The sequence below is a fragment of the Choloepus didactylus genome, chromosome 12 (genome assembly GCF_015220235.1).
Source record: "Choloepus didactylus isolate mChoDid1 chromosome 12, mChoDid1.pri, whole genome shotgun sequence".
Taxonomy (NCBI): Eukaryota; Metazoa; Chordata; class Mammalia; order Pilosa; family Megalonychidae; genus Choloepus; species Choloepus didactylus.
Window position 1 is genome coordinate 8,912,401 of NC_051318.1, and position 71,584 is coordinate 8,983,984.

At 44.9% G+C, this 71,584-nt stretch overlaps 1 protein-coding gene across 1 annotated transcript; it reads left to right on the top strand.

Moving 5' to 3' along the window:
- Positions 1-5,810: 5,810 nt before the first annotated feature.
- HSPH1 (heat shock protein family H (Hsp110) member 1) lies at positions 5,811-30,864 on the top strand. The gene is made up of 18 exons (XM_037800068.1): positions 5,811-6,173; positions 8,749-8,806; positions 11,327-11,467; positions 12,185-12,307; positions 14,232-14,331; positions 15,424-15,557; positions 15,993-16,237; positions 16,858-17,086; positions 18,568-18,674; positions 18,924-19,057; positions 20,868-21,076; positions 22,735-22,866; positions 25,481-25,618; positions 26,376-26,501; positions 27,894-28,001; positions 28,099-28,218; positions 28,432-28,593; positions 29,614-30,864. Exons 1-18 carry the CDS (start codon positions 6,067-6,069, stop codon positions 29,818-29,820), a joined length of 2,580 nt encoding a protein of 859 aa, XP_037655996.1. The 5' UTR covers positions 5,811-6,066; the 3' UTR covers positions 29,821-30,864.
- Positions 30,865-71,584: the final 40,720 nt, after the last annotated feature.

Genomic DNA, 71,584 nt, shown 5'->3' on the forward strand with positions numbered 1-71,584 from the left:
CACCCGGATCCAAGTCCTTTTCTTTCCTCTCCGCCTCCAGTGGTGATGGCCTGGGTCAGACGCCCTCCTCCACAGGAGGTGTCCCACCGCTGGAAGGACAAGCAAGGGCAGTGTAGGGCCCAGAGGAGAAACGGTCTGCAGTGGTTTGTTCTAGAAGAGAAGCACTTTTTTCACTGCCTTGCAGCTGGTTATGTGAGATAGGCCCGGGGCTGTCTTTTGATGTTTAGCCCTCTTAGCCCTTGGAAGGCCAAACTGCAATCAGATAGGAACAGAACATGCGCTTAGGAACCTTGGCAGAGGTAGGTCAGGGAGCTGCATTCTTGAACATTTGGGAGACACAACCAACAGTAAATGACTGATAAATGATGAAGAGAGCGAGAGAGGAGGCAGGGAAAGGAAGGGGAAAGGGGATTTCTTTAATTCATTCAACAAATATTTATCAAATGTCTAAAAAGAACAAGAGAAAGTATAGCCTTCAGGAAGCTCACATTATCTGGGGCAGTCAGTGAACAGGCCCTGAAGTCTGAAGAGCTCAGACAATTTGAAGCAGATAAGCAGGGTGGGAAAGTGAAAGAGTATCCAATTATTTCTTCCAGCAGAGGAATAGTGGGGGTGGGGCAGGAAGGAAGCCATAAAGATTTTCAAGGTATCCAATCAGTCTTATGGTGGAACATAATAGGGCATCATTGAAAGCCTTGGATATCTCCCCTACGCACCTCATATAGGACCAAGAAGAGAAAGATTTAGGTGAAATATGTTCAATTAAAGAATCTCCATTTCTGGGGGTAGGCACTTAGATTCTTATGAAGCAGTTTTCTCATATTGGTTGGGACAATTGAGAGGACCTGTTTTATGAGATCAGCATTTGTGGGTGGAGTAAAGAGGTGGCAGTGCTGGTTTGGGGACATGGTATGACATAGTGGGCATGGGGATAGGTGGAGCACTGGCATTTAACAGCCGCAAACAGTGTGCGGCTCTCTCTTGCCCCAGGCTCAGTACACAAAGTTAAATGAGCCCCTGGGAAAGGCGCTTTGGGTCCTTGGAAGGCAGGTGTAAGTAAGGCATTGGAGAAAATGTATCCCTGCAATCTCCTAGAGAGAGAAAGATACAGTTACCGTTAGGGAGCTCATGTTGCTTTCCAATGACCCTGATACCTGCTTTTCAACTTTTGAAATTTAAGTCACAATTCTGCTTTTCCTGAGGGAGGTTGGAAATTATTTTTCATCAAAAAATAAAATGCACACTCCATAGATATTTTAGCCCTCTTTGCAAAGGTTCTCTTCTGAGCAGTTCACCATTTACCAATTCCTTTATATTTCAAAAATATAAACTCTCCCCCTTTGTCTCTAAAGGAAGAGCACAGGGTCAGTCTAAGACAAGAGTCAGGAAAAGTCTGTCTTTAGCACCTTATACCTGTCTCCTAAGGGACATGTGGCAATGTCTGGAGACACATTTCATTGTCACAACTGAGGGAGAAGGGGCAGGTGCTGCTGCTACTGGCATCTAGTCGGTAGAGGCCAGTGATGCTGCTAAAACACCCTGCAATGCACAGGACAACCCCCAAAAAGGAGTTTTCCAGCTGGAAATGTCAACAGTATCAAGCTTGGGAAACCCTGTAGCAGAGCAAAGCTGAAAAATGCCTATTTTGTCCAATAAGTTTATGATATCATATTTCCAATCATTCACTATATCTTGAGCATTTGTAGAGCACAATGAAGAAGAAAAACAAGGTCACTGCTCTCTGGAGCCATACAATTCAGAACAAAAAATAAGTGAAATAATAATAATAACAAAGATAATTGCTGATTGCAGTATATTTGGTGAAGGAAATAAATGGTTAACAGTAGAGAGTAGCTGGGAAGTGCTTTAGATAAAATGATAAAATAAATAGCCTTCTTGAGGAGGCTGCGATGCTTCTGGCAGCAAGTAACAGAAAGGCTAACTCAAGCAGGCTGAAAAGTTTGTGAACAGATGGTTCACCTAATTCTAGGCCAGAGGTAGGGTGGGCCTGGGGACTGCTATAAACCATGGCTCCAAATGTAATTTTCTCAGTTCTTTCTGCCTCCGGTGTCCTTCCAGGGCAGTGGCTGCTGGTTGCCAGGGCTCTGGGCACACAGGCTCACAGCCGCAGGAGGCAGGAGCCAGAGAGAAGCTGCACTCCTATCCCAGCATTCCCAGAGGAGGCGAGACTTACTCTGATTGGGCGGCCTAGGTCACATGCCCACCCCTGAACCAATGGCTGTGGCCGGAGGGAATGGGTCGTGCCCAGATGCCAGCTTCTCCTTGGTAACTGCACCAAACCTGGCTGCACCTTTGGAAAGGGGATGTGGGTACCGGATGGGCCTTAAGAAACATCCTCTTCGGGAGATGAGATTTAAACTGAGCCTTGAGGGATGAGAAGGAACCGGCCTGGCTAAGATCCTGAGGAAGTCTTTCCAGGCAGGGGACCAATTGCAAAAGCCTTGGGGTGGGAATGCCTGGGCGTGTGTTCCGGGGCAGAGAGGGTCCCTGTGAGCTTGCAGGGCAGACCTGAACATTCCCCGTCTTGAATTTTTGTTAGCTACAATTGTGATAAAATAGGGACAGTCCTCTTTAGATCAGAGAAAAAAATCTATGAGAAGTCTTTGTTCCCTGAGCTTTCTCCTGCATTCCTATTTTTAGATAATATTTTGATAATGCAACTTAAAGTAAGGATAAAATAGATTTTATACGTACCAACTAACTTATGCAGAACAAATTCCAACTTAATATATTAGAAGAAAACGAAAGTCCTTTAGTAAACAGATTTTGAAAAAAGGCTCAAATAGACAACGCTTTCAGAATTTTTGAGCATTCATGATGTCCTGGCATCATAGAGTAGCTACGCAAAACACATTTGATTTAGAACATGTTTTATACTGCTTCTGTAACCCCCTCGCCCCTGGCACAGTATTGAATACAGAGAAAGGCCATAAAAAATACTGATTCACTCCCAGAGTCTACAGCCGTACACACTTTCATGCTTATTATTCTATCTTCATAGTCACTCCTTCTGCCTATCTCTTCCTTCCCTTTAAGAAAGCCTGTCACACGCTTTTTATATCTACTGCACATTGTCTCTTTGAATAGCATTTTTGTCCAGGCTTTGCTTCTTTTATTTTTGCATTTCTGTTTTGGAAGCTGTCTTTGCTTCCAATCGCTAGGACTTTTCTTCCCTCCACCTGCAATGGTGTCTGCTGGATAGAATAAAGTCACCTTCATTCTATATTTACCTTTGGATCCATTATTGCGTAAGGATTTCTCAGGGTTCTTTTTATCTGGACTAAGTTTTCCTCTAAAATTTCTGACACTATGGCAAAAAGTGTGAGAAATTGTGTATGTTTGAAAGTAATAAAAATGGCAAGAATTTTAATTAGATGATAAATATGAGTGAGTTCATACTGCTTCTCATGTCTTACCTGTTCCTCTAAATAAGTCATTAAGGTGAACTGATTAAATAAAAGGTAGCTACAATATGACTCTGTACAGCTCAGCAGTATGAGTTGAGATAGAAGTCAGAAGTCCTGGAAATGGCTTTTCTTGAATAATATTACTGTTGTTACTCTTATTTATTGAAGGCCTACTATTACACTAGAAGTTTTATTTCTCTCAAATCCTTCCCAAATCCCAGCAAGCTATGAGTTATCCCCATTTTTCAGGTGAGAAATTGAGACCCAAAGAGGAATTTGCCTAAGATTACATAGATAATAGGTAATATCACCTAATAATGATGTTATCACATAATAATGACACATTTAGTGTTTTGCATACATTTTCCATTATTACAAAAATCTTTGAGGTGGAACACAGGAAGGTCTAGGAATTATCCCAAGGTTGCAAAGCTCATTAGTTAGTAAGTGTATATAACCAGGATTTAAACCCATGAAGTCTAACTCCAAGACTCTGGGGCTCCCATAAACTGTGCTATATGTAAAGCATCTTGGTGCCAGGATTTGAACCTCACCCAAATCTGTCTGGCTCTAAAGACCAAGAACTGTTCATTTCTCCTCTCTGTACTGCAGTGTCCTCATATAAAACGTGGCAAGCAGACCAGACAATCTCAAAAGCCCATTTCTGTTCAAAATGTTATGATTCCATGGATTTTAATGTAAGGGTTTGGTATGCAAAAAAAAAAAAACAAAAACAAAAACAAAAAAAAAACGACCAGGTTTTGTGAAGAAATGAACAAAAATGATTGTAGCAAACTATACTGTCAAATTTAAGATTACAACAATCCTGAGGTAGCCACTATTATTGTGCCCATTTTAAAGATGAATAAACTGAAGCATGTAAAGGTTAAGTATCTTGTCTAAGTGGCAGGTCAACCATCAAAAGCACATATGATTTATTTTATAATGAACATAAACCTGGGCCTCTAAACTTGCTTCTGATTTAACCTACTTGTCTTACTGGACAGGGAGGAATTGCCATACTCTTTATTAGGGCACAAGCCTTATTTAGAAACCCTATCCACGCAGGGAGACATCCTACAGCGTTCATCTAACTGCCTGTGTGTGTTCAGTCTTCGAGTGCTCCAGCCCTCAATACCATTCAGGAGAAAGGATTCAATAGATGTGTCAGATCTTTGTAACTTTAGCTCTTAACTCCTAATTTATCCAGTTACATATGTTTGAACTGTGCTTATACTTCTGTGTCCCGCAGTGTCCAAAAAGGAAGCCCGGAGCCTCAAGAAAACTTAAAAAGACAAAATCTAATATATTTAGGAGGGTTTAGAAGGACTGCTATCAGCAGGAGAGATCCACCTTCTTTTGTGGATTACCTCTTTACTGAAAATAAGATAATAAGGACATCTCTTCTCAAGGAAAGAAAAGCTGTTTCAGATCGAACAAAAAGCAAAGCTTATCAGTCATTTAATTCGTGGCTAGGAGTATGGCAGGGTAGACTAGGATCTGTCTTAAGTTGGGTGAGGTTAAATCAGATATATCAAAAACATGAAAGGGATACCAGACGCAGCTCCAAATTACCACACGTGAAAACCGCTTTCTTTAAAAATACTTGTGACATTTTATCCCACATTTTACGCCGGCTGATAAATACAAAAATACTTGACACAAACTCTGGGCCTATGATTAGCGGTTTAAACTAACATGGTTTCTTCTAAGTCATAACGTACCAACTACTAAACAAACAAGCGATCAATCCATCACTATCTCCAGGGAGCGCGCACAAAATCACCGAACACTCCGCCTCGCCTGCGGGTCCCCAAGACAAAGCCGGGCCCCAGCATGCCCCGCGGTCGGGACCACACGTCCCGGCATGCATGGCGCCCACCAGCTGAACTACAGTTCCCGAAATGCTCTGCCGGCAGCCGGCCCTTGTTGGCTGGCGTCCGGGGATCTCGGGCCTCGCAGCCATGGGGCTTTTCTCCGCCCGCTCATCCTCCCTCTTGGGCCCAAGGGTGGGTCACCACGGCCCGTCAGTTAACGGCGGATAGTGCGCGTTTTCCAGCATCTTCCGTCGCCTGTTTCATCAGGATAGCTAGGTGCCTCCGGCTGAGGCCGACAGGGGCGAAGGCGGGTCGGCTGGCCTGCTCGGGCCAATGGCGCCGGAGCGGCTCTCCTGTTGCCATGGCAACGGCGGTCGTCCCGGGGGACCGGCCACCCATTGGGTAGAATCTTTCGAGAAGGCTCCAGAAGAAGGAAGCGGAAGTGGCACGTGGAGGGGCCGGTGGAGGCGCCGGTGAGTAAATGCCGCAGATTCTGGAAAGTTCTCATCAGTAGGCTACATAAGGCTGAGGAGCAGGGACCTCCCCTTTTAGGCCGGTAGCTGGGCGCCGGCGCCGGTGAGCGAGTGGCTGAGGCCGGAGGACGTGGGCCTGAGCCCCGGAGCGGCCCGCGGACGCCGAGCGCGCCTGTTTCCCGCGGTGACCCCGCCGCCAGCCGCTGGGAAGCCGGAGGCGCCGACAGGCTGTCGGTTGGTGTGTCTGTCTGCGCGACAAGAACAGCGGCCGGAGGCGCGGCGGCAGGAAGAGCGCAGGGCGGCCCTCGGACGCGGCGCTGAGCGGCGGAGGCGCACCGCTAGCCGGCCATGTCGGTGGTGGGGCTGGACGTGGGCTCGCAGAGCTGCTACATCGCGGTGGCCCGGGCCGGGGGCATCGAGACTATCGCCAACGAGTTCAGCGACCGGTGCACCCCGTGAGTGCGAGCCTGCGGGGCGCCCAGCCGGCTTTTGGGCGAGGGGAGAGACTCGGGCGGGGGCTGGAGCGTGGGGACACCGGGCCTGCGGCTACGGGGACCGGGGCCGGTGGGGACCGCGCGCCCTTCGGTGGGCTCTGGGTGCCGGCGGCCCGGCCGGGCAGGACGAGTGCCCGAGAGCAGGGTTGGGGGGTGCCGGCGGGAATTGGCGGGGCGTGGGGGGGTGTCTTGGTACTCTCGGGGGCAGGTAGAGTCCGAGAGTCGAGTGTCCCGGTGTCGCCACCCTCCGTGGCTGCGGCAAAGCCCGCGACCTCGCTCCTTTTCTGGTGTTCGTGCCCGCCCCCGTTTCCCCACGCGGCTTCTCTGAGCCGGGCTGAGCCGCCCCCAGCTTGCCCTCCTTCTTCCGCGCATCTCTGCGCACCGTGGAGCCAGTGCTGAGCCTTTTCTTCCGCATTGTGAATCTTGGAATGAGCTAGAAGCTTCCAGAGCCTTGGATGGATGCTGCTGCTTGCCTTTCGGGGGGGGAGGGGTGAGACTGTTGTTAGCGACCACAGAATCACTCCTAGGAGAGATTAATCACCTGTTAACACTTCTTGGTTGCTAAACGCTGTTGGCCTTAGTGCTGGGGATCTTTTGTGAAAGATGTAAATGACCCTTTTTGCTCCTTGGATGAAAGCCATTCGTGAGGCAGCCTCCTTAAATGGTGTTTTTATTTCTTTACCTGTTTTGCACAGCTTAAATGAAGAAACAATGTAGACTGCATACTGTTGTGTTTAGACCTTGAGAAGATATTGTCCTTTAACTAGATGTTACATTGTAGAGCAGTATAGGTTGGGTAAAGTAAAACATTTTTAAAAGCTACTTTTTTGGGTTATTTTTCCGAAGAGAATATATAAAACATACCTGCATGTGCGTTCATGAAAGCAACTGCTAACTTCACAGGGACATTAAATGCTTTTTTTTTTTTCTTCTTCAATCTTGTAAAGCCAAGAGGAAAAATAGGATGCAACATGGAGCCCAAACACAAAATAAATGGCTGGGCTTATAGTATATCATTTGAGTGCAGGTGAACATTTAGGAAAATGAATGGAAAATCAGAAAATAAGCAAACATTTGACAACAACTAGTAGCATTGGGAAGACCTGTTATTCTCTGAGCAACCCCAACCGTCTGCCACTGTGGATCTACAGGCTGTTCTTGGCTGTGCCAAGGACTCTGTAATTGGAGTATAGTAAGGAAGACAGTATCTCAGGCTTTTGTGCCTAGGTGTGGTTTCCATCTTTGTTTTGCTTGATCCAGTGAAAGAAAGAAAAACTGTTCAAAGGAGAGTGGGGAAAAGATGTATGTATATGGATATAGTGGCCACAGTGAAACTAAAGAGGGATGGCTCTAAAAAATTGGTAAACTGGGGGCACTATTGGACTGCCCACTAATATTTAATAAAATAGATGTTTGACTCAATTGCATTGGCTACCACTAATCCTGTTTAGTGAAGTTAATTTGAATTTCCCCTTGAAAAAAATGAGTACATTCATTCTGTGAGTGTGCAGTTACTTTGAGCTTACGTAGACTGATACTCTGTTTTTTGGAAGGCATCTGAAGGTCTAGCCTCTGTGCAAACATTTCTCTGGCTTCTAGGATGTTATTTAGCACTGCTTAGATAATCTAGGTCTGGGCTGTCTCTGTTACAGTAGATCTAAACTTGAGTCCTCCTGGTATCTAATGCTCTTGTGTATTCCCATTTTGCTCATCTTGTTTACCATTACTCCTACCTGCCCTCTACTATAAAACCTAAGTCACTTACCCTCCTCCTCACAAGGCTCCTTGTGCTGGTCTCTGCCCTCTGCAACTACGCATTTCATCTCCATCACTGAGCAGGCTGTCTCACATTTATAAGTCACTTTTCATCTCTGCAAAGCAGGCTTAATGCAACTGATTATTCACTTTTCCTTCTGTATTGTTGGGCTCAGTTCTGCTGTGGTAACTTGGTCTGCTATCAGCTTTACTTGGCTTATTCAATTAGTATTTTCCACATAGGAACTTCTTTGGTGTTCTTTGAAACTCCTGGGGCATAATTTAAGTCTGCTAGTTTGCATTTACATAAAAACTTTTGATTCTAAAAAGGTAGGTGGTGGGACAGTAACAGGTATGATGTTGATATTTAGGTTTGTACACAATAGGTGATTGAGAGTTAGTAGTTACACCATATTGTTTGTTAATCAGGTGTCTGGGACTCTAACTGTTCAAAATATGTTCGGAATAAGTGTCCACTTTCTTACCATTGGGGACCTGGAGAATTATGCTGGTACTTGATGTATTGGTACTTGAGCCATGAGCAGACCTTTTTAAGGGTAGGATTACCACCTTGGTAGAATTTGGAAAGCACTAGTTCTTACCTTGGGGGGAAACAGTTAAAGTGTAACTGACAGAACTACATACAGACTCTAAAAATTGTACCATACTTGTTTCCCTACCTCTACCATGAATAGGCAGTTTATATTATGATTTTTCTCTCATCAGAAATGTACACATTTATGCTTTTTAACACTTGAAACGTGGTTTATGTTTCCTTTAGATCAGTCATATCATTTGGATCAAAAAACAGAACAATTGGAGTTGCAGCAAAAAATCAGGTATGTTCTTTCAAGAGAATTCTCATCACTTACTTGGAGAGTTTTTTAAAGTAAAATGTCGAACATTCGAGTATGAGTTTTGGAAATATAATACAAGTATTCTTTGAATCCTTAGATGACTCTCTTTCCTTACAGTTCCCTTTCTCTTTTGTTAAAATAAGATCTACTTTTGCTTTTCTGATTTGCCAACCTTAGTTTTTAGTAACTTTGCTGCCTTCTAATTTATCTTGTTTTATTTTTCTATAAAAGAAATCTTTTATAGAATGAACTTCTAAGAAGTTCTGAATTTAAAAGCATTTTCAGGTTATTTAATTATTAAGGTAGGACTGGGAGAACTTTTTTGTCTAGACTTGCACTCTCCAGTTCAGTATCCATTAGCAACATGTGACTGGTCAGTGCTTGAAATGTTGCTAGTCAGAATCGAGATGTGCAGTAAGTATAAAATATGCATGAGATTTCGGAGATGTAGAATGAAATAAAGTATCTCATCTTTTTTTTTTTAATTGCTTTCATGCTGAAATGATAGTATTTAGGATATATTGGGCAAAATAAAATTAACTTCACCCATTAACTTTTTTACTTTTTAAAATATGGTTACTAGAAAATTTAAATTTACATATGTGACTCACATTTATGGTTCCTCTTATAATCCTGTTGAACAGTGCTGTTCTAGCTGGGTATGGGAGAAGTAAATGATTTTTTTTTTAAAAACCTACAGTGCTTTCTGAGAGGCTTTGAAAAAGAGACTTAAATTTTTCTTTTCAATAAGGAAAATAGTACAGGCATACCTTGGGGATATTGAGGGTTTGATTCCCGACCACTGCAATGAAGTGAGTATTGCAATAAGGCAAGTCACACAAATTTTTTAGTTTCCCAGTGCATGTAAAAGTTATGTTTACCTATACTGTAGTCTATTAAGTGTGCAGTGACATTATGTCTAAAAAAACAACGTGTGTACCTTAATTAAAGTGTGACAAATGCAAAGTGAGCACATGCTGTTGGAAAACGAATTCGGTAGACTTGCTTGACACAGGGTTGCACAAACCTTAAATTTGTGCAAAATGCAACATCTGCAAAGTGCAGTAAAGTGAAGCATAATAAAATGAGGTATGCCTGTACTCTTAAAAAGGAAATTGAATTTGTAATATATTTTAATACTATATTTTGACTAGTTCACTTGTAAGAGTTAAGATGAAAAAAAAAAACAGGGAAGAAGAGAAATAGGTATGTACAAACAAAGTGACTTGCTCACAAGGAGAAAGACACTTAAGTGGAATAACAGGCCCCTCCGTGTGATTATTTGGGATATTTATATGCAGGAACTAAAATTCATTTGCATCTTTGTGGTTATGCTAGGAGAATCAGTTGAGTCTCAACTGATGCTTAGACTCTTAGACATACTTCAGTTCAGTTTTAAAATCACGAGGAATTTTAGGTTGTAAATCTATATATATTGAAAAGTAGTACTGCCAAACTGTAGTGTTTAAAAGAAGTAGTAAACCAGAGATAAAAGTAAATAGTAAACTGTTCTGGTATTTTCAAGCTAATAACTTGAGAAGTTTTAGTATTTAATCCTTGTATTTATTTTAATTTTTTTCTGTATTTTAAACAAGGTTCTCTCTCATATCTTTGAGTGAAATATTTTCTGAATAGGGCCCTTTTAATCAAAGCTTACTTAAGATATTTTAGCAAAATAGTGAATTAAAAAAGTCTCGTTAACATTTTGGTGTATTGCCTTCAAGTGTTCTTGAATTTCAGACCAAACCTTTCTGCTGAACCTAGTATATGAAACGTAAGAGATGAGACTCTGCTTTCAATAGGTTGTTAGAAGTAGCTGACCTTATTTAACAAACATGCGCATTAACTACATACAGTAGTATGAATTTAATTTCTTGTTTTTAAAAATTATGGCTCCCTAATCATTATGTGCAAGTGCTGCAACTGAAAGCTTTAGGTCGTTTAGAGACATTTTGACCCATCCATGCCTCTTGTGTTTTTTGGCATGGATAATTTAGCATTCCATGGTATTATTAGGAAAAACAGCAACGCATGTATTATGTGCCACAAAATGTATTCATTCTTGTCACTTAGGAATTTATTAGACTATAGAAATTAAATTTTAAAGTGTAATTTGACTGTTTAGCTTCTAGATCTCTTCATTCATTCATTCAGTGGGTAGATGTTAAACATTACGAGTTTAGTGGGGGAGAAAAAGGACTGCACTTTAGTTGATAGTTTTACTATCTTTGAATTTCCTTGCGGATTTTGAAATCTGCTTTAAAATGTGTAGTGACTCTCTTAACCTCTACTTTGCTCTCACTGCTTAAACCCTCTGGCATTTTCTGTAGGGAAGAGAGAAAGTATAAATAAAATCCATCTTTGACGGGGGAATTTGAGGGCTCTGGGGAAATTTGCTTGCATCCCTATTTGTTTAATTTGAGCGAGTGACTATGAAATTGCTGTGAATAGTGTAGGATTTGAAATTAGAGAAACATTTAAAATCTTAAACTTCTTTGGCAGCAAATCACTCATGCAAACAACACAGTATCTAACTTCAAGAGATTTCATGGCCGAGCATTCAGTGACCCCTTCATTCAAAAAGAGAAGGAAAACTTAAGCTACGATTTGGTTCCGATGAAAAATGGTGGAGTTGGAATAAAGGTAACATAATTGAGCAACTTCTGCTTCCTTAATAGGAGATTCTGTCATTTATTTATAGAAAAAAAAGTATTTCTTACTAAAATACTTAACTCAGATTCCATGATTAAACAAGGTGGTATTTCTGTTCTTACCCTTTTCTCCCATCCAGCTTCTTGAAAAGTGTTTGAAAACCATACAGATTACGTTATATGCAGCTGTAGCTTAATTTGTGTCTTTTGGCCTCTTGGCAATTGTAAAATGTAGGTCTATTTGATAGTGTTTAAAAGAATCTAAATTGTGTTGTTGTATCAAACAAAAGTTTGTCCAGGGCAGCCCAGTTGCAGTTGTTTGGAGAGCAATAGTGTACTACAACCAGCAATCTTTTTTTAAACTAGCAGAGGCATTCCTGTCTTGTGATCTACACAAAATAATATTTACCTCAGTGATTCATCTCTTCAATTAGAGTGGAATTTACTACCGTCTTTAACATTTGGACCAGTACTTTGGAGAGGGGAAAAGCTGCCTCTAGCTCTCCCCACCACCCCCTAACTTTCATCCATAGGAAAAAGTTCTCTTTCCCCTTCTTCCCTTTTTTTCCTTTCTTTTTTTCTTCTTTCCTAAACAACTGTTAACAATAAAGAGTCTCTGGAAGAGAGTATCTAGTAATATTTGGAAGTTAATATTAGCCTATGACTTTAAGTCCAACAGTGTTTAGACTTGTTTTACCCCTCAATGTAGGTAATGTACATGGATGAAGAACATCTGTTTAGTGTGGAACAGATAACAGCCATGTTGTTGACTAAGTTAAAGGAAACTGCTGAAAACAACCTCAAGAAGCCAGTGACAGATTGTGTTATTTCAGTAAGTAGAATTCAGCAGGGCAGTGTGTTTTATTTTAATATGTCTTTTATGTTACTCTGAAATATCAAATGTGTAAATATTGTTGTTCTATTACCAGTGATCATAATTGTACTGGACTCTGTTAACACAGGGTTTAGAGCATTTCTAAGTATGTTGGAGTGGTATTTTTTAGCAGCTTCAGGAGTGACTACCGGCTGGCAATGGTTGTTATCGTGGAGATGTGAGTCAGACTCTCCTGTGGGGTGTTTTGAAGATACAGCTGTGTGTGTGTGTGTGTTCTAATGCAGATAGTTGCTGCAATCTGTGTACTTTCAAAGGTCCATAAGCCAAAGAATCCTATCCTTAGTTGAAACCAATGCATTAGTATGCTTAAAATATGGTGGTAGCCTACCAGTAGTGACAAAAACTAAGATTTTTATCACTGGCAAGCCTGCTACCTTCAGTGGACAGTTGCTAGCTAGGTAATCCAGGAGTACTTTAAATGGACAAGTCATCTTTTACACAGATGAAAAGGAGTTAGTTGTAAGTTCTGTTATCCTAAATCTCGAGGATCACTCCTCTCATCCATCTGTGGCTGTGTGCTCCAGCAGGATCCTCTCTAATGGGCATGACTGTGGTGTGTCTGCAGCTGGCATGGACAGTGTAGCTGTTCACATCAGTCAGAAGCCTTGTATCAGTGGATCCTTGGTTGTTTAAGAATAGGGGTGAAAGGGCTAAAATTTCTCCTATTGCCATTGTCAGACAAAAGGGGTTCTACCAGAGGAATATCTGCCTTCTGTTTGGAGATACATTAATCTCCAGTAAAATGAAAAGTTAAATTACTCAGTGGTTTTGTTACTCCCCCCCCAAAGCACAAAATGGAAATAGAACTCGAGACTCACTTTCTAGCCAGTTTCTTAACTTTACGAAACAGAAACTACTTTTGAAAAGTGTCGCCCAAATTATAGTATCAATGTACTCTTTATTATAACCAAATCTCAATCCAAAATAAAAATTTTTTTTTTTTCTTTAAGTAACCTAATAGGGAAAACTGATCAAAGAGGTGTTCTGATTTGAAAGGTGAGCAGAGACCCACCTTTGCCTTTCCTCTTTCTTCCAATTCTGCAAATTCTTTGCAAAAGTTTGAAAGCCACTGTACTAAGTTTTCTCTTGGGTTCTTTATAGTTAAATGATTGTGAATGTGTTTTTGGAAGCCCTTTTTCTACAGAGTTTTCCTAGTTAAAATGCTGTCCTAGAAAGTGGTCAAAAGAATTAGTACACTTACCACTAGAAGTACCAATGAACATCATAAGAAACTTCATCCCTTGAGCTGCTTTTGCTCACATTTTCCTCAGGAAAATCAGCGGGCCTTTCCAAATGCATTTTTGCAATCCTATTGCAACTACTGAAGTAGGAAGTGCCCCCATCATCTGCTAATGTTTGAACTCAATGAAGAGCAAAACCAAAGGGCAGTGGCATATGCTAGAATTAGCTCTGTATTAAGTTCCTGCATCCTTTACCTATAGTTTAATTGTATTTAATGTAAAGTATTGGTTTGGCATTTTAATTTCCATTTATCTGTAGAAGTTCAACACAAGTTTGGAAGCAGAACTTCGTTCACTTAAGTTTAAAAGTTTTCCATTAGATAAAAGCTACTTCCACATATGTCTTATGAATGCTCTGATTTAATTTTTATTTTGGATTGAGATTTGGTTATAATAAAGAATGCATTGATACTATAATTTGGGGACACTTTTCAAAAGTAGTTTCTGCTTCGGAAAGTTAAGAAACTGGCTAGAAAGTGAGTCTCGAGTTCTATTTCTATTTTGTGCTTTGGGCTAGGCACCTACTTAGCTGAACTAATGAGAATTTATTAGAAGTGGTGTGAGGCATTTGTCGGTATCTGTGTGTTGTGGATGAGTTGTGTTCCCTTTATTATTTGTAGGTGCCCTCCTTCTTCACGGATGCGGAGAGGCGATCTGTGTTGGATGCTGCACAGATTGTTGGCCTAAACTGCTTGAGACTTATGAATGACATGACTGCTGGTGAGAAAAAAATTATTTTTTGTCTAGAAGTGATTATACTATTGAAACTAGTGTTGTCATTCCTGGTACTATTACCAGACAGGTTTTCATATTTATCTAACAACATAGCCTATTAAAAAAATGTGTTAGATTTGAAAGCAAAAATCCCAGCTCTTCAGTTGCTTATTGTTAGTGAGAAATTAGCACTTTGTCAAACTTAGAAATCTCTTTCCATTAGGAAAAGATAGGTATCTATGTATTTTAATCCTTTTAGCTAGATGAGTTGGATTTAGTTGTTTAGTTCATTAACATTGTTTTTATAGTTAAGAAACAAGTTTTCCTAAAATCTGTAATTCAGGAGTTTTACACTTCCTTGGTTACAAGTATTGATATAGTTCTTAATTTTTTTCCCCCATATTTTATGAGCAATAGTTAGGAGGTGATCATTCATCAAGTATCAGTTACAACCTGTACTGTTTGCCAGTCATTGTGGTGGGGACAGTGGATGTGGGGGAAAGCCGAGCAGTCACTTACATCAGTGTTAATGAGTACTGTTGAGCAAAAAGCTGGTTATGGTGGCCAAGCCAGAAAAAAATTTTTTCAGCATCTTTTTATACATTTCTAATCGATTCTGGAAAAACTCACAATGTTAAGAATTACGATTTGTTCTTAGTTATGCACATTCAGAGATATGGTGGTTCAGAGTTCAGAAAAATTTAACACAGGAACTGCAGTTGCTGTAGTTGTATATTAAATTCTTAATTTTTTTGGATAAGCACTCTCCTAGCAGGTTGTGGTTAACATGTAAGTATTATGTAATAAGTCCAACTATTGTTTATGGCATGTACTTACATTTCGTTGTATTCATACCATGTATGTATGTTTTGTCCATTACATTTTCCATACATTGAAAATTGAATTTAGAATTGTTCTAAAATCAGAAAGGGAAAAATACTTGACTCCAAACAAATCAGTGTGAAGTCAGGTAAAAAAGCAATGTGTTCACCTTTAATTGTTTCAAGTATAGTCAAGTTTCTTGCATGTTATATATGTAACAATGAAATTTCTAAGAAAATGTGAACCAAAGAATTGAAACATACTTATTTTTTGTAGTTGCTTTGAATTATGGAATTTATAAGCAGGATCTCCCCGGCCTGGATGAGAAACCTCGGATAGTGGTTTTTGTTGATATGGGACATTCAGCTTTTCAAGTGTCTGCCTGTGCCTTTAACAAGGGAAAATTGAAGGTACAGTCTTAAGTTGAAACTAAATGACCAAGACATACTAAGTGTGTTACATTTGACATGACGCTGAGCCCCTGATCCACTCAATTGTGCTTGCGCTTCTTGGTAATGAAGAATTTTGGGTAAAGATGTCAGCAAGAAATTGTTGCAAAGGATGATCTCCTTGAAGGGATACAGTTGTCAGCATACTTAAGTATTCTTGTTGAGGAAAGACAAGCTTTTTAACATTGTTTTATCATGAGAAGTCAATAAGAACTTAGATATCTAGCTTTCTATTTGGATTTTGTGGTTACATTTCTTCTAACTGACTTGGATTTCTTTTTGTTGTAATTCAAATCAAAATTTTAAGCCTATCAGTCCTTAAGTAGCAGTATTTAAAAATATGGTTTAAAATGTGATTGGAAACAACCAGATTATTTCTTGTTTTAATTCATTTAGGTATTGGGAACTGCTTTTGATCCTTTCTTGGGAGGAAAGAACTTTGATGAAAAGTTAGTGGAACATTTTTGTGCAGAATTTAAGACCAAGTACAAGTTGGATGCAAAATCCAAAATTCGAGCACTCCTTCGTCTGTATCAGGAGTGTGAAAAGTTGAAAAAGCTAATGAGCTCGAACAGCACAGACCTGCCATTGAATATCGAGTGCTTTATGAATGACAAAGATGTTTCGGGAAAGATGAACAGGTAGGTCTTGAATTCTACTGCTTAAAAAGAAGGAATTCCTTGCTAAAACTGTACCCAGGTGTCAGCCTTGGCCCACATTTCAGGGTTGTGTGTGGTGGTGTGCCCCATGGCTGGAGAGACCACTGTTGATCACCATTAGAATTTTTATGGGTGCTTCTGCAGAGAGGGTGTTATTTTTTAATATCTTTGCCAAGTGCTTTTGTATGGTGAAGTCTTTTTGCTGTGTTTCACATTTTAGTATTTCTGGGCCAATAATTGAATAATGGTTTCACAGAAGTAGTTTGAGAAATGAATGGAAACAGATCTTCAGAGTGATAAGAATTAGATCACATAAAAACATTTAGGAGATAAAATGGCCACCTTGAAAATATGAAAGTGTTTTCTTCCAATAATACTGGGAGCCATCGGAAAGACCTGATTTTCTCTCCTACCCCCTTTCTGCATCTGTTTCATATATTTATGAAAATTACGATGTAGTTGAACTTGATCGGTGTGAGATCCAGGTTGTCTGAGAAAATAAAATTTGTTTGGTTGATAACTCATTGCTTAAAAAAAAAAGGATAGGATATTGGCTTTAAGATAACTTTATAGATTTATTAATGTCCCTTTTATCTGCCAAGGTCACAATTTGAAGAACTCTGTGCTGACCTGCTGCAAAAAATAGAAATACCCCTTTATTCGCTGATGGAACAAACTCGACTAAAAGTAGAAGATGTGAGTGCTGTTGAGATCGTTGGAGGCACTACACGAATTCCAGCTGTGAAAGAAAGAATTGCCAAGTTCTTCGGAAAAGACATCAGCACAACCCTTAACGCAGATGAAGCCGTAGCCAGAGGATGTGCGCTGCAGGTGCTTCTTTCTGGGTCTTCTCATGGTGCCCAGTCCTTGAACAAGCTCCACTTTATTTCATTGTGGCTGTTGATGGAGTGAACATAGTTCTTTGCCTAATTAGATAGCAAAAGGAGGTAACTTCAGTAAACCCATAAGGCTGTGGGGAGACAAGGATTCTTCAAATCAGGTAGAGCCAGTAAACTTAAGATTAAAAGAAGTACCAAGCTGTTTCTCACTCTGTGGGGTAACAGCCATGAGTCTAAGGGGATCACAGAAAAACTTAGCTGTACTAATCAGCTGGGTGGTGGTTACAGGAGTTACAGAGCACATCAGAGGGAAGTAGAACAGTAATCTGTGTAATAAGGAATTGATTTGGGGTAAATGTTTGCAGGCTGAGTTGTTACTGAATGTTTTTGGAAAATAGCTCTCTCCCCAACCCCCACTGGTTTTAACTTAATCTCAAATATGAATGTAGCCCCAGAAGCATGAGGTCTATTTGTTAAAGTAGAAGCACTAATTCTAAAAGTTACTATAAAAAAGAAAATTAACATCAGTTTATATTTAGGATAATCCAATCAAATAAGGCCTGAAATAGTTTTATCTAAAGTTTGAAACTGGCATGTTTGAATTTTGGCATAAAGCAGGAGATTCTGTGGACAAGGATAATTTACTGACTCTTAAACTTAGTAAAGAAAGAATACGTAGGTACTAATTGTTAATCATAAACCATTGTATCTTCATGAGCCACCATGTTTTGTAGAGTTAAGAAGGCATAGTCCATAGTGAAGGAATAAACAGAAACTCCACAAAACATTTTTTGATTCCCCAAAAAGTTGAAAGTTTATTGTTGCTCATCTGTACTTCATTTCGTTCTCTCTTTTGAAGGGATCCCATATTGATCAGAGCTTGAATTGACTTTTCTCCTTCATTGGTCCATTCTGTTTTGTCCTCTATTTAGTCGTTTTAAGCCCAGTCTGAGCATGAACTTTCCACTTGTCTGTTAGGTATTGTCTACCCCAGATTTGAATTCATCATTCATTGTTTTCTTTCATCCAGGAAATTACTTGAAAATGTTGGTAGATAATTTCTAAGTTGTGCCTGAGGTGTTAAACGAACATTTTTCAGTTTGCCCTTCTGTTTTTTAGACATTTGAAAGGCGATTGAACAGGGATCTTTTGGATGTGTATACACATTCAAAAAGGATTGAGCTTGTAACTGTCATCAGCAGGACATTTCTGAAAAGACAGCATTCTTTTCTAAGCCATATGAAATTACCTCTTTATAAGATTCCTTGTATTATTTGTCTTTATTTTCTAGAGATTGGCATAGTATTTAGGAGATAAATGAATGCTTTTTACTTAGGATCACACAGACCATAAAGCAGCTTTTGAACTTGAGTTTAAACCTACCCATTCCATTAGAATTGAGTTTTATGTTAAAAGATGAGTAACATCATCCTTGGTGGTCCTAGTAATCCCTTTTTTCATCTTTTTTTCAAGTGTGCAGCTCTTTCCCCGGCTTTTAAAGTTAGGGAGTTTTCTGTCACAGATGCAATTCCTTTTCCGATATCGCTGATCTGGAATCACGATTCAGAAGATACTGAAGGGTATGTAGCAGAAAATTACTTTCAGATATATTGTTAGAAGGTTAACTAATGGCTTTTATGGGAGAATGGGTGATTAATCTGAGATTTTTTCACTAACCAAACCTGTCATATATTTCTCTCATTTTGGAATTATAAATGGGGAGATAGAATTGATCTAGATTTTAGAATGTCCTTTTTTTTCATTTGTAGGACATACTAAGTTTAAATACTTAGGAATAATGAGTCCGTTTCTTAATCCTTTCTCCATAGTGTTCATGAAGTGTTCAGCCGCAACCATGCTGCACCTTTCTCCAAAGTTCTCACCTTCTACAGAAGGGGGCCTTTTGAGCTAGAAGCTTTCTATTCTGATCCTCAAGGAGTTCCATATCCAGAAGCAAAAATAGGTAAGGAATTAATGGTGTATGTTTACTCTTTTAGTCAAAAACGACTTGCCTTATTCAGTATATAAACTGGAAGGTTTTCCTTAATTCTAGCATTGTTTTGTGAAAAATTCCACGTGGAGTCCTTTTTCTGTTTAGAATTGTGGTGACGGAGGAATCTGTTCCATTTTACAGATGGTGAAATGACTTGCCAGTTCTGCTGTTAATTCCAAGTATAAATATTTAGGAAAACTTTGGAATTTTTCCTATTCAGGCATATTCTGTTCTTACAGGGTTACCACCAATCTTTAATATTAACCTTTCCTGTAGGTGAAATGTTACTTGTAAGATGTTACTTCCAGTTTAAAACCTGGGTTAGAGATCATTGAAATTATTTTTTAGATATGCGTTTGTACTGTAGTATTTTCTAAAGATACATCTTTTTTGTTACATTTTTCTGTGGGAGAGTCAGCACCATCTACCTGCAAACCCATGGTAACTTGAGAAATCTGTGGCAGAGCGACAGGCACCGTGAGGGGCTGTGCTCTGTCCTAGGCTCTTGCCGGGTCTTTTCAGGACTTGCTCCTGCCCCACATCTTTTTATAAAGAGAGTGGATGGTCAGTTGTGTTTTCTTTCTTTCTTTACAAGCATTCTGATACATGTGGTTTTGTTTGTTTAACTGTTTTTATGAATTTATTGGTAGGAAATTTAGTTTGAGAAATCACCGACTGTAGACTGTTAAGATTTTTGATAAGTTGGAGTGTATGCATGATTTCCCCATTGTACAGAGGGTAAAGTCCAAGCTCTTTAGCATTGCATTTTAAATTTTCATCTTAGCACTACACCTGAAAAATCTTGCCCACACTTAAACATCCCATTCTCCTTTGAGTCTTCTTGGATAGCCCAGAGTAAGTGCTGTTTCTTTGAATGCATCTTATGGCAGTTATTGCCTGAACTAGTGATTTGACAGATAATCATGATCTGTTCTGACATCGCTCCCTGACCTGGTAATTAAATCTCTGACTTTCTGTGTTCATGTAAACAGTACCTTGCATACAAGGCTGTTAAATCCCACGGAGTGCTTTGCACATAATAGGTTCAACATGCTGTTTTTGGTCTAGTGCAATAACAGTAATACTTTGATAGAGTTGACAGTTTACACTTAGTACTTGGTTCCATAGTAAGTATTCACGCTGAGCTCAAGAGCTGTGTTAAGTAACTTGCAGCAGGTCCCACCTAGGTGTGCTGTAGCCAGATGCAAGCCCAGACAGTTTGGTTCTAGAACTGTAACCTTTCCCCCTGCTCTGTTAGATGCATAATTATTTCAGGCATTGATACAGGTTTTGGCTCAACTCCCCTCCTTAGAACACAGTAAGGAGCTTGGACGAATAGTATTTACTAAATGACCCTGTAGGATTTAAATCAAGCATGTGCTCATCAGCCTTTGTGCTTGCTAACAGATTTTCATGTCTAGTTTGTGCTCACTCACCTAGAGAAAAGGTGAGGGGAGGCCGGGACAGCCTTTCATCAGTCACGTAACCCTAATGTCTGCCTAGTAAGTATTTACATAAAAGTTACGAGTGCCCTTGCCTTGGAGTTTTTTGTGGTATACTTGGACTAATCCTGAGTATTGTGAGTATACTGTATACTTACCCAGGTATATTTTAAGAAGTGATGTTCATAGTGCACATTAACGTTGGTAGAAAATAGGGGAGAAGATTCTAGAAGACCAATACTTCCAACTTTATTTCTTAGCCTTTGTATCTTTATTTGTTGCCTAGTTTACAGAGTTTTAGAATCAATTCTAAAATCATCATTTCCTTTTCGTTTTAGGCCGCTTCATAGTTCAGAATGTTTCTGCCCAGAAAGATGGAGAAAAATCTAAGGTGAAAGTCAAAGTGCGGGTCAACACCCATGGCATTTTCACCATCTCTACAGCATCTATGGTGGAGAAGATCCCAACTGAGGAAAATGAAGGGTCATCTCTTGAAGCAGACATGGAGTGTGCTAATCAGAGACCACCAGAAAACCCCGACAGTGATGTAAGTTTGTGGACTAAACCTTCGCATTTGAGTAGACAGTTGACCTTATTATAAGTTATGGGAGAAGGGTAGGGAAGAGTAAAACCTGCTCTTCTTCATAAACACTTTTGGTCAGAATTTTGGGTAATGATGGTAATAGCAGTTGGCAGGATCACGATGAAATACCCCTGGAATTAACGTGAAGTGTGATTAAATTCTGTGTAATGTAATCTGAAGTAACTGGAATGTGACAATTTAATTAAGAATAAGTACATTTCAGTGTTTTCATTTGAAAGCATAGAGCACATACTGAGAAGTCAGATATTGACTGATGGTAAAAACAGAGAATGTCTACTACAAAAAACCACTTGATGACATATATACCAAATTTCCTTCAGTTGTATGGCCAACTTGGTGTTGGTATTTATTCCAGAATCTGTTTGTGTTTACATAGTTGCTATATTGTTGGGGAGGCTAGAGGAGTGCCGAGCACTTGAACCTGCAAATACTGAAAGGGGAAGTGTCTGAGAAAGGCATACAATGAGTTGTTGTTCATCATCTTCATTTAGACTGCCTTTAGCAGAAGCGCTGGTTTTGCATGGTCAAGAGAAGTATTTTAGGAAAGTTTAAGGTAGATCAGCCATTGCAGTTTATTTTCGGGCAATAAGTGAAATTGCTTAAATGAAGAGGCAGGCAGTATAGAGTATTTTAGTGAAGACATCTGTTTATCATTGCAGTGAGTTAACTGACCAGGGTCGTATACTTTCTCATCTGGCTGCAGACACCAGTACTCTAAAGCCTGTTGAGTCAATCTCTCAGTACGTTGAGTGTGTGTGAGTGTGTGTATCTCAGGAATGCCTTGCTTCTAACTACCCCAGTGTCTGCCTGGGAATCTTGAGGCTCTGAAAGGAGAATGAGAGACTTCAGAATGAACAGAAAGTAATTAACTTAGAACATTTCAGGCTTCTCCCAACAATGAAAAAGGCCATAACAGTACTGGTGTATTGGGGATTGAGAGCTACCGAAAAAGAAAATGAGAGAACTTTGAGATCGTTTTCCGTCTTTTTTTTTTTTTTTTTTAAATCAATTTGTAATCAGGATTGTTAACATGCAGCATTATGGCTATTTATCCTGAGATCTTTTTGAGATACGAATAGCTCAATCACAAAAAACGTGGGGACAGAGAGAGTCTTGAGCTTCTGTAAGCTGAAGTGATGAGCCCTGAATAACGGATAGTTGGCATTTCATGTAACCGTTCATGAGTGAGGTGAGCTGTGTTAGGGTGCATGGTGGCTGCTGGTGAAGTTAGGTTTCAGGAACTTGTTTCTGAGAAGGAGGCCTGGGGTGGTCCCTATTTCCTGTGCTTGTGAGAGTGAATACATGTACAAGGTTAGGTGACCATTTCTTAAAGAATACTCGGTTGTCGTCACATCAGTGAAATGCCTGCTTGTGTTACTTAACTATATTAACTGCTCTCATTCAAAGAATTTCTTACAGGTTTAAAAGTTCTAAGAAAGTTTCAAGTATTTGGTGTTCTTTTTTCTTTTATCCAGTACTTTTTCCCTCCACCTTTTAAAAATTTGAGAATTGAGCGTACTGTCTTTGGTGCCCTGTAACTTTTTCAGTTGATACAAGTACACCTGCTTTCTACATCCTTTGTGCCTGGGCTTTCATTTCAGAAAAATATCCAGCAAGACAACAGTGAAGCTGGAACACAGCCCCAGGTACAAACTGATGCTCAACAAACCTCACAGTCTCCCCCTTCATCTGAACTTACCTCAGAAGAAAACAAAATCCCAGATGCTGACAAAGTGAGTGACTCTTCTAGTTCATTCCACTAGACATTGTTGCAACGTGTAATCATCATTAATATTATTGTTAAATCTACCGTTCCAAGAGCAAGCACTGAGTAATTCCATGTAGGATTTTAAAATTAATTTCTGTGTTCCCTTGTGTTTCTCAGTCAAAACCAGTGATAGCTAATCAAGTTCATCTAAGTTGGTTGACTATCTTGCTTTAGAGCTGAGAATTGCTCTTGGTTAACTGACTCTCCAAGCAGGAAGAGACCGGGAGCATAGGATTTGCTGTCTTCTCTAGGGAAGAGGTGTCTGCTGAGGCCAGGGGCAAAAACAGACACGTCCCAGTGCTTTTTGCTCAGTTTTCACTTGAATCAGTCAGGTGCTAAATACATGGGCTAATGGAGTCGAGTAAACTTTCTTCCTTTCAAGATAAGTTAACTGTCAAATTTAACTAAATTAATTATGACCATCTGGTAATACTAAGATATCTGGTAATAATAAAAACCAGACTGTTTTTCAAAGTAATTTTTCTTTTGCCCTGCTTCCACACTATGCATTGGGAATGCAATTAAATAGTGGTATTGTTGCGTTCCTTAGAAAATGACAGCCTGTTATCAAATCTTTAAAATTTGTGGCCAGGTGGTTATTTGGGAAGTTTCCATCGTTATTCCACTTTGCCCTGTGCTTTGCAGAACTTCATTCTCTGTGGAAGTTGCATGTAAATCGTAAACCTGTCATTGGTGGTTTCTGCTCACATTCTGAGGATAAGAGTACTTTTTACCCTCAGGCACGTTACACAGTTGTTCATTGAAGTCAAAATACATTTTTCAGTAGATTCAGTAGTTGCCAGTTTCTAATCTCCCCATTCCCTGAATGATTCTGTGGTATCCTATTATGAGTTATCAGTCCTGGCTCTGCTTTATGAAAGCCTTGTTTTTCTCCTTGTATGAGTTGTATGATGATGTTGGAGCATTGCTTTCTTTGCAGAAAATAGCTGCTTAATTTCAGTGTCACTGTCCGTGGCTGAGTGCCGGTGGCATCAGCTGACTTGTGCTGATGGTGTCAGTGCCTGTCCACAAGGCGACAGTGGGGAGATGCTCCTATTCTTAGTGGTAGGTGGGACCATTGGCCGTAAGACCCCAGCAGCAGCACCACGTACCCCTGCAGGGGAAGCCTTGTCCTAGCCATGGCAGTGCCATTAGGTGATATACTGGTTTTGTCAGTCATCAGTTTAATGTTGTCTGGCTCGGTAGTCTTGCCCTGACTTAACTGCTATGCCAGCTCTGTCATCCATTCGTTCACAAGTATCTGTCGCATTCCTGTGTTTTGCTAGGTGTGGATGTTGTCTGGTTTATTTTTCTTTCTTGCAAACCATGCTCTCAAAGCATGCATGGTATATTGGAGGGAAAGGGGTAGGTTAAAGTTTTCTTGTGCATTAAAAGGAAAAAGACACAGGGACTGCAGGCTGATTAAGTAGATCACTGTTATTCATAGCTGTATATACCTCACAGACGTGGGATTGATAGGAAACCAGGAAACAGAACTCTGGAAAACCTGGCTTCTGGTTCCACCTCTGGCTTTGTACTGTTAGGCAAGTAATTTAGCCTCTTCCGAGTCCCAGTTTCCTCTACTAAGTGCCTAGAACTGTAACATCCTTAAAGTTCCCTGGAATTATCCACTGGCTGTGATTTTTGTGCATGCTGGACCACTCCCTTCCCATTTTACTATCACAGTCAGTTGGGATGCATGTTCTGCCCCTTGGTTATCATCTAGTGGATGGGTACAATCCCCTAAATTGTGCTTGTTGTCATTTGTGCTAGTAGTGACCTGTAGAAATTGGAACAGGCTTGGAAAATTACAAGCCACAGGAGATACTTACTTCTTTAGCCCTGTATTTACATATTTTTAAAAATCTACAAATAAACTATTAACCTTTGCTGCATCATTCCATTTGCTATGTTAAGACTCCATGTTACCTCTTTTTACCTGCAGAGTTGCTTATGAGAAATGTTATAACTCAAAGGCAGATTGTAGGAATCAGGAAAAATACATGTATATGTATGTGTATGTATGTAGATCATATACATGCTCTCCAGATTCAGTAGGAAATTTTAAAAGGCACTCAGAAGTGTAGTGCTAATTGGAATAAAAACAGGCATAATGCTGGGTACTAGGGACAAATACACATTATTATAGGAATTTAATTCATCCTAACATGTCTTAGCATTGGTCAGTCTATTTTACGTTACTGTCAGATTCTAGACTATACAATTTACCACATTAAAGAGGTGGTAAATTTGAAGAAGTTTTAGGGAGTTACAGATAGGCTTAAAGGAATTGGAAAGTAAAGATCCATGGAGAAAAGCTTTAGCAGGAGAGATGACATATAGGTTTAATATGAGAAGAGAAAAAAATCTGATCGATTTCTGAAGGAATTTGTATTAAATTCCACTCCTGATTTAAAATGGGTGGGTGGAAATTAGATGATGTCATAGGCTCTCCTAACTTTATGATCTTAGGGATTTTAGTTTTGCCCACGTCATCAATGAGTATGATAGGAAGATGTATTCTGTTTTTCAAGAATCACTTAAGAATTTCCCCCATTATTTTTTTACCCCCTCCCAAGGTCAATGAAAAGAAGGTTGACCAGCCTCCAGAAGCTAAAAAACCCAAAATAAAGGTGGTGAACGTTGAGCTGCCTATTGAAGCCAACTTGGTCTGGCAGTTAGGGAAAGACCTTCTAAACATGTATATTGAGACAGAGGTGAGTCCTTCAGTTCAATATTATTTTGGAAGATATTTGGGTGTTTGGCCCTGTTAACTCTTATTTCTAATAGGTAAATGGCCACAGTTATAGTTCTTTCCAATAGTTCCAAAAGTTTTATACAGTTTTGAGGATAGGACAAAGGAAAAACTTGTTAAACAAATCTTGCTGTTGATTTTGCATCTTTATTAAAGAACTCTAGGCCATACATAGCTGTGCTTGGTATAAAATTGATGATTGCTCGAGTTGTATGCTGGTGTGTTGTGGCTCAGAACATAACTCAGCTGGGAATTTCAGGCTACCCTAAATGTCTCTGTTAAAACACAGCCTACCTTTTTGATAGTAGTCTGAAATTCTAGAATGGTATGTGAAATCGCTGAGATTCAGTTTTCCTTTACTGAGATGAGGACATTGTTTTTAGAAATGCATTTAACAATTTTATCTTTATGATGAATTTGTCTTTGATCTGAGACGTGGTGGCAAAGTGATTATGACCGTAACACCCCAGTGCGAGAGGACTGTAGAGCTGCTTTCCAGGGAAACAGAATTATGCACATACAGTGGACTAACTTTTTTTTCCTTATAATACTATGTAATTTATTATATAATGTTTAGAAGAACCCAGCATATATATTTAGAAAATGGTAGGGTTTGTAGGAAGTGTTTTAAAAAGTGGAATTTAGAACTGTTAACAAATTTTTTTGTATGATCATTGATTTTTCTAACACTGGAATAAACTTTTTCTGTTCCCTGACAGGGTAAGATGATAATGCAGGATAAATTGGAAAAGGAAAGAAATGACGCTAAAAATGCGGTGGAAGAGTATGTGTATGAGTTCAGGGACAAGCTTTGTGGACCATATGAAAAATTCATAAGTGAACAGGTATATTTTAGAGCTCTGTTTTTGTTCATTTAGTATCATATAAGGTGTTTAATATCAAATTTTATGATTAAGCTTCTGTTATGTTATGTGACTTAAACCTTTTCCAAACAAAACAGTTGAAAATAGAAATTGTGTAAGGCAAAGCCATGGAAAGGGAGGCTTACTGGTGATGAGCAGCGTCCTATTCTGGTTAATTCCAACAGCGTTTTGATTTTACCTTCCAAAAGAGACAACTTATCATTTATCTCTGAATCACTGTAACGGTGATTTCAGTCTGTGAAATCACTGTTACAGGAGCTGAAAGGATAAATAAGAGAGAATCCTGCTTTCAAAGACCGCAATCCTTTTTCTGTGACTTTGGTCCTTGGTAGCTGTCATTATATTTATTCCATAGGACTCATTCCTCCAGCCATTCCAAAGTTTATCCAGCACCATCATTCCCGTTTGCCCAGTTTCACCCGTCCCTTCATCCACAGTGTACAATTAGTTGTTCACATTGCCATCATATAGTTGTGCATTCATCACCACAATTTTTGAATGTTTTCCTTACTCCAAAAAAATTAAAATAAGAATAAAAATAAAAGTAAAAAGGGACACCCAAAACATCCCATCCCATTTTTCTAGTCATCTGTCCATACACTGGATAAAGGGAGTATGAGTCACAGTCACACTGTATAAGCTACATAGTTACACAGTTGTCTTCAAGAATCAAGGCTACTGGGTTGCAGTTCAGCAGTTTCAGGTATTTCCTTCTAAGTATTCCAGTACACTAAAAACTAAAAAGGGATTTCTATATAATACATAAGAATAACCTCCAGAGTAACCTCTCAACTCCATTTGAAATCTCTCAGTCACTGAAACTATTTTGTTTCATTTTTCTTCCCCCTTTTGGTCAAGAAGGCTTTTTCAGTTCCACAATGTCGGGTCCAGGCTCATCCCCAGGAGTCACATCCCTCGTTGCCAGGGAGATTTACACCCCTGGGAGTCATGTCCCCATGTAGTGGGGAGCTGCCTAGTTTCTTAACTCCCAAAGTTAGTGGTTCTGAACAGATCCCAGAAGCAGAGCTCTTAAAGATGAGATTTGAAAAAAAAGTTGGTTAGGTAGAAATCTGGTGCCCTCACATTTCCCATGTTTCTTGTGGTTGGGATTCTGAAGTCGGCCTCCCCAGTTAAGAGTAGAAAGACACATCTTAAACAGCCACGTGTTTATTGCTCTTGGGTGGTCTCTTTTGGTGTAGAGAGTCTGGCTCATCAGAGTACCTTCCAGCTAGTAAGTCGTAGCTGGGCGAAATAAGACATAGTAACCTGGTGTTTTAACATTTCTGAGAGTTGTTTTGTAAAAACTGTTGAAGTAAGATTGCCACTAATACTGTCTTATCTCCTAATCCATAGGATCATCAGCATTTCCTGAGGCTCCTCACAGAGACTGAAGACTGGCTCTATGAAGAAGGAGAGGACCAAGCCAAACAGGCATATGTTGACAAGCTGGAAGAGTTAACGGTAGGCCCCTTATCAGAAAATCAGTACCTGGTGTTTTAGCCTGAAGACTTGGAAAATTCAGTTCTGGCAACTATTGATTTACTACATTTTGTTTTAGAAAATTGGCACTCCAATTAAAATCCGGTTTCAAGAGGCTGAGGACCGGCCAAAACTGTTTGAAGAGCTGGGGCAGAGGCTCCAGCACTACGCCAAGATAGCAGCTGACTTCAGAAACCAGGCAAGTCTTACCTAGTGCAAGGGTCAGCCTAGATTTTAAGGAACTGACTTTTAAGCCAAGGAACTTTTGTCATGAGTAAACGTTCTGAAGTGAAAAATGGGGGTTTGGTATTTAAAGACCAGAGGTGGCTTTGCACTTCATGGTAAGTTGCGTCAAGGTAGATGTCACTGGTAAATAGTTAACCTGTGGAATGACGATGCTTCCTCCATTCAGGATGAGAAGTATAACCATATCGATGAGTCTGAAATGAAGAAGGTTGAGAAGTCTGTCAATGAAGTGATGGAGTGGATGAACAACGTCATAAATGTGCAGGCTAAAAGGAGCCTGGAGCAGGACCCTGTTGTCCGAGCACAGGAAATTAAAGCAAAATTGAAGGTGAGTGCTACTGTCTAATGTTTACTGCTGTGTGTTCTTACAGACCCAAGTTGGAATTATACACTGAGCCTTATGCATAAGTATTTTCCTGTAAATCTCTTTTTTCCTTCTTCTTAAAATAAACTCTTTATTGAAATAACTTTCAAACTTACCGGACAGTTGCAGAAAATGATACAAAACCCATCCAGAGAACTCCAACTTACTACCTGCCCAGATCAGATGTCCTAATTTACTCCCTGCCCAGGTCAGATGCCCTAATCCATTGTTGCTATGACAAAATGTAGAAAACCTCCCAGGTTTCATATACATTTCCATTTATCCATTGAATTAGACGAGATTGTTGAGCCCCACCTCGTGCCAACCATTGTTCTAGGTGTTAGACATTGGCTTTCCAAGGCAGAGTCCCTGCCCCCCTGGAGGGGACTGGCAGTAAACACCTGGGTGCAGTATGTCAGATGGTGGTAAGGGCTTCGGGTAAAAATAAAAAGGGATTAGAGAAATGCTGGGCACTGAAAAGGAGCCAGGGTGAATATTCCATCAGGGAAGGCCTTGCTGAATGTATGAGGCTTGAAGGAAATTGGAAAGAAAAACAAAAAAACAAAAACGACAACAAAACTGCTCTGTCTTGCATAATTTTCAGACACAGTGAAAGTTAATGGAAGAAAAGATGGGCTTTTTAAGCTAGTGGGCCATAGGTTTGAATTCCATCTCCCTTCTCGCTAGTTTTGTGGTCTTACTGAGCCTCTCTGAACCGTATTCCTCTTTTATACAATGGGGATCATAATTCTACCTTTTGATGTTGTCGTGAGGGTTAAATGAGGTCATATTAAGTACCTGCCAAGTCCCTGACACATCACAGAAAAAGAGGCACTTCTGTTCTGCTCAGACTTCAAGCTATGATTTCAGACAGGCGAAGTGAGCACTTGGAATTCTGAGACGTGTGTAAGGCACAGGGATCACCTTACACTTCTCAGCTGAGCAGGCCCCGAGTTCACCTGATGGCTGGGTTTCTTTTCATAGGAATTGAACAACACTTGTGAACCAATTGTAACACAACCCAAGCCAAAAATCGAGTCACCCAAACTGGAGAGAACTCCAAATGGCCCAAATGTTGATAAGAAGGAAGAAGATTTAGAAGGCAAGAATGATTTTGGTGCTGAGCCTCCACATCAGAATGGTGACTGCTACCCAAATGAGAAGAACTCCGCCCACATGGACTTGGACTAGAGAAAGGGGATGAAATACCTTTGCCTCGTATGTGAGCCTACCTTAACATTCTGAAACTATTTATATTTTCTTTTTTAAGGATGTTTAGAAGTTTTGTGTATTATATGGAAAAAGAAAAAGCTTAAGTCTGTAGTCTTTATGATCCTAAAAGGGAAAATTGCCTTGGTAACTTTCAGATTCCTGTGGAATTGTGAATTTCATACTAAGCTTCTGTGCAGTATTACCTTTTGCATCACTGAGGATGAAATTGACTTTTGTCTTTTGGAGGAAAATAAAAAACTGTACTGCAGGCCCCAGAGTGTTGTGATTAAAATCTTTTAAGCATCCGTCCCTGCCAAGGTAGTTTTCTTGCATTTTGCTCTCCATTGCAGCATTTGTGTGGGTGTGAGTGTCGATAAACAAGGTTGTCTGCTTTCATAAGGGCTTTCCAAAATTAATCCTGTCCAATAGAATATGATTTTTTGCTTCAGTATTATTAAAAATTCAGTAAGTAAAGCAAAAGCTAGTGAAATGTGTTAGCAGCATGCAGAATAAAAACTTCAAAATAATATCTTGCTAAACATTGTCATGTGAAGGTGTGAAAATAGAAAAAATGTTGATCTTGTAACTGATATTGTGAAGCCTTTTATGAGCTTTAAAATAAAGTTCATCTTATGGTATCATTTCTACATTATTGCTCTTGTCATATGTTTGGAAATGAGACTTTATGGAAGGAGAATATAAGAAATAGCATAAATGAAGTATTTTCTGTGAAAATCCACTTTTCCTTTTTTGCAGCTCCTTATCTTTTCTAAATGAAATGAAAATCACTTTTTCCTGATAAACTCTAATGTATGTTCATTAAATTTTAAAAACAAATTCAATATAACTTAAAATTCCACCACCCAACATTGGTAACAACTTGTTGCATAGCCTTCAAACCTTTTACTCCTAATAGTTTGTATGTGTCTTACCCTGTTTTTGTAGCCTTTTGTTTTGTTTTTTTCTCTTATAAAAGACTGTATACCAGGAAAATCTATCAGTAAATCTAATTGGGTGTTAGAACTTCATGGCTGCTCTGAGTTCCATTATACAGGGGTACTTAATATTTTAACCAGTCCCATTATCGGTGAATGTAGATGTCTCTCAAGCATTTACGATTCTAAATAATGCTACAATGAATCCTTTGTCTATGTGGTTATTATTTCCTACAGACAGAATTGAAGTAGTATTTGGGGGCTGTGGTGGGAGGTGACAATACACCCTTTAGATACACTTGTAACTTTGCTGGCCACTAAATTGCAAGAGTTACTGGTCCTTCTGTTGGTGGGTGCCAGCTGCCCCCCACCCACTGCGGATTGATATTTTAACTGTTGCCATCTGTTATAGTTACTCTGTGTGTCAGGTACTTTACCTATATTAATCATTGAAACAGTCTATGAGGTTAAGTCATTTACCAGAACACACAGAAAGTATCCAAGTTGGGAAAGCAAACCACCACTGAAGCTAACTCAAGTTTTTTTTTTTTGTTTTTTTTTAATGCAATTTTATTGAGATGTATTGACATAACAGATAATCATCCAAAGTGTACAACCAGTGGTTCACAGTATCATCATATAGTTGTGCATTCACCACTACAATCAATTTTTGAACATTTTCATTACTCCAAAAAAAAAAAAAAATGAAAATAAAAACACCTGAAACATCCTATACCCTGTATCCCCCACCCCGTTATTTATTTATCTTTTTGTTTCTTTTCTTATTCTTTTGTCCATACACTGGATACAGGGAGTGTCAGTCACAAGGTTTTCACAATTACAGTCACACCATAAAAGCTATATAGTTACATAATCATCTTCAAGAATTAAGTCTACTGGATTACAGTTCAACAGTTTCAGGTATTTCCTTCCAGCTATTCTAATACACTAAAAACTAAAAAGGGATATCTATATTATGCATAACTATAACCTCCAGAATGACCTCCCAACTCCATTTTAAACTTCTCAGCCACTAAAACTGTTTTTCATTTCTCTTCCTGTTTTGTCCAAGAAGGCTTTTCCAATCCCACGATGCCAAGGCCAGGTTCATCCCTGGGAGTCATGTCCCACATTGCCAGGGAGATTTACACCCCTGGGACTCATGTCTCACATAGGGGAGAGGGCAATGGGTTTACATGCAGAGCTGACTTAGAGAGATACGCTGCATCTGAGCAACAAAAGAGGTTCTCTAGGGGTGACTCTTAGGCATAATTATAAGTAGGCTTTAGCTTCTCCTTTGCAAGAATACGTTTCATAAGGGCAAGCCACAAGATCGAGGGCTTGGCGTAAATTGGTAGTCCCCAATGTTTGTGAAAATATCAGGAGTTCTCTAGGTGAGGAAGTTTAATATTTCCACATTTTCCCCCAGTCCCTCAAGGGGGCTTTGCAAATACTTGATTCTCTGCCCAAATTACTCTGGGGTGTATCGGGGCACACAGATAGTGTGCTACAGAAAGTATAAATTTTGCACCAAGTAAACATCTCTTTCTTGGGTCTCACACAGAAGTTGAAGTTTTAAAACACAGTCAATATCGTCCCTTCCCCTTTAGTCTGCATTTGCTTTAGTCCTAACCAGATCAGCTTCATTCATCTCTCTTATTGAAGTCTGATCTCTTTTTCAGCTTTTTTTTTAACATTTGCTGTATGGGGTAATGCTGACTTTTCTAGCTGCAGAACTCTAGCTCTGAGTCTCAGAGACTCCTGAAGTTCCAATGAATGACCAGGTTATCACAAAGAGCTTAGCATCTCAGAGGTTAGAAAAAATTGTAACAACTCAGGAATAGATATAACTGCTGTAAGAGCTTGCAATCTAGGAACCTTTATAATAAGCCTTACCCTGATAATCTATGCTCTCAAATTTAGTTCTCAGAGTTTGCACATTATAGTTAGTCCATATAAATGAGGCATTATATTTGCCTTTTCATTTGCAGCTTTTTCCACTCAGCATACTGTCCTCAAGTTTCAGGCACCTCATTGCATGCCTCACAACTTCATTCCTTTTTACATCTGCTCAGTATTCCTTTGTATGTATACACCACAGTTCATCCTTCCTTCGTCAGTTGATATACCCTTAAACCACCTCAGTCCATTGCAAATCATGAATGCTGCTGCCATAAACACCAGTGTGCAAATGTCCATTCATGTCCTTGTTTTCAGTCTTCCAAGTATATACCAAATAACGGGGTGGCAGGATCTTATGGCAGACCTATACTTAGCCTCCTGTGGAACCACCACCCTGCTCTCCAGATGGGCTGCACCACTCTACTTCCCTACAAAGAGTGAATAGGTGCATCCCTCTCTCCGCAGTTTCTCCAGCACCTGTATCTTTCTGTTTATTTTTTAAACAGTTTTTACTCACACACCATACAATCCATCCTAAGTAAACCATTAGTGGTTCCTAGTATAATCAGATAGTTATGCATTCACCAACACAATCTATATGAGGACATTTCCATTTCTTCTGCAAAGAAAGCAGAATAGGAAAACAAAAAATGAATAATAATAAATAAAATAGAAAAAACAAGAATCCCCTACCTCTTCCTTAATCCCCTCTTATTGATCTTTAGCTTTTGTATATTGCCTGTTACATTTCATGGAAATACATTACAACATTACTGTTATCTATGGACTCTAATTTGCATTGATTGTATTTTTCCATACACTATCTCATTTTCAACACCATTCGTTGTCCTCCTCCATGTAATAACATTCATATATTTGTGCATTTAATCACCATCATTGTTCACTCTAGGTTTCACTAAGTTATACAGTTCCAGTCTTTATCTTCTATCTTTCCTTCCAGTGTTATACATATCCCTAGCCTTCCTCTTTCAACCATACTCACTCAGCTTTGTTTAGTGTATTTCCAATGTTGAGCTACCATCTGCTAGTATTGTGCCATCCATTTCTGGATCTTCACAATCAGTCTTGTTGAACATTCTGTACTCCTTCAGCATCAAATGCCCAATCTCTACCTTCTTTTATCTCCTGATAACTTGTGTTTTCAACTTTAACTTGCAAAGTTCTCTTTTTACCCTTACTGACAGTCTTCATTTCCACACTCTTCTCCAAACTTCTCTCTCCTATCTTTTCCTATCTGCCTGTAGTGCTCCCTCTAGTATTTCTTGTAGAGCAGGTCTCTTGTTCACAAACTCTATCAGTATCTGTTTGTCTGAAAATATTTTAAACTCTCCCTCAGTTTTGAAGGACAGTTTTGCTTGTTATAGAATTCTTGGTTGGCAGTTTTTCTCTTGCAGTATCTTAAAAATACCATACCACTGCCTTCTTGCCTCCATGGTTTCTGCTGTGAAGTTTGCATATAGTCTTCTTAAGGTTCCCTTGTATGTGATGGATCGATTTTCTCTTGCTGCATTTGAAATTCTCTTTGTCTTTGACATTTGACAATCTGATTAGTAAGTGTCTTGGAGTAGATCTATTTGGATCTATTCTGTTTGGTGTGTGCTGTGCTTCTTGAATCTGTAATTTTATATCTTTCATAAAAGATGGGAAATTTGCAGTGATTATTCCCTCCATTATTCTTTCTGCCCCTTTTCCCTTCTTCTGGGACAGCCACGACATGTGCATTCATGTGCTGCATGTTGTCAGTCAATTCTGAGATGCTGCTTGTATTTTTCCATTATTTTCCCTGTCTGTTCTTTTGTGCGTAGGATTTCAGATGTCCTTTCTCTAGTTCACTGATCCTTTCTTCTGCCTCTTCACATATGCTGTTGTAAGTCTCCATTTGGTTTTTCCATCTCTTTATTGTGCCTTTCATTCCCATAAGTTCTGCCATTTGTTTCTTCAAACTTTCAGGTTCTCCCTTATGTTCATCCTATGTCTTCTTTATATCCTTCATCTCTTTTGTCATATCTTCCCTCAACCTGTTGATTTGATTTTTTAATTGATTTAGCATGTTTGAACATCTTAATTAGTTGTTTCAACTCCTATCTTGTTTGAAATGTTAATTTGTTCCTTTGGGCCATATCTTCATTTTTCCTAGTGTGACTCATAATTTTTTGTTGGTGTCTAGGCATCTGGTTTCCTTCATTGGTTTATTCTAAAGGTCATTTTCACTGTTTTATCTAGAGTTTTCTTATTGGTTGACTTTGTTTTCTATTTGTTCTTTGGCATTCAGTTCAACTTATTCTAGACCTCTAGCATAACTTCTGTTTGACTGATCAGAATTTTTCAGCTCTTGTTATTCTGATTCTTGTCCTGCCTATAGGGAACATTTTTTGTTTGTTTGTTTGTTTTTGAGGGGTTCTCCCCATATGTGATTGACCCCAATCAAATTTTCCCAGACCAGATAGGCCAAGGTCTCAGGAGGAGGGTGTAATTAGTATCAAGTGTCCCTGACTGTGAGACTCAGCAGGTTGTCAGACTTCCCTGTGAGGCCTCTAGACTGTGCTTTTCCTCTCCTGCCCAGTAGGTGGCACTTGTCAGCCCACAGCTCCCCACTGGTATAAAGACGTGCATTGTCTTTAAATCTCAGCAGGCCCTGTCCCTGCAAGGGACCAAGAGTGAATCAGAAGCCAAGCTTAAGCTGTTTCTGCCCCCCCACCCCCAGGCCCTGGGGTCTGAATTCTCTGAAGGGCAGCCACTTGAGCTGTTTAACACCCCCCCCCCTTTTCTTGGGGAAGATATGCCCTTTAAGGAATTATCTCCTTCACTTGCCTTCTTACTTTGTCTGTCAGACCTTTGTTAACTCCACCCTTGCCTGGATCAGAGCTGACAATTGAAAATGCCTGAGGTTTCTCTAATGAACTACTCAGAATAGTTAAAAAAAAAAAAAAAAAAAAAAAAAAGAAATCCCCTTTTCAGAGTCAGTTTCCAGCCCCCAAGTTTCACCAGTCAAGATGTTCCAGTATTCTAAGCTTGGCTGACTTCCAAAACCTCTTACTTATTTACTTATTTACTTATTTATTCATTTATTTATTTTCCATCAACCCTGCCTCCTCTCTGTTGGGCGAGACCTCAGTGTTCCTTTCTTGCTTGTTCTGGTTTTATCTGTGCTCATGGCTTGTATTCAGTAGTCCAAATTTGTTAGTTAAAACTGCAATTTGAGATTTTTTTAACTACTTTCCCTTGCTCCTAGTAGAGACTGTTTCTTTTTCCCACAGGAGAGTGTTCCAACTCTGCCTACCATGCCAGTAGGGTAAGGGTGCCAGCCTCAGAGTTTGGTGACTTTACTTACAGTTCTGTGCTGTGGTCTCAGCTGTTCCATCCATTCCAGACAGGTGTATGATGTGTGTCTGGTCATAGATATCCCCCAAACAGTTGTTCCAGACAGTTCCTGGCTATTTACTAGCTGCTCTGGAGGACTAACTAAATTCCACACCTCCCTATGCTGCCATCTTCAGTTACTCAAGTTTTGAATCCCTACCTCTTTTAACAAACCATTCTAGACTAGGTAACCTGTCTTCGTTTGTGTATCTGATAACTAATGTACTTCAACACTTAAAAACTTACTTGCCTTTTTATATTTTGAGAATTGCATATTTTAATTAATGTTTGGATATTGTTTTTATATAAAACTTATTAAGCATCATTTGTCAAATACTCAACATTTTCCCGGTTTGTAATCTTAACCTGTTTTTATTTAGAAGTTTTAAATTTCTGTTTAATCTGTCTCTGTTACAGTTTTTCTTAGTTTTCATAATTTTTTTAAATTCACACTTATATGCAGGTATACATTTAGCCATAAATAATAGGTGTATTTAGTGCTTTGTACACAATTGGGAAACTCATAAAAAACAAAACCAGGAATTTTTTTGATATGAATGGGAAACCAATTTTTTTCTTCTACCCCCAAAATAGTAGCTGATTATAAAGTATGTGGGATATGGGGTGGGGTGCAGGCAGAGAGCACCAGTCTGGCCTAAACTGATCTATTGTTAAATGTTAGAAATTTCATATGTCATTATTTTCTCTTTTCTGTAAAGATGGTGTGTTGGTTTGCTATAGCAGACAGAATGCAATATACCAGAAATGGGTTGGCTTTTTCAAGGGAGATTTATTAGGTTACAAGTTAGAATTCTAAGGCCATGAAAAATGTCCCAATTAAGGCTTCAACAGGACAATACCTTCTCTGAAGAAAGGCTGATGGCATTCGGGGTTCCTCTATCACATGGGAAGGCACATGGCCAGCACCTGCTGTTCCTCTCCTGGGTTTAGCTTCTGGTTTCAGTGGCTGTCTCCAAATGTCTCTGGGCATTTCTCTCTAAGCTCTTGTGGATCCTTGCTTGTTTCTCCTGGGGCATTTCTGTTTAAGTGTCTGTGGGACCCTCTTAGCTTCTCCAGGGCATACTCTGGATTTTATCTCTTAGATTCTCTTCTCGTTCTGGTTTCAATGGCTGTCTCCAAACATGTTTCTCCAAAATGTCTCTCTGAGCTCTCTTGAGTCTCATCTGTCTTTTATCCTCTCATAAAGGACTCCAGCAAGGGGCTTAAGACCCACCTTGAATGGGCTGGGTCACATCTCCATGGAAACAACCTAATCAAAAGGTCCCACCCACAATATGTCTGACCCTCCACAAGAATGGATTAAAAGAATGTGGCTTTTCTGGGGTACATAACAGCTCCAAACCAGCACCGATGGAGCATTATTTTGGAACATGGCTCAACTTACAAGGAGATGACTGAGTGGAAGACAGATGGCCATGGGAAGGAAGCAGAGATAGAGCCACCACCAGAAAGCTCCAGATTCCAAGAGAAAGCATTTTCTGCAACACACTGATGTTGAACTTCTAGCCTCCAAAACTATGAGACAAATAAGTTCCTGTTGTTTCAGCTGACCAGTTTGTGGTATTTATCCTAGCAGCTCCAGCAAACCAAGACAGTATTATTTCCCCCATTTTACAAGTGGGGAAACAGGGTGAGAGGGGAAAGAAGTAGTCTGACCAAGCTGAAGGGTTAGATCAGAACTTAGATCTTTCTGATCCCAAAGCACATGGTCTCTCTATGGTAGTAGAGAGTGATAAAAGCTGGCACACAATTGCCCAGGGGTAAACACTAGCCAACACAGCCAATGAGTTTTTATTATCATTGAAAACTCTTCATGGGAAGACTCAATGTGTTCTCTGAAATTATCCATGAAATTTAACCACGTTAGTATTTACTGTTGTGGTTTTTGAAAAAACAAAATGCTAGCAAATTTATTCCAGAAATATATCCAAAGGATAATCATGATGAAGCTGGGAATATTCCAGGATGTCAAGGTTGGTTTAACATCTGAAAGCCTATCAAAGTAATTCACTACATTAACAGCATAAAGAAAAATAAATATTCAGACTAGGAGGGTGTAGTATAAGCATTTGCTAGACTCCGCTCTCTCCATGGTAACAACTTGAAGAAACTAGAATAACTTATCTAATATCTGGAAACTTCCTTATCCTGATAAAGATTATCTAAAAAAAAGAAAAGGACAACAAAAACCCCACATCTACCATAATACACAATCATGATATGTTCAACATATTTCCACTGAAATTGGGAATAAGACAAGAATGTCTACTATCTTCCATTTTATTTTTGCAGTCTTAATGGAGATCTTACCCAGTACAATAAGGCAAAAAAAAAAAAAATAAATAAATAAATAAAGGTATAAATATTAGAAGAATTTAATTGCTTATGTTCACAGGCAAATCCAAAGAATAAACTTAAGTGAATTTAGCAACATTGCTGGAAACGAGGTCAACATTACAAAAATCAAAAATTCATATATACTATCAATTGGAGAATAAAATTTTAAAATATGGTAACATGTCTAAAGTTATGCAAGATTTCTAATTCTATAAACATTGCTGAGAGAAATTAAAAGAAGGTATAAATGGAACGATACATACAACAGGTTTGTGAATTGGAAAATTATTAAACTATCAGTTCTCCCCAAACTGATGTGTAGATGCATTGTAGTCCCAATCAAAATGCTAGTGCTTTTGTAGAAATTGACAAGCTGATTATAAAACTTCATATGGAAATGTAAAGGATATGACACACTCCAGGCAATTTGAAGAACAAAGTTGGAGGAGTTGCACTGGAGTTGAGACTGCTACAAAACTACCATTAAGACAGCAGACTCAAAAAAAATGAAGGGAAAAAAAGTGGCGGGCTATTGACCTAATAATAGGCAAATAGGACAATGGAAATAGCCACAATTGTATGGTTGCTTGAAGTGCTGCTTCAGTTCAGCCAGAGGGGAGAACATGGCTGATTTCAGTAAATGAGTCTAGGGTGGTTGGATATCTAAGGAAAATTAATGAAACCTGACCCCTACCTCCCACCCCACATAAACATTTTGAGATGGATCTTCTTACATCTCATCATGAAAGGTAAACTAATAAAGCCTCTAGAGGATAAGATTGAAGAATATCTTCATGACCTTCAGATAGGCAAAGACAAAAAGCATTAGCAATAAATGCTATTTAAATGGAATTCTTCTGTTTATAAAAGATACTGTTAAAAGAGTGGAAGCAAATAGAATGGGGGAAGATATTTTTAGTAAAATTCTCTTAAAGGGCTAATACTTATCTGGAATACCTAAGAATCATAAAAGTAAGACCAAAAAAAGAGCCAATAAAAATGGACACAAGCCTTGAAAAGGCATTTTCATGAAAAGATATTTTAAAAATGCCATTAGCTGTTCATATGAAAATGCCCTCAATTTCATCAGTAATGTCGGGGAAGGCAGATTAAACCAGTGAGACACCAGCAAACACTCAGGAGAATGGATAAAATTAAGCATCAGCAAGGATGTGAAACCATGGAAATTCTTGTACACTGGGAGTGTTGGTTTTATGGCCGCTGTCAAGAATTGCTTGACAAGTATCTACTAAAGCTGAACATCCACATACCCTGTCCCCGTCTGTACCCCCGCAGGGTGTGTACCCATCCGCAGTGTTCAGGGAAGCACTATTCTCAATTGCCAAACATTGGATCTACCACTCTTGAAACATTCAGTACAATGTGCATTGCACATTGTACTGAAGAAGAAAGAAGAGTGCATGATGTATAATCACATTTCATGTGAAATTCAGAACAGTAGTGCCATCTCATTGGCAATGGTGTTAGAACGGTGGCTGGGTGCGTAGGGTGTCGCTAGAAGCAGCACGAGAAGGTGCTTTTTGCGAGCAGGTATCATGCTGCTGCTCCTGGGTGCTGGTGATGTTTCAATTGGTGAAAATTCGTCTCCTGTATTACTTACTGTTTTTCCACCAGGCTGTGCTAGTTTTCTAAACCCATGTTTATATGAAACACCATTACTTTTCTTTACCAAATACAGATTCTGAGTGCACAATTTTACACATCTGGTTGAATCCAGTTTCTTTCTTTAACAACAAAAAAAAGATATATGAAATAGAATAAAACAGAAAACAGTGTGGGATATGGAGTCAAGGTCAGTTTTATTTCCAGATGCTTTTATTTGTTAGATATAAATGGATGTTTAGGCTTACTGAAGATTGTGCCCCAAAATGTTTGAGATACGCTGGCTTAGACAACTGCATTTGTTCATTTGAAAAACAAAACAGAAACCCCACCTTTCCATTGAACTTTGAGTTGGAAACAGTGATTCCCAACCCCAGCCGCATATTAGAATTTCTCAGGGACTTTAAAAAAAACTACTGACACACCGAGAAGTTCTGATTTAGTTTGTCTGGGCTGGGACCTGGGCATCAGGATTTTAAAAGCTCCTCGGATGAGCTAATGTTCAGGCTCAAGAAAATAAGTAGGCTGGAGAAGTGCCTCTGACCCTCTGAGAACTCAGATTTTGTCCCTTTGGGACAGCTTGAGTATCCCAGCTCAGAGAATCCAGTTTCCTTTTCTGAGCATTGATGATCTAGTCTGCAGATGAGCTGACGATACCCACCTCCAATCACGTTTTTCTGTACTTAGCCTCTTCACATTGGCTGTAGTTCTCACTTAAATGTTTATCCAATTTCCTTTTACCTCTCCTTTTGCTTCTCACTAGAAGAATTTGGGGATCTGTGTTGTGCAAGGGCACCCTTCCGTAGGTCTGTGTACATTGCTTTTTAGCTTTTGTATCCATCATACTAAGAATGACCCCACAGCCAGCTGAACAGAAGCCATTAGAATGTGTCATTGCATTCACTGCTTTTAGTGGGTTGTCTTCCCTGCATCCCTGCACCCCAGTACCCCAGCCATCCTCTGCACAGACACATCTGCCCTCCCAGAGGTTTCCAAGAGTGTGCTTGCTTCAGTGTATGTGTGTGTGTATTTTTCATTCCCTTGCAGGACAGTCTGGGGTTCTGGAGACTTGGACTGGATTGAGTCACTCAGGTGCTCTGGGTCCCCAGGAAATGAAATCTCACCTTTGACTGAGATCTGAGGACCAGGCCCTCTCCCCCGAACTCCTTCTGCCCTTTCCTGTCTCCCTCTCCCACCAGTTCTACCTCCTGCTCCCCTGCCCCAGTTTCCCCCAGCCCTGCTGAATTAGCTTCCTGTCTGCCTGTTAATCAGCTTGACCTGACCCCATGGCCAAGAAGAGGAGGAGGGAGGAGGAAAGGAGGGAGGTAGAGGGAAGGCGGCTCCTTGAGTACCTGGTCAGTCCCAGCCTGGGACTTGAAACTAAGGGCAGGGGCAGGGAGGGCACAGGTGTATCCTCAGCTCAGAAGGGAAGGGACAGGGATGAGGGATGGAAGGTAGAGACCGTCCTCAGGGAGGAGTAGTCAGAATGAAGGGGGCACTAACGGCCTCTGGGGTCTAGGAGGATGATCCTGTCCTCCCTCCTGAGTCTCGAGGGACCTGGAGCAAGCTTCCAGGAGCTGCGGCCGGCCTGCCTTGGGGATCCAGAATGGGGAAAAGACCATGGGCCCTCCTTGGCGGGCCCTTCCCTTCCACCAGATCACCCCAAAATGGCAAGAAGATTGCCCTCTGAGAGTTGGCCTAGCAGAGCTACTTGGGTTCCGGGCTCCTGCTGTCCTCACAGGTGGAAGAAGGCAGCTCCATTCCCCTAATTCCACTCCTTGCTCATTCCCTAAGGAGAGGGAACCTGACGTGACCAGATTAGAGGTCAGCCTCCTGCTTAGCTGTCATCTGCTCACGGGCAGGGTCTTCAGCCCCGGCAACCTCCCGGTGGCATGGTTTGAACAGGAGGAGAAGACTGGCTCAGCTCTGAGCCCGTAGGAACCACTGGCTCAGCTGAGGGCAGGGCTGTCCCCAAGGGTCATCGGACAGCTCAGCAGACGATGAAAGGGAACCTCGTTGGCTGGCTCTCCCTCTGGGGTCTCACCAGGAGGAGGGGTTCTTAGCAGGGCAGAGTCAGACTTTCCTGGCTCCCCCGCCCCAACCTCCTGTATCACCACCCCAAGTCCCATCCATCCCATCCTTCCCCCCACATCCCATGCCCCTTCTGCCCACCTGCTGGCCAGTGAGGCCTCATGCTATCCCTAATCCCAAAGTGAAAGGACAGACCCAGAACCCCAGCCTTGGCTCTGCCGCCATCTTGCTCATGAGCTTGAAGAAGTTACCATCCCTGTGCCTCAGTTTCCTCGTCTGTTAATTGGGAGACATCGGATTTGCTCAGCCAGCTTCTGTGCGTCCCTGAGGTGAGGCCTGGGGCCAGGTGACCCTCTGAGCTCCTCATCTGTAAATTTTGAGGAATAATATTTGTCTCACAGGGTTGGTGGGAAGATGAACTGAAAGGAGAGCAATGGAAGCTCTTTAGAAACTTTGGAGCAAAAGAAGTCGATGTTTAGATAGAGAACAACACACAAGAGGCCGATTGGGGCAGGGCCTCAGTGCAGATGGGCTGCAATTCCAACAGCCTTTCTCAAAGTTACCCCTTAGAGCCTTCACCCCCAAGAGGTGCCTTGATAAAAGGGGCTCCCTGGTCAAGCAGGTTTGGGAAGCTGTCCGTTCCCTGGAGATTTACTGGGCACTTGAGAATATTAAGGGTTCAGAGAAGTCCTGAGGTAAACAAGCCCACTGAATTTTCTTCAATCCAGCATTTTCAAATTTATTTCTTCAAGGAAACTCCCACTCCCATCCAACAACACGGAACAGAAAGTGTGGTCAATTTGTCCCTGCTCCCATTTTCATGGACAGGGCAGGTGAGAAACCAGGACAGAGGAGACAGGTCAAAAAAAAAGCAATCAAACCATCATCACTTTGCCCCCATTTCCTTCCACTTGGGTGACTGATTGGAAGAGGCCCCTGGAGGTATTTGGGCGCTGCTTGACATGACTTACAGAAATGGGTTTTTCTTGAACACCACTGGCTTCAGGGGACCTGTGAGTGGAGGGACACTGACCGCAGCCAGCCCATGCTGATCTCGCCGCATAAACTACCACCGAGGAGGCGGCTTAGGATCCTGAGGACTCAGCTCAAAATGCCGCGGTTCAAAAATCAAGGATTAAACGTGAAGACTTCATTAAAACAGAGAGAAATCCACTGTTACGTTTTATGAAAAGCAGGATGGGTGTGGAAAGGGATCTGGGCAGGCTAGTTTGGGCAGGTTAGTTTGTTGGAAGAATCTTCCTTATGAGGCTTAAAGGTTTACAAACACAGAGGGGAAATCTATTTGGAGAGCAAACTGTCCCTCCACCCACACACACTGTTTAAAAAAAATTTTATTGCGTTAACATATATAACATAAAATTTGCCGTTGTGACCTTTTCAAGTGTACAATTCAGTGCTGTTAATTACACTCACAATGCTGTGCTACCATCACCCCACCCATCGCCAAAACTTTTTCTTCACCCCAAAGAGAAACTCGGCACCATTAGGAAATAGTTCTTCAGTTCCCCCTCCCCCCACCCTGATAACCCCTAATCTACTTTCTGTCTCTGTGAATTTGCTCATTCTAGATACTTTATGTAAGTGGAATCATACAATGTTTGTCCTTTGATGTCTGGCTTATTTCACCTTCAAGCGTCCAGTGTCTTTGAGCTTCACACATGTTGTAGCCTGGGCCAGCATTGTGCTGATTTTGCATACACTGTCCTGGTGAATGGATAGACCACAGTTCCCTTATCCTCCATCTGTTGATGGACACGTGGGTTCTGTTTGTCTTTGGGCTTTTGTGAATAACACTGCGCTGAACCTTGTGTGCAAGTATCTGTTGAGTCCCTGTTCCAATTCTTCTGGGTTCTTCCCTTTTTTGACAGCTGGGAATGTTGAGGCTCAGAGAGAAAAGCCCCATCAGCAGGTTGGTGGCAGAGCTGGGCTGAGTCCTCTGTGTCTCTGGCCCCTGGATTCCAGAGGTAGGAGAAAACTCCAGATTCAAACTTGGACCAGGCTGTGCCAAAGCCTATGATCTGAACCAGGAGCTGATCATCAGAGTCACCTCAAGAGATTTTAAAAACATCTGGATTCCTAGGCATTAGTCCCGAGTGTTTCCAGGGGACTGGGAGCTGTATTTCTTCAAAGCTTCGGGGGAATCAGTGCCGATTAGTGGTTGAAGCCCTGGGTTCCAGCCCTGGCCCCCCACCTGTGAGCCCCACAGCCTTGGGCTTAAGTAACAGGGCCGATCACCCTGCAGACTAACATGTACAGAGGGAACTGTCTCCACTTAGTAAGCACTCCAGAGAGAAGAGTTTACACTACCAGCTGTGCCCTCGAGAACAGTAGGGAAACAGTTCTTAATAATAACCGAAAAAATGCTCTCTTGCAGAATTACTGGGCACAGGAATCCATCCACAGGGTCAGGGGCAGACCATGCCAGGGCCCAGCTGGTCAAGGAGGCTCTCTGGGGACCGGTCTGGGTTGGGGAGCGGGGCACATGACCCAGAAAGGCTTCCGGGACAGGGAGGGCCTGGCTTTTTTTCACTGGTTGCTGAAGGAGCGGGTGCAGACCTCCTTGGATAGCCCTGCCTGCCCTTGCTGCCTTTCCAGGCTGCCGCCTAAGGCCCGGGGGAGCCAGTGAGCTGGCACCAGGGCTGGCAGCTGTGGGCACGAGGGCCAGACAGCAAGAAGCCCATGCAGCCCCTGCTCCAGACTCACTGCAAAATGCCAGAGACGAGACTCTCCTTGGCAGCCCTTCATTCCTCCTCCGTGCCTCCTCTCAGATGCCCAAAGTTGCTTAAAACCTACCATGGTTCCCACACCCCCAAGATGAAACCAAACTCCTTAGCATGATGCTCAAGTTCATTCACCTCCTGGGCCCTATCCTCCAGGGCCCCCATCCACCATTTGCCCTCCTATCCCAGGCGCACCCACCCAGGCAGAGTCCACAAGATGCCCCTTCTTCATGCCCCATTCACCCCCTCTCTGAAGTTACCCAGTTCTCTGTTGCATCAAGGCTCCCCCTACTCCTTCTCTGCCCTCTGTCCCGACCCCACCAGGGCAGGCCCCACATGGGCCAGAGGGTGTTGTCTTCATCATCAAGGCTGTGTGTCCCTCAGGGCAGGACCAGGGTGTCTTCCCGGTAACCCTCCCTGATCAGCACAGCGCATGGCACAAGGCAGGGGCACCAGCTGGTGCTGCCAAGGGAGGAGGACAGGCAGGGAGGAGAGGAGAGCAGGTGGGTGGAACTGAGAGTCTCATAGCAGCGGAAACGAGGTCTGTAGAGGCTTGTCCATCCATCCAGCACCGCCTCTCTCCAGCCACAGCCAGGCGCTCCCATCCAGGGCTGGCTGTCAGGGTGGTAGTTCTGCGCAGGGCCTCGGGCATCTCCTGTGCCACTGGCCTGGCTGTTAGCCACAGCATGTCCCATCACTTGCTGAGCCCAGCGTCCTCTTCGGTCACGTGGATGACAGTTGCTGCCTCCACAGGGTGTGTTAGGAGTAAAGGAGATAGAACACCTAAGCTCCTGAGACGTGGTTCTCTCCCGCTGTCCTTGCCCACCTGCAGGCAAGGGCTGTCGGTCATTTTCTGGGGTCCCGGGGGAGCTGCTTCGAGGGCCACGGCTGCAGCCCATCTCCACTGCACTGTGTTCCCTTAATGACATGGTGGTGTCCTGGGAAGACAGACCTTGAATCCAATTTGTTCGTTTAGCTACAAGCAGCAGCTGCTTTGGGAAGGAGGCCACGTGAGCTGAAATCATTCTTGTTTTGTTCTGGGCAAAGCTCAATCTCAGTCAGACCTTCTGGTTTCACAGGGCATGAGAATTGGCCAAGCAAAGAAAACAGCGACTGATGGCAAGAGAGCTGCTGGACCATCAGTGCCCTGCTGGGGGGCTTCACTTCCCTCTTCTTCCCGGTAAGAAAATGTAAATCAAACAAGTCCGAGCCAATAGCAGACAAGTCCGCCTTTGTCCGAGGGCGGGCACAGAGGCCACCTCGTGGCAGCGCAGGGCCTGGGAGACACTGGGCCAGCCTGGCTCTCGGGGTCCCCGGGAAGGCTTGTACTGTCCCGGCTGCAGCCTGGAGGAGAGGAGCAGGTAAGTGTGCAGGTGCCGCCCTGGGGCCTGCGGTTTATGTTGAAGCCCCAAATCCAACACGGCTGTACCTCCCTTTCCTCACAGCAAGTCTTCCATCGGCAAAAATATTTATGTTTACCCCTCCCACTTGAGCCTCCGTCACCAACTGTTCCTCCTGTTCATTTCTAAATGCATCTATGTGCCCACCTCAGACTCCCCTTCACTGGCCTGGCCTTGCCACTGCCACCGCCCCCAACTCTGTGCCGACCAGGTGGACCCCCTTGCGGTTGCCTGAGCGACCCTCTCATGCCTGCCCCACCTTCTTCTTTTAAGGCTCCCTCTCAGATGTCTAAGTCCTCCTCGTCTTTCAGACCTTAGCACGAGTTCCTGTCCTCCAGGAAGCCGCCTCCCGCCTCCCACGGCGAGCCCCACAATGCTCTGCACGGTCTCTCGACCTGGGAGAGCCAAGCCCCGGATGATGGGGCCTGTGGGGTCCCCATCTCCCCACCGGGCTGTCGGCAGCTTGAACACACGGGCTCCCCTCTCTTTGCAGTCACACCCTCAGCCCGGCGCCGGGCGCAGCGTGGTGCTTGAGAAACGGTGCAGCGGAATGTTGGACGAACTTCCTCTGAACTGGCAATTTCCAGCAAATACCTTGGCACCCAATCTGAACGAACATTCTTGACCTCTCAGGGGTGGGACATACTCGAACAGCCTTTCCTGGAGCTGGGTGGGCCTCGGGGTGCCGCCCCTGCCAGCAACCTGGTTTCTCTGGCCCAGGTGGCAGTACCTGCTCACCCAGCACCTCCTCCGCCCCGTCGAGCACCCTCTTCCCCCCAGGCGGGTCCCCTCGGGTCACCCGCTCGCCTTCCTGAACCGTCTCCCTAGCGGTGACTTCCCAGCCTGCCTCTGCCTCTCGCCCTCCCTGACTCAGCTTGAGCTTGGAGGAACCCGCCCTGGCAGCCTCTCCACCCTCTCTGCGCCCACTGAGCCTGGCTGACTCGCATCTCAGCAAGTCGCCACTCAGCCGCCATTAGGCCTGCCTTTTGGGGAGAGCCTTGATTCCCCAGGGATCTGCCCGTTGCCGGTCCTTTCACAGCACCTATTTAAGCTGTGCGTGGTTCTCTGCTCCCATGAAAGCCTTCCCCGAGGCGCGGTCTTTCCACTGTGGAGAGGTGGAAGGAGCAATGGGACCCCATTCCTGCCTGGCCGCTTGTCTTCCCTAAGCCTCAGTTTCCTCATCGGTAGACAGGAGGTCACAGCACACCGAAGGTGTTGGAAAACGAAATTAGGGAATTTAGCACCCCCTCCCTAAATCTCGGGGATCTCCAGGGTGAGCAATGTTGAAAAAGCTTTGTCCAGCTGGGAAGGTTGGCCCCTGCGGTGGCTTGTGAAAATCACCTGAGTTAACTTCCTCCGCCCTGCAGAGCTCCAGACACACTCGCTCTAGCTCTAGCTCGCCAGCTCGGGAGGGGACTGGGGCAGACCCTGATCTGCTCTCCAGGGAACTTCTGCGGTTTAAAGAACCACTCAGGGAGGAGCTCTCTCGCCGGACCCACGGGTTAACTGACTTTTATAAGACCCTGCCAGACCCTCACAACGGTCTGAGGCTTCCTGCCCAGCAGGCTGCCCCAGCCTCCCCCTGGCTGCTGCCCCCACGGCAGGGCGCGCCAGCGGTGGGCTTCGCGAGAATCGGCTGCATTTGCTCCCGAGTCTCTTTATGCCAGTTGTAGATTTTATTGTGGTTATAAATTCACTTGAACAAAAGTCACGACGTTATTGGAAAAATAAAGAGACTTGCTTTTGTGAAACCGAAGGCAACTGCTTTGATATTGAATTAGGGGTAGGTGAGAGCTGTTGAAGGCTCAGGGAGGTAATAAAATCTACAAGGGCACTGCACTCAGATTGCTTTGCAAGGGTCTTTAAGATCTTGCACCAGTTTAAAAAAACTGAAGCAGAAAATCATCTATATTAGGGAAGACTACGCTGAACTCATCTCTTACTCAAAGAGAAAGCCTGCACGCACAGACACACACACATATTTAATGAACCCAACAACCACTGGTCTTGACCATGTGGATGAGAGGGTTTCTGTTTAACCTCCTGGCTGGGAACCACCTGCGGCCTCTCTCTTTTTCAGGCCTCTCATCTCTCACCTTATGGTGATGTATGCTGTCTGTAAGCCTTTCCCACCTCCCACCCCACAGCGGGGAAGCCTCTGCAGAGAAGGAGGCAATGGAAACCAAAACGGGTCCTTTGGAGGTGTTTGAAGAACAGTGCCCATTCTGCTGCTGATGATGACAACCATGATGCCGTCACACCTCAGCAGTCTGGACAGAGCAGGGACCCAAGTCTGTGACTAGAGCCCATGGTTTTTGCCCTAACATGCCACACTACTCTAATACAAATGTTAGGTTCAAGGTCCTTGAAATGATTCAAGGTTCTTGAAATGATTCAAGGTTCTTGACCATTTTCTGGCCTGATGATATGCCTGATGATTTCACATGGGAGGTACCCTCCAGTTTTTGAAATATCTGTGGTGGCTTGGAGTTACATGCCCTGAAAAACATGTTCTTAATCTTAATCCACTCCTGAAGATGTGAACCCATTGTAGCTAGACCTTTCCATGAAGTTACTTGAGTTAAAGTGAGGCCCAACTGAATCAGGATGGGTCTTAATTCTATTATGAAGCTGTATAGAAAAGGCCACAGAGAGAGAAGCCAGAAGCCAGAAATCAACAGAACCCGAAGGAGAGGAAAGTTGCTACCCTGTGCATGGCCATGTGACAGAAAAGCCAAGGACCAAGGATCACCAGCAGCCAGCCCCAGAACACCACCGTCTTGAGGTGAAAGCACTGCCTTGCTGACCTTGATTTTGGACGTCTCCTGAACTCAATACTGTGAGCCAATAAGTTCCTGTTGTTTAAGCTGACCCACTGTTTGATATTTGTTTTAGCAGCTGGGGAAACTAAAACAATGTCCAGACCATTTTATCATTTGACCTACTGTGATAGAGATTGCTAGTTGTCCACCAAAAATCATTTCTCACCTCTTCCTTAGTTACAGAACCCTCAGCTTCTCTTGCACCAGATGTGGTCAGGGGGCTGAGCTCTGGCAGATGAAATGTAAGCAGAAGTGTGTGGGACCTCTTGGGAAACACCCGAAAGGGAGCGGGTTCCGCTGAGAGCTGCACCTGCCTGGCTCCCCTACCCACTGTCCCGTCCTCCTTGGTGCTGCCTGAACTGAGGGTGTGAGGGTGGATGCTCCAGCCGCTGCCTTGTACCATAGGAAGCCAGAGCTCAGACAGTGGGGCAGAAGTATGTAAAAGAGGCCTGGTCTCTCGACAATCGTGGAGCCGCTGCACCAAGGAACCGGGCGGTTGGCTCGGTGCCGTCACCCCACAGCCCAAGGCCTAGATCCAAGTCCTCTGTGGAGGGGTGCGGCAGGGGGACACGGAAGGAGCCGCCTCCTTAGGCTTCTTGGAGATTGGGACCCTGGAAGGACGCTTTGGGGCCGGATACTGAGGCACCTCCTGGAACTGGAGCGAGCAGCCCTCCTGGAGCCCAGCTCTGCCCAGTGCAGGGGGCTGTACAGGGCTCCAGCAGGAGGACCTGTGGGCAGCACCAAGTCCAATCTCTAGGCAAAAAACCCAAGAGGATGGCCTTGACCATGGGGGATGGCCAGATGAAACGGGGCATACTCAGAGCGCCCTGAATCGTGCGGGTCGGACATGAAACCGGTGTGGCTTCAGCTGTGACCTTGCTCATAAGTGGAGGCTGGGTGCTGAGTGAGGTTTGACTCACTCAGGTGAGCACAAGAGGCTGCCTGGGGTCAGGAGGGTTTGCCCTTTGACCCGATGTGTGTGTCAGGCTGGGAAACTACCGCAAAATGCCTACCGTTGGTTTATTTCTTCTTTCATCTCAACTTCAAGGCCGGGATCTCCTGGAGAGTGGAGGTTAGCGCTCTTTTCAGGCTGGAAGAAGGAACAGATATGGGAAGAGGAACCCATTATCCCACTGGGAAGGGGACAGGCAGAACCCCTCGGTTACCTGGACTTCCTGTGCTGGAACAATATTCCGGCTGGCCGACTGTCAGATGACAAGAGCATTTCCCCTGAGAACTGACTGGCTTCTCAAAGGGCCAGCTCGTATATGACATTTTCCAAGTGACTGATTTTCTGCGTTGAGTCAACTTATTATTTCATCTGCAGTTGTATTTGATGTCTGGCATTTTGGAAGAATCATTACTGACATCCGGAATCCAATAATGCCTCCAGTTTTACAAAACAGACTTCAAAGAAACTTAAGATGTTTAGGGCTGGGAACAAAAAGTAGAAATGACCTAATTCCACTCTCATTTTATAGAGCAGTGTAAGAGATTGTTGGAAGCCACACAGCTAATTAAGGACAAATTGAGAGCAGACCCCAACTACCTAAACTCTTAGACCAGGGCTGCTAACAGCTCACTCTATAATTTTATACTCTTGATTCCCATCGACTGTCCCAGATACACTATATAAAGCTCAGGCATTGTTTTTAGTCCAAAAAAAAATTTTTTTGGTGTATTTTTCTTATTTGGAAAGACTTTATAGACTGAGTCCTGAGGTCCCCAAGTCAAATTGGAATAACTAAGGCAAAGTCATCTGCTGGTTTCCTCACACAGGAAATGCACCTCCTTCACCCATGGAGAGCAAATGTCACACAAGTTATAATACAGTGATTTTGTTTGAGTATCCTCCCCACTTCCTCCTCCATCCCTCCCTCTTCCTTTCCATTCCTCCCCACTTTTCCCCATTTCCTCCTTCCCACCCTTCCCCCCCCTCCCCCACTTCCTTCCCCCCTCCCCTCCCATCTCACTTCCTTCCCCTCACCCTCACTTTCTTCCTCCCCCTCCCCCTACTTCCTTCCCTCACTGCCCCCCCTCCTGCCCTTACCTCCCCCCTCACTTTCTCCTTGCCCCTCTCCCACCCTCATGTCCCTCCCGCCGGCCCTCCCCCCTCCCTTTCTTCCCCCCCTCCCCTCCACCCCCCTTTGAATTTGCTCCTCCCCTTCCTCTCCCCAGGCAGGCAGCCCGCCTTTTGTGCATATCAGCACGTTTCCCCTGCTTGCTCCTTTCCTTCCTCTCTTCCCACCTCCCCCTGTGCTTTTGTTTTCCAAATGGTGGGTCTATCAAAATTAATGAGCTCATTTATTTTCTCAATATCAAGCGCACACTGAAATGACTGCATTTCTAAATCTGCTGATAGTGCTGTGGGACAAAGGCTGTGTCTGGAGAGCTGTCACAGCCCCTCTCCATAACCTTGGGGACGCTGGTGAGAGCCACAGCACGGGGCTGGGGGAGGCCTCCTGACAAGGCGGGGCAGGGGGCTTCCTGATCTATGCTTGCTCGGTGCCTTTATTTCCTAATTTGAACACGTTCAGGGCTGTGAGCGAAGCCAGCCGCTGGGTTGCAGCGCGTGACTGGCATTCTAGGGGGCTGCCGGGGAAGGGCCCGAGACACATCATTCTGCCGGCTAAGCAGGTGTCCTGCTTTCAGCTGTGACAGAACCAGTGAGCAATGGCTCATGAAATGACCTTCTCTCCCACTTACTAAAGGGCAAGCATTTCTTGGAAATCCATATATTTCACCGAGCTCTAAATCAAGACGGCATCTACCAGGGTTCTCTCCAAACCTCTTGCTCCCACTTTGACTTTCACAGACTTGGGCATTAAACCCACTGTTTCTCCGAGGCGCTTGTTGGGAAGCTGAGCTTCTAAATGCATTTCCTAAAGGTGTGAGTATGGGCTGTGGTTTGAATTTCAATTTCTGCCTGGCTCAGATGTGGCTGCTGGGTTAAGTGTGGAGCTGGGACCCCTGGGTTCCAAGGCCACAGGCTACAGCCCTTTTGTTGGTCAAGATAAGGACAGGGATGAGAAACACCCGGAGATCAACTCCAACCACCCCCAGAGCTAGGCCAGCGAGCTCTCCTTTCCCTAGGTCAATAGCATCATCTTGGGTTGGAAGGAACATAATTTTATTCCAAGATTTAATTTTTCTCTGGGCTAATTCTTAACTTTTTCAGGCTATGGTTGTGTTCCCTGCTCCTGCCTGGAAGCTCAAAGTAAGCCCAAGAGAAGTGGATGTGCTGGCCCCAACCTCGCCCAGATCCTCATTCCCTGTGTGCACAGCAGGGACGTCTCCTTCCGGCACTGGGTGGGCTGCTGTGCTCTGGGGATGTGTCAACATTTCGTGGGGCACTCTTGGGTGTCTCCAGGAGGCAGGAGTGAAAATATCCCAGGGACTACTCTGGCCAAAGGTCCCTAGGAAAATAGAGGTAAATTCATAAATAATAAGCATATGATGGAAGGCAGCCTAACTTCTAATTAGAGCAAAGCTTCTTGCCAAGACGGCTAGGTCCTTGAGCCTGGAGAGTCGAGCCTAGAACACCTCCTACAACATGGGCCACACAGACGTCAAGGCTGCTCAACAACATCCTTGGGACTTAAGGGAAAAATTCAAAGTAGTTCCTGCACCTGCCTCAAGATACCCAAACTGACCTCCGGAAACAGGTTATCCGGACAAGCCGGCCGGGTTACTCTCACTACTTCAGGCCACACAGGCCTCTCCCATTCTGAGCCCGAGTCCCCAGCTGTCCCAGTCCCCCAGGACCTGGCCCTGACGATAACCCACTTCCTCACCAAACTCAGCCTAACTGAGTTCTCAAGGTTTCAACATCTTAGGTTTTGCCCATTTTTGTGAACATGAGCTGAATTTCCTTCCGAGGGCCGGTGACTCAGTGGTCCACGTCTGAGCCCCCAAACTGGCCCAAGGTTGGTCCCATACCTACGTATGCACCGTCCGCACTCCATAGGCGCACAGAGCGGTGGGTGGAAGATGACAGCAGGAACCTTCCTCCTTCTGTCAGCTCCAAACTAATGAGACAGAAGGGGAGGGGGGATCTCCAAGGCTGGCTCAGCACACAAGGGACGTTGGATCAACATGGCAGTGGTCCTTAAAAGCTGGAGTTGAGAAGCCAGGGGTGTCCGGCATTATTCTTGGTACCTCCCCCCACCACCTCCTCCCACCTCCCCACCCCAAATTCCCAGCACCAGCCCCGAGACATCAAACAGGATACGTCGGAAGCCACCTCACCCAGACAAAACTTAAGCTCACGGACGGTGGTTCTGGTACAGAAGATCCAGAGATCAGAAAGAACCTTCTTACCCGGATCACTGACACCTTCTCCAGCCCCAGTGAAAAATCTCAAACTGACTAAGCTTACAAGTTACTACAGCACCACGTCAGTTCAAGGAAAGCCGTCATCCATTTATGAGAAAACAGACTTCCAAAAACCCTTCGGTGCTGCCACATGGATGGCTGGTTTCCGTCCCTGGCGGGTCGCTATCACTGCTTTCCTCTTCTAACTCATTTGAGGGCTTCTAGGAGGACTGATTTGGTCAAGACTGGGATGATTATTTCAACATTTTCACAAATTTTTGAACTCTAGAAAGGATGCTGCTCACGAGGTTACTGTGCTGACATGGGCCCGCCAGAACTTCACATCCAAAGCAAAAGAAGGAGCACATCTGAGCGTGATGGGAAAGTAAATCACTGTCCTGCCAGCTACTAACAGTGCCCTTGGGGCCGATCTGGCGAGGGCCCTGCAGGGAGCAGTGAGACTCAACAGTGGCAAATCGTGGGTCCTGCTCCCTTGACCGATGATTGACAAGTGCCCATCGAGCACCTACTACGTGCAGGAGCCATGCCAGGCCCAGGAAACAGAGCGAGACCTGTTTGCTCACACTGCAGTTTTCTTCTGTGCGTAGGATTTGGTAAGCAAGAAGGAGGATGGAACGAATCAGAAATGATTTTTAAAATGTCCCCGTAAAGGCTATGACCCCAACACTTGGGGTAAAGACAAATGCAAGGTAGATAGTCCTTACTGCTAAATTCTGATTTATCTTACTTCAGCACTTCAAATGTGCCCTGTGGTGGGACAGGAAACAGTGAATAAAGGGAAGTATGTGGAAGTCTAAATTGGCCTTAAAAAATGTGTTTAGTGGAAAATTATATAGCCATTTAAATATGAGGCAGAGGTAAGTATGCTTATTTGGGAAGTTCTCTAAGACATATAAAGAAAAAAGTAAGTTCAGAAAAATACATTGTGTGTGTGCATGTGTGTTCACACATATACCCTATATATATGTGTGTATTTGTCAATCATTGGTCAAGGGACACTTTCTGGAAGGAAATTCAAAATTTATTAACAGTGGTTGGGAGGTTAGGGATCTGGTAGGGTCAGCTACTGCTTTTTATTTTCTACTCCTTTGTACTGTTTGATTTTTTTCTAACCATGAGCACTTTAATAATTGTATTGTTAAACTTTTAAACTAAATTAACATATTTTTGTTATTACCAAAGCAATATGTATCCAGATAAATTAGAAAATACAGATTTCTAAAAAGAAGAAAATGAAAAATATCCATAATTTCATCCACAAAGAGAAAATGTTTGTACACCTTTCTAGACTTTCAATCTTACATATGCTTCTTTGTTTTAACAAAGATAGACTCATACTGTAATACTGCTTTGTGACTGATTTTTTCATTTAGCAATTTATCATGAATTTTTTTCTGTAAATACATTTTCATATATAGTATCATGATTTAAAGGCTAAATAATATCCCAATGTGTTACACCACAATGAATTTGATCAATCCCCTTAGGCTGGACATCTAGGTTGTCTCTATTTTTTCCACTTTCTCTTATAAACAATGTATTGATAATGCAACCATATAACTAAATCTTTGTGCACATTTATTATTTCTTCAGGTTGAATTCCTGGGAGCAGAATTGCTAGTTTAAAGGAAATGTACCCTAAAGCCCTTCAGAAAGCACATAACCAATTCACCCTTTATTCAGGAGCGTCTGACTACCCGTTTTCCTGCATCCTTGCCAACACTGAATATTTTCAATGAATTTTTTCTCTCCAAATCTGCTTTTAAAGGGTCTTAAGAGAACTCCTTCTCACTGGTACAATTTAATTTTACCAACCAGAAGAGTAAACTTGAACTGACGCTGTGCTCATCACAGCATTTAACAGGAAGACTTCCAGTACATGCTGCCAGGAGGCTGGCGCTCCGGCCCCTGCAGGCTGTATTCCCCGACGTCATAGACGTGCACAGAGCCCTGCTGGTCGGCCGCGTAGGTGAGGGTGTCTCCTGCTGTCACCACAACACAGCCGACACGGGCTTTTCTCCTGGACTGAGAATCACACACGTGGACAGTGGCAGGTGAAACGCTGAATTCAGTTTACATAAGAACTAGATGTTCTGCCTCTGCCAACCCTCCAGAGAGTAGGGGCACCGTTAAGATAAATACAGCTAAGGGCTCAGAGCCCAGCAGAGTTGCCATGGAACGGAGTCAATAAAAAACAATCCCCTGGCGCGGAACTCCTTTCACGCCAACCACCCGACTCACAGGAGCGGAGCTGGCCGTGAGGCAGGCCCCACCGAACAGCCTCCAGAAGGTGACAGAACCTGGGGGGGATGCACAAGAAGAGGCCGTGCCGAGCTACAGACCCAAGGAAAATGTCCACGCAAAACTGGTCCACAAATGGTCAAAACAGCATTGTTCATTACAGCCAAGGCTGGATACAGCCCAAATGTCCATCAGCTGGTGAATGGATCAACAAAGCGTGGTCGAGCCACACGACGGACTGTTATTATTTAGCTATGTTAGGCAAATCCACAGACGGAAAGCACAGTGGAGGCTGCCCAGGCTGAGGACGGCTAGGGGAGAGGGGGTGACGGCTAAAGGAAGTGGGGGGTTCTTTGGGAGATGAGAGAGATGCTCTGAAGTTGACTGTGGTGACAGTTGCACCTATCCATGGATATACTAAAATCCATTGAACTGTCCACGTTTAGTGGGTGAACCGTATGGTACATGAATTCAATCTCAATAAAGCTGTTGTTGAGCCATGGCGTTTGCGCTGTGCCAGCAGGTTCCCGAGCTCTCTCCTGGCTGGCCCCAACCCCGACCCCAGCAGCACACAGCTCTTCTTTCTCATTTGCTTTTACTGATCATCAGCTGGAATTGTCAGTCGATCCCTGTGGGGGGCTCAGCAGCCTCTCCTCACTCCGCTGAACCAGGGCAGGCTTCCTGACGGAGGAGGGCTCCGGCTCAGCTCGGGAGAAGTGTGCTGCAGCTGTGATGAATGTCCTTCAGGATTTTTCTTTATGAGTACACATTCACTTTAAACCCACCGTGGGACTTTCCTTTTCAAAGGAATTCACCCGGATTCTTCTCACCATGTCAGTCACATTCTGGTGTGTGTTTTTTGCACTTGGGTGTTCGGGTAGCAGGTTGCTGTGAAGCGCAGGCCTGTGCCTAGCCCTTCCCTGGACCACAGAACCCTCCTCCTCCTCCCCTGGAGCCCCGTGGATGGACCCCTCAGAGGGGTTGGTGGCAGGAGAGGAACCCGAGTGTGGTGTGCGTGAGGCTCTGGGGCCAGGGCAGTGGGGCAGGGTGGCGGCAGGCGGTGGTCTTACTCACCAGTGGGGACAAAGCAAACAACCGAAACACACCCGCTGAAACCCCCCCACTGCAAACAGAAAACAATGCAGAGGGCTGCTTCCAACAAGCCACTTAACTGAAAATCCTGGTAGCCTGGAGCTGCCTTTAGCCCATGTGCTGCCTGGAACCGAAGGCTGGGGGGTCATGTGATCTGTCACCCAGCTAGCGAGTGGCAGGGGGGGCCCACTAGCCGGTTCCTCCACCCCTCGTCTCCCAGATGACAGGCTGCGGAGCTGCCCTGGGACCCCAGCCGCCCCTGCTGCAGGTTCTCTGCTTTGCTGCGGCTGCCTGGGGCTGCTGGCGGCAGGTCCGACCTCAGTGATAGCCTCCGGGCCTCGGGCTCCCCTAGGAGTGGCCAGGGGTCCCCTTCCTCTTCAGTCAGCCTGAGGACCCCCAGGCCGCTCGGTGGGCCCCAGCCCCCAGGCGGCCACCTCCCAGGGGACAGGCTGGGGAGACGGAATGCCAGAGGCAAAGGGCGGGGCGCGCAGTGGTGCTCGGAGACCTCCCTACCCCACCCGTCTACAGGGGCCGAGTCGCAGGAAAGCGCGGCAGGCTCTCCCCGCGGGGCCTGTTGGCCATGAGGGAAGCAGCCGCCGACTGGAACTTGGCCGCCGGCGCCCTGAGGAAGGCCAGGCAGGAAACGCTTCGGTCTGGGCCTGGGGGCGAAGCAGAGCGCTCTGGGGGCACCCCCACCGCTCCAGGCTCCCCTGCCTGGCACCCGCAGCGCCCTGGCATTTGGGGAAGGGAGGCTGGCAGGGCCGCCAGCGGGGGCGTGCAAACCAGCCCAGCAGCCTGTGCCCGGGCAGACGGCTAGGACGGCGGCCACGGCCCCTGGTGGCCCAGAGGAGGGGCTGAGGGGTCTGGGGGCCCATCAGGAGGCCAGGAGGCCCTCTGGGAATCCTGCAGATCGGAGTAACACTAATTGACCCCTGTATTGCCCCGTAGGTCCACCAAGGACTTTCACCCTCCGGTGATGGATTATCAGTCCGTTTCAGACGAGAAAACTGAGATTTAGACAAGTTAAAAGACTTGCTCACAGCCATAGCAATTCATTCCTTCATTCACTTATTTTTGTCGACATTTGTTAAATACCCACTATGGACTGGGCATCATGTCGAGCGCCAAGAAAAGGAGCTGAACGACAGACACCGGACAGGAGCAGCCTGAGGGCACGGAGGAAGGGTCTAATGTGTGTGGAGAAGGCCTCTGGGCCGCTGGGCCTGTGCCCCCACCCTGGATTTAGACCAAGCCCCTGCAGACCAGCACCAACCCTCACCCCTCGGTGGTCCCCTCTTAGCATCTCCCGCAGGACACACCCGTGGGAGCGGCTCAAAGGTGTATTCTGACTGAATAAATCACCAGAGCTTCTCCGTAGCTAGTGAGTCATCAAAAGTTGGGGTCATAATCTGGGGCTCATGGGTCTCTCAGGGGCTACTGGCTGGGCTTCAGAAGATGCCAGAGTCTCCATTTTATGCAGAAATGCCCAACTCCTCTGTCTTCCCCATTGGAGCTCCCGGGGTGCAAGGCAGTGACCCCCCCCCACTGTGGGCCAGAGGAGGGTCTGCAGCTGCTGCTGGGTGGGTCCTGGCCTCGGGACGTGGGTGGGGGGAGGCCGTAGGAAGCCCACTCGGCTGTGGGTTCCAGCCAGCTCATCAATGCAGCCGCGGTGTAACTAACAATTGGAGCTTCCATTTGTTTCCTATGTGTTTTGATCGGATGGTTCAGGACCGGGAGGGTGGGAATTGATTATCCCCCCAGACCCCAACACCTAGCCCAGTGCCTGGCACACTGCAGGGCTCATCAATAGTTTTTGAAAAAGTGAATGAATGAATGAACCCATGATCACATTAGCAGAGAAGGAGCTTGAAGAAGTAGAACAAGCACAGAAAAACTCAGGGACGTGGGGTGGGAGGATAGAAAAAGTTTTGCGATTCAACATACAAGTAATAAGGACAGACCCAGGCGGGGGCCGTGGGGGACTGGGTGCAGTGAGGACCCTGGTGGGCTGGGGCCACCGGACGGGTCGGACAGCGAGATGCTAAGGGCGGCACAGCAGCCTGGGGATGCAACGATGAATGACATCAAGGAGACTGATTGTGTCTGGGGTGGGCTTGGGGAGCAGACTTGCTGGCTGGGCGAAAGGGGCACATGGCAAGTGAACCACAGGGCAGAGTAACCTCGGTGCCGGAGGAGCTGTACCAGGAAGCACAGGGGCTCCCAGGGAGGCTGTGAGTGGGGAAAGGGCTCCTGGAGATGTGGGCTGGCATGGGAGATGCCTGGGAATGTGCAGTGAGCTAGCCGAGCACTTGAGCCCCCACCCAGCTTTGGGCATCTCCACCTGACAAAGCAATGCTAACCTCTTACTACTGGGAAACAACAGGGAGCTGAAATTCCTGCCAAACCACTCTGCAGGGAGTTGAAGGCTGCCAGGACCACGCAGAGTGGCCACTGGGTCTGCCCTCACACCCACCTTCCCTGTCTCCTGGGCCAGCAGAGGGGACAGGACGGGGGACGGGGCTGTGGCCAGAGGTGATGTTCCTGATGATAATTTCCCCATCGTAACTGGAGGTGGCGAGGAGAACAGGTGGACATTGAGCCACACAGAGGATGTCCTCCTTGTGCCCATGGTCCTGGATGGTATGGAGGGGACAGAGAGAGAGAGGGACAGAGGGAAGAAATCAAACCCCAAGTCATCCACTACAACCTTTCCCTCACTGGACCCTAAGAGGACAGAGAAGGGCTCCTCCTTCTGTGGGTGCCCACCAGGGCCCACCTGGACCCTCCATGGCCCAGCCCGGCGGGTCAGGAGCACCCGTCGTCCAGGGGTCTGTCTGGACGATGGCCAAGAGTTGGGCTGCCCCTCATTGGGGTTGGTTCTCTTGCCTCTGGGGACCTTACCTTTCCCAGGAAAGTGATGCCCACAGCTCCTCACCTGGCCATGGTGCTGGCAAGCAGGGACCCTCAGGTTGGGGGTGGGGGCTGACGCGGTGATGGAAATGGGGCAACGTGCAGGCCCTGCCAAGGGGAGTGGATCCCCAGCAGCCAGGTCCCCGCAGGTCCCCTGTATCTGCCTAACGCTGTGGCCTACATGGGCTGCTTGGGATGAAAATCTCCTTCTCTCCTCAAAGGAAGGAATTTGGGATGTGCACCCTTAAGAAAGACAAAAAGCCAAATGGATGCCAGAGTCCAAGATTCCCTGGCCGTTATTCCTTCACCTTTCTCATTGGGGTACCGTTACTAGGTAAAGAGAAGTTGGTCTCTCTTGGCCCTGTAGAGAGAGTCTCTCTCCCTTGCCTTCAGGTACTTCCCAGAGTGCCCACCCAGGGGCTGACCACGGTCACCTAAGACGCCCCTTGTTCTTAAAAGCTGCGGAGAAGGTGGCTCTGCAAGAGGGTTGGAAAAGAGAAGGTCAGTGGCCTTTTCCTTCCCACCATCCTCTGCTGCCAGTTACCTTCCCCGCCCCCACCCCTCACCCCAGGCATGAGCACTGGGGTCTCCTCCTCGTGTGCCCCCCGCTGCCTGCAGAAGGAAGTTTACATACCTTCACACAGCTTCCAAGGTTCCCAAGCCCTAAGTGAACTTTCCAACCTCATTTCCCCCTGACCCCTGATCCTGATGCTCCAGCCCCTCCAAGTTTCCCTAGTCACTCCAAACAGTAAGCTTCTCCTGCTTGCAGACACTGCCCAGACTCTCCCCTACGCAGTACTCCTGGAAAAATCCTAGTGATGTTCGAATATCCCGTATGGACTGGGGCGAGGTTCGTAGGTCCCGCCTGTGTGCTTCCCAGCATCCTACACGTGATTCCATCCGTATCGCGCTATATGCTGGTGAGCCCCTCAGCCCGCAAAGCCCGTGAGCCCAGGGGCCAGGTTTTATTCACGTTTGTATCTTCTATCCACTAAGACTGGCACTGAGCAAGTGCTCAACAAACACGAGTTGAAGGAACTGAACATTGAGTGAATGGATGTTTGAGTGGATGAACGCACGACAGACTCGTGAATGCCTCCTGCCCCCGCCATGGCTGTGGGCTTCTCGGGGGCGTTTGCTGCCCCACTTTGTGCTTTGGTTCAACGGTCACTGAACTGCAAGCTCTGTGATGGCGGGCGCCAGGCCTGCTTCTGCCCATCATGGCATCTTCAGTGAACAACACACCTGGGCCTCAGCAGGAGTGCAGTAGATGCTTGTTGAATGAAAAAACACTTACTGTGTGACTGCCGAGAACCAGGCATTGTGCTGGGTCCTGGGATTACCCTGGAGTTTAGATTCCAGTGCTGTGCACTGTCGGGAATATTTACAGGTGACTTAAGGTGGTAGAGCAGGGGGTACCTGGTGGGCAGTGTTGGATGGCTGGGGGTCAGTGGGGGCAGCTGGGGGGACAGTGGTGGATGGCTTGGGGGTAAATGGGGGACAGCTGGGGTAGAGTGTTGGTTGACTGAGGGGTAGTGTTGGATGGCTGGGTGGGCAGTGTGGATGGCTGGGGAACAATGGGGGGCAGCTGGGAAGGCAGTGGGGGGCAGCTCTGGGGACAGTGGTGGATGGCTTGGGGGTAAATGGGGGACAGCTGGGGTAGAGTGTTGGTTGACTGAGGGGTAGTGTTGGATGGCTGGGTGGGCAGTGTGGATGGCTGGGAAACAATGGGGGGCAGCTGGGAAGGCAGTGGGGGGCAGCTCTGGGGACAGTGGTGGATGGCTTGGGGGTAAATGGGGGACAGCTGGGGTAGAGTGTTGGTTGACTGACGGGTAGTGTTGGATGGCTGCGTGGGCAGTGTGGATGGCTGGGAAACAATGGGGGGCAGCTGGGAAGGCAGTGGGGGACAGCTCTGGGGACAGCGGTGGATGGCTTGGGGGATAGTGGGCAACATCTGGGAGGCAGTGTTAGCTGGCTAGGGGTCAGTGGGAGATGGTTGGGGGGCAGTGTTTGTTGGCTGGGGGGATGGTTGGGGGACAGTGGGGGACAGCCGGGGAGCAGTGGAGGATGGCTGGGGGCAGTGTTGGTTGACTGGGTACAGTGTTGGATGGCTGAGGGGACAGCTGAGGGGCAGTGGGGGATGGCTGGGGGCAGTAGGGGACATGTAGGGGGCAGTGTTGGACAGCTGGGGGGCAGTGGGGGGTGGCTGAGCACAGTAACCTTCCTCTCTTGACCCTTGTCTTAGTGGCTCGGCATCCAGACAATTTGGGGGGAGGTCACCCAGTCCCGGGGAGCTGTAGAAGGCTGGGGGCACTGGAGTACTGGTGAGACTCCCTAGACGAGCCCTGGCTCTGGCCCCTGGCAGGCAGGGTGGCCTGGCTGTGTCCCGCGGGCTGCACAGCTGCTGAGGCTGGAACAGTGAATCCTCACAGCTTTGCACGCTGAGCAGAGGCAGGGAGTGGATGCTTATTTGGGCAAAGTCACCCCCCCACACACACACACACCCGACACTGCCTCCTTGCACTTCCTGCACGCCAGGACCCCCAGCTGGATTCCTGGAGAGCAGTGAGGCCTCTGTCCTGTCGTCTTACACCCCAACCTGAACAAGGCGCCGTCCACTCTTCCTGGAGAGGAAGTGGCTGCCTGGAGCAGGTGGCCCTGGCTCTTCCTGGGTCCCAATTATGAATCCTACCACTGCAGAGGCTTCTGGGGTCTACACACCCCCGAGGCAGGCCTCAGAGACTCAGGGTGAGCCCCTCGAGAGAAGGAGACCCCCCACAGGGAACCAGGGCTCACGAGGTCATCCTGCCAGTGTGGCTGCAGCTTCCAGAGGTGATGAAAGTCACCTGGTACATCCTGCATCCAAAGACAAACAGGAGAAGCTGTACCAACCATCAAAGAGCTGCCAACATACTCGCCACTTCAGAGAACAAGTGTTAGCACATTTGATAACCCAACCCCTCACCCCACGAGTGATGTAGATTTTTGAAATGTCAAAGCAAATTTCCCTAGTGCCAGTGGGAATGAAAAGCAATCCGCTCCTGACGTTCGGGTGATTGCATTTCAGCAAATCATATGTCAACTGACAGGCTCTCCTCAGACGGTCCGTGCCCAGCCTTCCTTCAGATCAGACCCAGAGCTGCTGCATGCACTAAAACAAAAGCCGTCAGCCCGGGAATCTGTAATAGCAGAGGACAAATTCAATGCCAAGGATTCTCAAGTCTCTCAAATAATTCTGAGTATGCAAGGCTTAGGCTGTGAAATGCAGGGCACTTTGGGATGAATGAAGAACTCAGGATGTATAAAGACATCAGGAACCCATGACTCCCCAGCATGCTTAGGGGAAATAAGATGCACAGGTAGATTGAAAACTTGGGTTTGGTCAGTACTTTCTACTTCTCCATCTCTAAGCCATTAAAAAAAAAAAATCCTGTTTTTGTGGAACTGCTCCTGGAGGCTGTTTCATCTCTTCTTCCTTCTGGGGAGGGGCTGGGGCATAAAGACGAGGAGGAAGAAGGAAGAAAATAAAAGGTGGGACAATCTACAGGCTGGTTAACGCTCAATCGGGGCGAGGGCGTGTGGCGAGGGTCCTGCGTGCTGGGGTGGGGGACACCGCCATGCTGTGCAAAGGTAAGAACATGGGGCCAGGTGTGCGGCTGCAGGTGTGCAGGTGCAGGTGTGTGGGTTCAGGTGAAGGGCTGCAGGGATTCTGGGCCCAATGTGGGTTGGATTCCCGGGGCTGCCTCTCTACCCCGAGAGCTTTTCTAACCAGTGCTTCTCCCCGTGACACAGGGGTTAGAGGAAGACACCACAAAACAAGCAGGGCAATGCGGGTTTTAAAAGGAAAGGAAAAGGAAAGGAGGAAGGGGAGAGGGGGAAAATAAGGAGAGAAGGGAAGGAGGCACTCTTTTTTTCTATCACAGACTGACTTGTCACAGATAGAGAGCCGTAAAGAACATCTCCAAAATTGATTCTTAAAAATAGAAACCTCAACAGAGAGAGAAAGGAGAAGGCTATTGATATGAAGCTGGGCTTTGAAATAGCGTCATTTTGTATATTTCACTTACAAAATACACGTTTATTCTTCTGTCCCATCCAACAGCTATGATACACCTAGAACAGTAATAGAATTTTACCTTTTGATACTTAAGCCCTTTCATCTATTTAGTTTTTTGCATTGAATTAATACTATAGTTTAATTTTGCCATTTAGCTCCCCATGGGATCAATGTGGAGGAGAAAGAAAATAATCTCTTCTGTTTTTCATGAAGAACGTGATAAAATGTGATTTGATAAATTAGGGTTGGTTTTAAACCAGTGCTTAAAGGCTAAGGAAGCACACACAGAAACACCCTGTAATTTCCAAGGTTGACAGATGCAGGTGCTGCTCCTGGGGCAGCTGCTTTGCTGAGGATCAGCATGGCTGGGCTGTGGCGGCGATGGCACACACAGAAATTGACCAAGAATTGCTCAGAAGGAATGAATTTACTGGAGTTTTATCCTTTGACTATGGCTGCTGAATTTAATTACTCCAGTCCCTGATTTGTTCCTTAAGAAGGCAATTAGTGGGGAGATTAAGGGCTCTCTAAGGGCACACAGTTATCAAAATGTACAGAGCATGGCTTCCAATATCTGGAAGAGCCTAGGAACCTAAATTATTGTCAGGGAGCCCCCGGAACGCTTTGATGTATTTTCTTCTGGAAAATTCCCTTCACTGTCTCAGTGTCTTCCTCCAGGACAGACTTCGTGTCAAAGAAGATGCCCTACTAAATCCAACCCCACTTACGTTCGAGCTGAACATCACTCACTGATTTTGGTTCACTTCCAGGTAGGAGTAATCACAGATTTCTCTTTGTTTCTTATCTAGGAAGACAAAAATGTAGTCATTTTGTATATGTATTTTTATGAGTTCTTTAACCAGCATCTATATAATGACCTAATCCAGCTGATGTTGGGGGAAACTTCAGGGCTTCCTTTCTGATTTTCAAACCACCATTGTGTGTCCTTCAAGCTATGGGTGCACTGGTAATTTATGGTCCCCCTCTTTGCCCGAAAAGGCTGATTCTGCCCTTGCTCAGCTTTTCCTGATGATGTCCCCGGAAGTCTCAGGGGGTGAGTGAAATGAAGCATGTGGGTCCACGGACGAGCCGGAAGCACAGACCCGTGAAGTTAGTTTCCTGGTTTTGAGTCATTTTCTTTGTCTTTTTAAACTTCAACTTCATTTGCCCCTTCTAATAGCCGGAAAACCTTTGCCACGTAGGTCCTCTGCGGGGGTTTTATAAGGCAGGATCAGGGATAATATACCAGAGCAGACACAGCAAACGAATGAAGGGAGAAAACAGCCTTAGAGAAAAATAACTGATGAGACTCGCTTTTAGTCTGTTGATATAGATTTTGACTTACGTAATGTTTAAAATGTTTAGAAAGGTTTAGCTCTTTTAGGAAACCAGATATAAGCCAAGTAGCAGAGGGACGACGGCTGGAGGCAAAGCTGGGAGCACATACATCCATGGGAAGCACATCCTACCCAGCGGGAGTTGAGAGTCACTGGTAAGTGAACCAGAGAAGAGGGAGGTGGTGTGCTCACACGTACAGGCCCATCTCACTGGATTTCTCCTGCATTTACTCCAGGGCTGCGGAGACCTCGAGAGGAGGTGACTTGCCGTGTCTCAGCATATGCAGACAGTGGCCGTTGATGTAGCTCCATATCTTCAGGCAGCCGTCTCTGCCCCCGGTAATGAGCCTAGGAGAGGGTCCCCCATTAGGGTGGCACTTCGGGAGTTACACAACCTGGTGGCAGAACCTACTGGGGGAGGCATTTACCATCTCCCGCTGGAGTCAATGGTTAGACAAGAAATGCCAGCATTGCCATAACTCCCAGTAAATTCAGACAGCAGTCTTCACGAGCCGAAGTCCCACACTTTAACTACCTGTAATGGGAAGTTAAAAATAAAAAAGTGATCCAGACATACCGGCTATTATATTAAATAGAAGAGAATTTACATGTAGAAATCTAGTGTCATAGGGATCAAAGATAAAAGGCAACTCCCCAAATAGGTTATTTCCAGTACATGTTGGCTTACAAGTGAGATTAGATTTAGAAGTCAGAGGGTAAAAATCTCCTGGTCCTCTAGGCTCAGAGAAAGCAAGAGTGGGTTGAATTTTAAGCAGCAAAATTTATTCACTGTCAGAGCAAAGCTAAGTGAGAAAGGTAGCTTGTTTTGGGGGATATCTCTTCTAACCCCTTGGCCTTAACATTCCACCCTGTCCAACTGGTTTCACTCTTCAGTTATTTTCCTTTAGCCCTATTCCTCAAGCAACCTTTGAATGAGAATCCTCTTTAAAGGAAATTGCATGCTTAACAAGAAAACAATCCAATGAAAAAATGGGCAAAGGTGTTGGGTAGACATTTCTCCAAAGAAAATATACAAATGGCCAATAAGCACACAAACAGATGCTCAACATCATTAGCCATTAGGAAAATAAATATCAAAACCACAATGAGATACCAGCTAATATCCACTAGCTTGGCTATTATTTAAACAAAAACAGAAAACAAGAGCTATTGAGGATGTAAAGAAAAAGGAACCCTTGTGCATTGTTGGTGCGAATGTCAAATGGTGCAGCTGCTGTGGAAGACGGCTGTCGGTTCCTCAGAGAGTTAAACATAGAATTATCGTTATGATCCAGCATTTCCACTCCTAGGTCTATACCCCAAAGAATTAAAAACAGGGGCACAAATAGAAACTGTATACCAGCATTCATAGAGCATTATTCACAATTGAATAATAATAATAATGTGGAAACAACCCACGTGCCCATTGAACAAAATGTGGTCTATCCATACAATGGAATATTGTTCAGCCATAAAAAGGAGTGGTGTTCTGATACATGCAACAACATGGATGAACCTTGAAAACATTATACAGCGTGAAAGAAGCCAACATAAAGAGACACATACAGTATGATTCCACTTACATGAACTGTCTAGAATAAGCAGATTCATAGAGACAGAAGGTACATTGGAGGTTACCAGGGGTTGGGGAGAGGGGGCTTATAGGGCTGATAAACAGCATATGGTGTGGTGGGGTCCACAGATTCAGGCTTTGTAAAGGTCTTGGGTTGGGTTCTCTCCTCCCCACATGTCAGGACTGCAATGTGTTTAGCTGCTGTGGCAGTGACTGGGGGTGTAATGATGTCACAAAGATTTCACACTTGGACGGATCTGCAAGGTGAGCTAATACTCAAGTTAGTAATTCAGTAAGTACTGGGGAGTTAATTACCAGCACGTGCCTAATGCAGTAACAACTGTGAGAGTATTTGCATCTCAATGCAACATCTATTTACCCGCTGCCAGGGGAGGTGTGCATGGAACAAATAACAGTATTGGAGGGCAGACCGGGTTACCATAGATGAGAAGCACCGGGGATGGCGGAGGCAGCGTTCATTCTGCCGGGACGTGGGAGGGAAGCCAGGGCTCTTCTCAGAGGAGCAGAGAGCAGAGCTGTGCCTTGAAGCATGAGAATGGCTTTGATAGATGCAGAGGGAAAGAAGGGGAAAGCCTGCCAGAAGAAAAATTACAAGAGGAGCTAGAACCTGAGTTGACCCTCGAAGGATAATTGCTAAGTGTGTGTAGGGAAAGAGGAGGAGGCAGGAAAGTTGAGGGGTGGAGCTGGGAAAGGTCCCACAGAGCCACAGGGGCAGGTACCAGTGGGACGCTGAAGGGTACAGAGACTGGCTTTAATTGGCGTCACCTGTGCTTCTGGAAAATACTGGAAGACACGTAATTTCTTAAGAGCAGGAACCCAAAATATGCAGGAGACTGAATCATCACAAAGAAATTTTGACCCACAGGCCAGCTAATCTAGTTTTTAAATACTTTTAATCTCTGTAGCAGAACCTCGGCAAGAACATATACTGAGAAGACCACGTGTGTCTCTGGTAGTGGAGCTGAAGTGAGTGAGTGTGGGCATTTTGAAGATGGGGTGGGGGCCGTGTGGTTGCACACCCCAAGGCTGGGAGCCCCAAAGTCTGCGGGTGCCAGGCTCTGGGGGAGGCAGGAAGGAGGGCATTCCGTGGAATCCTGGAGCCTAGGTCAGTGAGCCTCAACGTGACTGAAGGAGTACCAGGAGTCGGGGTGCCTTGGAGGACTTCCGAGCACGCAGATGTCCTGCGTTTAGTTGGGTTGGGCCTCAATAGCTCGGACAAGAGAACACGATTCATGGCATGTGTGTGCATCCCTGTCCTTGCCCCTTATTGGATGAGCTCCAGTCATGTGTCCCCCTTGGACTGGGAGCTGTGCCTGCGTAAGGGCAAGTGGACCTGGAATGCTCCGTACCCTCAAACCAGGATTAGAGGTACAAAGGGTTATGGTGGTTTAATTGTTCTGCACCACTCCACAGAATTACACAATATCACACTGCTTCACAGTGCCAGGATGGTCATTCCAAAGGGCTCACGCTGGAGCCGCTGGAGAAACTGAGCCCCTCATCTGCCTGGGTGCACTGAAGAGCATCCGAACAATGCCTGCTGGTTGGTGGACTAGACTTGAGCCTCCCGTGTTTTACTTGGTCCCCGAGACACGCTGCTGGGCGCTGAGGCGGGCACTCGATGCACCACTGCTGGGGAGAGCAAGCTTCAGTATCGCAGACGCTTCCGAGCAGCTGACCACGTGCCCGAAGGCCGGGCTGTACCCACAGCAGACCATGGGCTCCTTGTGGGAAACTCCAGGCGTGCCTCAGGGGCAGATCTTGCTCATGGAAAACAGAGAGAGATGAAGAAAACCTGAGTCAGTAGATCACAGACACCAGGAGGAGGCATCCAGCATGCAGTGAAGGTAGCATGGGTTCAGATCATGGGCCTGGGACCTTGGGCACGTTACTTAGCTGCTCCAACTTCAACTTTCTTATCAGTAAATGGGTATAATGTGACCTACTTTAAAGGGTTGTTTTAAGGATCGACTGAGAAACACCTAGGTAACATAATTAGGTCATAATTGGCACGCAGTGAGCAGTGACTGCTAACTGTGGAAACTTCTATCACACAGCTCTTCCTATGACGGAGGACTGGGATTTCATGAGACCACAGGGTGCATCCTCTTCCCCATGATTTAGATCTTCCTCCAGACAAACACAACTAAGTATCCCCTTCCGAGTCCTCACATCCAAGGTGGGCTTCTCAACAGGCAGGGACAATGGCGGCCGGGACCCCCAGGCACCCAGGCGTATAGGACACAGCCGCACACGGGGTCCTGCTCCAAGAGCCACAGGGCCACCACCCAACCCCTTGGCGCTGGCCTCCTCCTCTGTAAAACAGAAGCCTTCATGGAACTCCTGAGAGGAGTAAGTGAGGAAAAGAACATAAAACGACTGGAGAAGTTCGGCATCCAGTCAACACTTAATGAATGGGTGTTGGTTCCTAACACGAACGCACAGCCTTCTCGCTGTATCATCCCCGCTGGCTCCAGAGCCTCCAACCCAGTGCCCAGACACCTGTCCGAGTGGGCAGAGTCCTCTTCATGGAAGAGCAGGACTTGGCCTGAGGACACTTAGTGCTTTACAGCAAAAGGTCCCTGGATCTTGGGACGGGCAGAGTAGAGTCTAGTCTGGAAGGGAACAGGGAGGGGGGGCACAGGGCCAAAGAGAAGGTGCTGGGCATTGTGGCCGGAGCATCACACACAACTTCACCTCATTTTCTTCCCCCAAACGCTGGGAGGAAGGTGCTGAGCTCCCCCATTTCTCAGATGAGGGAACTGAGGCCGAGAAGGGGTGGCCAACCAGGGCCTCGTGGCTCCCAAGCATCATCTGGCCCTAACTTTAGTCATCCTAGATGGAGGCTGTTTTTGCCGTGAAGCAGAATTTCAGTCACTTTGGTCCAAACTGATCCACCAAAAAGGTTGTTTGTCCTACACAATGTTATCATGTAGAACAAACAGTGGTTTTGATTGACTGAAGTTTCCGTTTTTCAACTGGGTGTTTTGGCATCTTGCGTGAAGAGCCCAAGCTTTCGAGCCTGATTGCGAACAATAATTTGGCAGGTGTTCTGCGTGGATTCCCGACGCAGGCAAGCCTCTCCCTGGCTGCAGCGACTGAACTGGGAAAGGGGTGAACAGACACAGGCTTCTCCACGTAGATCTGAGGCTGTGAAATTTGACTACTTTTGCATCAAGTTAATTCTTGACATGATTTAATTGCTAAGTACCATAAAAGTATTTAGAACTGTTCCTGTGCATGTGTTCACAAATCAAGGAAAAATGGTTTTGAGACCACATGGCATTAATTTTGGGCTCTGGAAATCCAGTTGCCATTATCATATAGATAGGATTCGAAACCTCCAAACGGCAATACTCAGCCTAAGAGCTTTCCTGCATCCTTTCCTTGGCTCATGCAGACTTTTGACTTGGGATTCATAATAGTGCTGGGACGTGAGGGGACAGCTGCTGGTGAGGACACGAGGAGTGGGGGTGGCAGGCTGTGAGGCTGCTCTGCTTTTAGGTGCGTATTAGAGAGCCTTTCCCTTCTCAGGGCACAGGTGGTCCCCCCACCCCACCCCGGCCAGGAGGGCAGGAAGAGCTCCTCAAGGCCATGTGGCGTCCAGGAAGCAGAGCTGGTCTCCCCACCGCCCCCCGGGTGCTCTCAGGACATCTGAAAGCAGCCTCTTTGGCAGGCCCTGGAGAGCCTCCTAAAATTGTCTGATCTTTCTCTTTAACACACAGGGTCCCCTCCCCTTTGAAATCACAGGGCTCTGAACAAGGGTCTCACGTGTGGGCACGACTGTGGCGAGGTCGTGGGTTTTCAACAGCAACCCTGTGGCAGTGGGAAAGGCCGCCTCTCCTTGGCATCTGGAAGTGGCATCGGTGCTGCTGGCCTGAAGAGCCAGCCCCCAGGGTCCTGGGCGATTTGCTATAGGGGTGGGGCCAGGGGGTGGACTAGGCATCAAGAGGTAGATTCCAGTCTGTTGGATGACATAGGAAGGTGGTACAGGAGTAATGAATTAAATATTAAAGAGAGCTCACCACACCTGCACTGCAAGCTTGGGATGCGTTCTGCAGTTGGGGAGGCCACGTGGAAGTATTTACTCAGAAGGCTGAAAGCAGCCAGACTGGGCTCTGCAGCACCCTCTGGAGAGATGGCCCCTTGGAGCCAAGAGGAGAGCATCGTACCTTAATCGTAGGCGCAGGAGTCCAACAGCATCAGTGGCCACACACAGGGCCCTGTGGCAGGGGAGGTAGAGGCAGGCTGCAGGTTCCCCACCAAGGCCACTGGCTTTGGAGGGGGCGGTGAACGAGCAGCTACAGGTCTCCAGGTCCCAGATCTGATGAGGAAATGGGCAAGAAACAACCGGAAGTCTTGAACAGTCTGCCTGGCTGTGTTTTCAGAGCTGACATTTGCTGTGGGGTTCTGGCTCAGCTTGGCCAAAGTTTAAACATCATCCCACCCACAACCCTCAAAAGGAAAAAAAATAGGAAAAGGGGTTCCCTATCCTGTGTGGTGTTCCTGGGCCCCTCTGCCATCCTGAAGCTGCCCCAGGAGAGGGGATACCTGTGGCCAAGCCACTGTCGGGCTGGACTTTCCTTCCCCCACAAAAAGATAACCCAGCAGATGGTGGTGGAGCTGTGGACCCAGATTTAGATATTTCTTGCTCTTGATTCACATTTCCATGGGTGGGAACCCATTTTAAATAGGACCTCTTGACGATGTTATTTGAGTTAAGATGTGGTCCAACTGAATGAGGGTGGGTCTTAATACAGATTACTGGAGACCTCTATAAGCAGAAGAAATTCAGACTTACGGAAAGGGAAAAACACAGGGAGGAGCCAGAAGTCAACGGATCCCGGAAGAGAAAGCAGGGGACATCACCATGTGACAGGAAAGCCAAGGAACCCAAGGAAGGCTGGCCAGCAGTGATGCTACCAACCCCGGGAGGGAGCCAGCCTTCCAGCCTCCAAAACCGTGAGCTGATAGATTCCTGTTG

Coding starts and splice junctions, on each gene's coding strand:
- HSPH1 (XM_037800068.1), top strand. CDS start 6,067: ATGTCGGTGGTGGGGCTGGACGTGGGCTCGCAGAGCTGCTACATCGCG. Junction 15,558..15,992: donor TTAACAAGGGAAAATTGAAG/GTACAGTCTTAA, acceptor TAATTCATTTAG/GTATTGGGAACTGCTTTTGA. Junction 16,238..16,857: donor GTTTCGGGAAAGATGAACAG/GTAGGTCTTGAA, acceptor TTATCTGCCAAG/GTCACAATTTGAAGAACTCT.